The sequence below is a fragment of the Galendromus occidentalis genome, unplaced genomic scaffold, assembly GCF_000255335.2.
Source record: "Galendromus occidentalis unplaced genomic scaffold, Mocc_1.1 scf7180000077441, whole genome shotgun sequence".
In the NCBI taxonomy this organism is placed as follows: Eukaryota; Metazoa; Arthropoda; class Arachnida; order Mesostigmata; family Phytoseiidae; genus Galendromus; species Galendromus occidentalis.
Genome location: NW_003805429.1, coordinates 76,435 through 143,668, shown reverse-complemented (window position 1 = coordinate 143,668; position 67,234 = coordinate 76,435). Strand labels below are relative to the sequence as shown.

At 51.8% G+C, this 67,234-nt stretch overlaps 10 protein-coding genes and 1 pseudogene across 10 annotated transcripts in view; 6 read left to right on the top strand and 5 right to left on the bottom strand.

Moving 5' to 3' along the window:
* LOC100907889 (regulator of G-protein signaling 7) overlaps positions 1-554 on the bottom strand; it is a 4,827-nt gene extending 4,273 nt beyond the window's left edge. The window contains exons 1-2 of the mRNA XM_029111456.1: positions 438-554; positions 1-167 (exon numbers count right to left, since the gene is read on the bottom strand). The exon at positions 1-167 is cut by the window's left edge and continues 102 nt beyond it. Coding sequence (XP_028967289.1) covers positions 1-167 — 167 coding nt within the window. The 5' untranslated portion in view covers positions 438-554. The remainder of the gene's footprint in view (positions 168-437) is intronic.
* Positions 555-7,867: 7,313 nt separating this feature from the next.
* On the top strand, positions 7,868-8,877 carry LOC100905579 (purine nucleoside phosphorylase pseudogene; annotated as a pseudogene).
* Positions 8,878-10,944: 2,067 nt separating this feature from the next.
* On the top strand, positions 10,945-13,566 carry LOC100907747 (mediator complex subunit 16). The gene has a single exon (XM_003743236.2). It carries the CDS (start codon positions 11,032-11,034, stop codon positions 13,414-13,416), a length of 2,385 nt encoding a protein of 794 aa, XP_003743284.1. The 5' UTR covers positions 10,945-11,031; the 3' UTR covers positions 13,417-13,566.
* Positions 13,567-13,710: 144 nt separating this feature from the next.
* On the bottom strand, positions 13,711-21,133 carry Nup98-96 (nuclear pore complex protein Nup98-96). Its single transcript, XM_029111454.1, has 8 exons — positions 21,058-21,133; positions 20,275-20,406; positions 19,873-20,058; positions 19,422-19,794; positions 19,082-19,278; positions 18,556-18,951; positions 17,172-18,460; positions 13,711-16,485 (listed from the first exon to the last, which is right to left on the bottom strand). Exons 1-8 carry the CDS (start codon positions 21,131-21,133, stop codon positions 14,200-14,202), a joined length of 4,935 nt encoding a protein of 1,644 aa, XP_028967287.1. The 3' UTR covers positions 13,711-14,199.
* Positions 21,134-22,356: 1,223 nt separating this feature from the next.
* Positions 22,357-23,364, bottom strand: LOC100905432 (uncharacterized). Its single transcript, XM_003743221.2, has 2 exons — positions 22,941-23,364; positions 22,357-22,767 (listed from the first exon to the last, which is right to left on the bottom strand). Exons 1-2 carry the CDS (start codon positions 23,307-23,309, stop codon positions 22,561-22,563), a joined length of 576 nt encoding a protein of 191 aa, XP_003743269.1. The 5' UTR covers positions 23,310-23,364; the 3' UTR covers positions 22,357-22,560.
* Positions 23,365-25,249: 1,885 nt separating this feature from the next.
* LOC100907460 (histone-lysine N-methyltransferase NSD3) lies at positions 25,250-26,760 on the bottom strand. The gene is made up of 3 exons (XM_018639510.1): positions 26,521-26,760; positions 26,265-26,433; positions 25,250-25,813 (listed from the first exon to the last, which is right to left on the bottom strand). The coding sequence occupies exons 1-3, from the start codon at positions 26,622-26,624 to the stop codon at positions 25,451-25,453; spliced, it is 636 nt and encodes a 211-aa protein (XP_018495026.1). The 5' UTR covers positions 26,625-26,760; the 3' UTR covers positions 25,250-25,450.
* Positions 26,761-30,265: 3,505 nt separating this feature from the next.
* Dis3 (exosome complex exonuclease RRP44-like protein Dis3) lies at positions 30,266-35,497 on the top strand. The gene is made up of 17 exons (XM_003743220.1): positions 30,266-30,517; positions 30,812-30,969; positions 31,086-31,350; positions 31,478-31,683; positions 31,917-32,019; positions 32,109-32,219; positions 32,328-32,441; positions 32,537-32,619; positions 32,709-32,865; positions 33,042-33,260; positions 33,433-33,652; positions 33,768-33,912; positions 34,003-34,174; positions 34,293-34,498; positions 34,605-34,917; positions 35,042-35,188; positions 35,292-35,497. Exons 1-17 carry the CDS (start codon positions 30,296-30,298, stop codon positions 35,385-35,387), a joined length of 2,937 nt encoding a protein of 978 aa, XP_003743268.1. The 5' UTR covers positions 30,266-30,295; the 3' UTR covers positions 35,388-35,497.
* Positions 35,498-35,855: 358 nt separating this feature from the next.
* LOC100906742 (UV-stimulated scaffold protein A) lies at positions 35,856-42,902 on the top strand. The gene is made up of 12 exons (XM_029111453.1): positions 35,856-35,986; positions 37,968-38,074; positions 38,345-38,498; positions 38,636-38,893; positions 38,990-39,140; positions 39,309-39,508; positions 40,838-41,063; positions 41,202-41,623; positions 41,737-41,934; positions 42,025-42,213; positions 42,329-42,405; positions 42,568-42,902. Exons 2-12 carry the CDS (start codon positions 37,968-37,970, stop codon positions 42,656-42,658), a joined length of 2,073 nt encoding a protein of 690 aa, XP_028967286.1. The 5' UTR covers positions 35,856-35,986; the 3' UTR covers positions 42,659-42,902.
* On the top strand, positions 36,145-37,579 carry LOC100907175 (protein RRNAD1-like). The gene has a single exon (XM_003743232.2). It carries the CDS (start codon positions 36,164-36,166, stop codon positions 37,577-37,579), a length of 1,416 nt encoding a protein of 471 aa, XP_003743280.1. The 5' UTR covers positions 36,145-36,163.
* On the bottom strand, positions 39,620-40,118 carry LOC100906884 (immunoglobulin domain-containing protein oig-4). The gene is made up of 2 exons (XM_018639508.1): positions 39,929-40,118; positions 39,620-39,856 (listed from the first exon to the last, which is right to left on the bottom strand). The coding sequence occupies exons 1-2, from the start codon at positions 40,103-40,105 to the stop codon at positions 39,698-39,700; spliced, it is 336 nt and encodes a 111-aa protein (XP_018495024.1). The 5' UTR covers positions 40,106-40,118; the 3' UTR covers positions 39,620-39,697.
* Positions 42,903-43,523: 621 nt separating the features above from the next.
* asf1 (histone chaperone asf1) lies at positions 43,524-45,804 on the top strand. The gene is made up of 5 exons (XM_003743219.2): positions 43,524-43,690; positions 43,959-44,124; positions 44,244-44,407; positions 44,658-44,796; positions 45,080-45,804. The coding sequence occupies exons 2-5, from the start codon at positions 43,960-43,962 to the stop codon at positions 45,212-45,214; spliced, it is 603 nt and encodes a 200-aa protein (XP_003743267.1). The 5' UTR covers positions 43,524-43,690; position 43,959; the 3' UTR covers positions 45,215-45,804.
* The last annotated feature ends 21,430 nt before the right edge of the window (positions 45,805-67,234 follow it).

Below are 67,234 nucleotides of genomic sequence, written 5' to 3'. Positions count from 1 at the left end.
TCTTGTGCCACGGGCCCCGACTGATCTTCGATGTCCAGGTTGTCCATGATCCACTCGACGACATCATACCCTACGAACGCGAAGGGGATGGACGTGAGGAAAAGTTTCTGGGAGCGTAAGGGGACGCCCAACTCCGGGTGTTGCATCTCCAGGATCAGCCGCTCCATCTGTAACAGCAGCGAGGATGAAAGGTTGGCTTACGATTACCGTCAGCGACAAAAACTGACCGGCGGTGTTTTTCCCTGCATTGCGCTCTGATACCTCACTGCCTACCAGCCGAGCCTCTCACTCCCCTTCCCCAATGTTGCTCTAATCCTACCATTCTCTTCCCGAAGTTCCAATCTCTTCCTTTTTTACATCAATCGTCCACATTGGTCCACGATCCCTCCATCCCTAATCCTTCGGATTTTTCTCTTCTTGGAAGAACGCTGGCTCACCTTGTAGAAGCATGGCTCAATGTAGAAATCCTCGAGGGTGTAGGTTGTGAAATTCGCGGGGAAATTCGGTGAGTTCGGCGGTCGCTGAGGAGGTGGCGCTAAAGTGGGCGATGGCGAACGTCGGGCGGCTGCACCCTATGAGAGAAAAAGTATTCATTAGACGCGCCGGAAACATCGAAACAGCTGTTGCTCTGCGGAAATGATGCGCTCAGGAACGAGCCCGCACTGATTCGAGCTTGCCCATCGGGAATCCAGCATATTTGAGCAGCGCCAGCGATTGTTCCAATATAATCGGCCGGAGCCGCGCTCGAATCGACGGTCAAATAAACATTGACCTTTAGTCGTCGCTGTCTCGGTTGAAGCCTATCGATTGATTGATTGATTCCCCCCCCTCCACCTCTTCTGCTCACCGCGTTCCCTGCATGTGGCAGTAATCGTTTCCCTCCTTCCACCTCTCCGCATGGTTGGAGCAATTCGGGAGATTCCGCCTGGGGCCACCTGCCCGACCCATCATCGAGCGCAAGCAAGCTCCTCGTCCGATGGGTTTTTTTTCGCATCGGACCTGCGCTCACGCTCGTTTGGCTAGCATCAATCGATCGAGACTTGGCCGAAATAAGCGAGAGATGCCGCGACGGAACCTCGGGCCGTTTTATCCGTGGACGCCCGACGCAAAATGTTCCCCACTCGATCGTTGAGCTGAGCGGACTAATTCGCTGACAATTGGATATGCTCTCGTAGCAGCACCGTCCTGCTCCCGGAGCACTCTACGGAGCAAAGGAACTTGAATTTGACAGAGCGCCCACTTGAAAGAGAATTCGATCGAATGAGTGAGTGTCCGCCCAAGTCTGGGCGGGGAACTCAGGTTCGCGAGCTGCTCCTCTCGACCGATATCTTCACATCGACGGGAACGTAGGACTGAAATCGTTGCACAAATGATTTTTCATGTCGAGATCCGCTCCTAAGTCGTCGCGAACGCCTATTCGAAATTTCTTCGGGAAAATTTTCGACGTGCTCTCGACACTTTCGGCCGGAGGCGATCCGACGAACCAGTGCGCCCCCGACGATGGAAAAATTGGATCTTCTCCTTCAGGGACGATCGCCCGAGCGCATGGTTTTCCCCGCGCCCCCCCCTTCCACCTGAATTTAGTTTCCTCTACGACAACTCTCGACAAGCCAGTCGCAATCGCTTCACGGATTACGATTTACGAAAAGACATTAATGAAATTTGAGCTTCCGAGACCGCAGAAAACTGAGAGCTCTTTCTTTTCGACCCAGCTCTCTCGACCGCAGCTTCTCCGCACGCCAATTCGCCTGAGACACCGATTCTCCTGAGCACTTTCCATATGAATGATACGACATGCCGTAGGGAACGGTGTCGGGCGGCAGGAGTGCGGTTCAGAATCCCTTTTCCGGGAACTCAAAATAGGTAAGAAAATTCCGCGAGTCTGAAGGCAGACTGATAACACCAACCTGGGAAGTGGGTTCGAACAGCAAAGCGACACCTTCGAAAATCGAGAATTCACCTTCACCGAAGGGATTCGCCAAGAACGGATCCATTCTCCTGCCCGAGTCCACAGAGGAGAACGGATTTCCTCGGAGAGCGAGCTCAACAGATGCACAGCAACGGATGACCTGAACCGGAGAGCGAAGGAACGCACTATGGAACGGCGGCACGACTGAGCGTGACCGAACGGCCCGACCACGTCCGATATAGCGAGACCCCCAGTAAGACCGCTGACGTAGGTACCCCTGCCCGTCCTACCGCTTCCTTCCTCGCTCACCAGGCCGCTTGCTGTCTTGTCTCGCCAAATCGCTAGTCAACCCCGTTTACGCTAATTTTGTAAGAACCTGACAGCGGCGTGACATGCGGTATGTGCGGATGATTCGCCCGCTGCAAGTGCTGTTGCAGGGCGGTCTCACAGGTAAACTGTCGGTCAATATATGCTAATTCGATAGCGGTGCGACCAAAAATACCCAGAGGCTTCTTGGAGGCCAGCTGCGCGACGTTCGATCGTCGGTCACTATGCACGCTCTCCGTGCCATGGGCAGCAGGCGACGGTGATGTGACCGTCGATTCTCATGTCGATTGATGTGACGTTTATACGTGTCACGTATCTCACTCACCTCAGGTCGAGATGTGTCCTTAGTGCTGTCTTCGAGGGCTAATTCAGAGCCCGACGACCGAGGCGACGATCGTCTCGCGTTTGCGTCGGACGTCGAGTCCATACTCAGTGATAGTCCTCTGCGCATGAAATCATCAGGCACAGGACCAGTTCTGAGCTTCCTCACTCCTTCACTCAGTCCACAGATTCCACTGTTGTCCGTCCATAGACATTGTTTACATTCTCATCCTTACTCCGCCATCGGGCCCTCGACCGTACTCGCGATTCCAGCGCCACTGTTGGGGGGCTTGCACACTAATGACCTCAGTGCGGTCTTTGGCAGCTTTTCCCGTAGGACGCCTCCACTTGCGTGAAGCAACGCCTACGCCTAGGCCGAACTCGACAGACTCGCTGCGGTTCCTCCTCTCAGCGCCCCGATTCGCTCCTCAATTAAGTAATTCTAACAATCAGAGCGTCAGAGTCCCGCAGACTTTTCAGTGATGCCGAGCCTCTTCGGGGGCAATGTCGCCCCTGGTTGGATCGAAGCTTCCTCCGAGGGTCCCCCTTAGAGGGCATTTCTAACCGTTGGGGACGGTACTCGGATGTTTGATTTCAGCCGAGGGAATTTATTTGAAAAGGGGGGAGCTCGACATCGTGGCTCAAAATTGAGAACTCTCGGCTCGAATGTTTAGAGGAGCAAACATCAAGAGGTCTAGCTTGTCCACTTTACTGAAAGGAAACTGCCGAGGCGCGTGTGAGCGCGACGAATGGGAGTGAGAGTGGAAGCTCCGAAGCCCGGAATCCTCTAGTCGGGCAACGACTCTGAGCTTCGCACTGGAGCATTCATCTTTGCTTCGCTCATCGAATGTCCACTTAGTAATCCATTCTCTGTATCGGACCGCGGCAAGAAACGAAGAATCGGCACCGAGTACCGAAGCGACGCGCACCTCTCCCTGCGGGTACTTCGTTCTCCCGAATCGCTCATGTGCCGCTTCTCCGATTCCCCGTCTGTTCCCGGGAGCTACGAACCTATGCACCCAGGCTGGCGACGAGACAGTGATGCTCCGGAATAACATTCGGAAATCGATGAGCTCCGATTTTTTGAGCGCGAGGGAATCGCGCTCCCGTGGAGACCGATCACCTCTGGGCAGCGCAGCCTAGACGAACCAGGAATACGTTAGAATCAGATCTGAACCTCTAGTCCGAGAACCGCAGAGACAGGGTACCGCGTTCGAGTTGCTCGCACCGGCTCAAGCTCCCGCAGCCTTTCGCACGGAGCCATTGGCGGCGGAATAACTCCCGAAGAAAACGGGTTTGAAGGCGGCGAAGGCTTCGGACGCGGAGCAGACTGAAGAGACGAGCTATGGTCGAAGCTTCGATCTTACAAGATGATTCAGCAACGCATCTTTCCAATACGCAAAACGTAATCTGCTCCTAACGTCGGGAGGAATCCAATCTATACGTGAGTGCTACGGCTCTCGCAAGGGCGATTCGGGCGGAAGAGACCTGTCGGCGATCACAAACGGTTTCATGAAGACGCGCACGCCGCCGGAGGTGGACCGTGAGACAAATCACCGCACCGTTCGTCGGCATCTTGATAATCGCCGTCGCTCTCAATGCCGTCAATGAAGGCAGAATCACGGAGTCTTGCAAGAGCTTCCGTTCCGAGATAAGCGACGCGGGAGCTGCACCCACCTTACCGCGGCGTCCTCACCGAGCAGGTGGAATGAAGTCACGACGGCGTCGAAGAAATCCCACGGCACTGAAGAAAGTCCGCAATCTGACCCGATTCTGCAGATTCGGAAGGTCACCATCTGCTTGAGGAGCTTGCATAAAGCAATCGGCGCGGCGGAAGCAGGAGATACTAGAGAAAGATCTCTTTGAAGATGCTCAGCGAGTCAGCACGAGCGAGCGTTGAACGACTTGTCGCGTAAGTCGGTAGGGCAACGAGATGAGATACCGGTCGAGGGATCATACGCACATCCAGCCCAGGAATGCTCGCTCCTCCCGGGAGCTTGTGTTCGGGTCTCTTTTCTCTCATGTGGTCCACACGGGCGGTTCGACTTTTCCGCTCAGATTTTCGAAACTCTCACTTTAGCTCGATATACCTAGCTCTCCAGTGAGTCTTCGCCGCGTTTAAGAATCGAGGCATGTATGTCACCCTCAGGTCTTCATCTGGCGCGGAATGGAGCCCACCGCCCCAAAATCTGAAGAGAGGCAACCTTAATCCACGACTTGGTGAGCTACCGGACTCCTGCAGAGATCTCATCTCGATCGAGGGCGGAAGGGAACGCAATCTACATCGAAGAGGAAGCAATCTGATATCTGACCCAATCATTCCTGGACAGCGAGAGATGTTATGAGATTTTTTGCTCGATTCCACACGCGTTTCTCTCGAATGTGTCAACTTGGTGCGAATGGACCATCCTGCTTCTCGGCGATCGGACGATGGACCACCCTGCTCTTTCCAATTCGGTTCTATGTGTGGCATGAAAGACGAAGTCGGATTTCACCCGAAGAACTTCCGATACGTGACAGGCAAATGGGGTGAGAATTCTATACTTTAAGTGTGCAGTTCTGAGTAGGCTGTCGGGTTGAGATTTTGGAGGGTTCGAAGCCCTCTCTCACCCGTCAGACGAGTTTACGGAGAAGATTCACGGAAAACTGGTCTATCCCTCATGGATTCCATCCGCAGCTGGTGCCCGACTATGATGTCGGACGGAATCTGGGGGCTCTGCAGCGCTCGGAATTCCGAGCGGCTTAAATGGAAGGTTCCCACCCGTTCATCGATGTTCTGGTATGGGCATGTATGAGCATGATACCGCTTGCAGCATAAAGGCGGGGAGGATAAACTCTCGTCTAAGACGAAACTCCGCATGAGGACATACTGACGGGCTCTGCATAACTGCCTCCCGAGAGGAATTTCCGCGGACAGGAAACCCGAACCGAGCTCGATAGAAGTTCTTTCAATGCGAAAGGCAGAATGAAATCTCCACTAGCACTTCCAGTAGGCGCGGAACTCCTCATGAAATCGGGAGTGGATCGTGCGAATCGTTCTCGGACTCACTACATCTGCCCGGAAAGCCACTAATCGCTCTGGCAGGTCAGCTTGACGCACAATCTTGTCCGACTGATCGACTGAAATAGTATTCGATTACAGAGGGGGAGGATCGCGGGCTCTTGCTCGCAACCCAAGGGTCTCGAGGAAGCCATTCGCACGTTCCTCTTCGATGCGCGTCGAGTCACTTCTCTCTGTACAAGTCTGCGAGATCCTGAAACGTATCAGAGCAGGAATTTCCGTAGGAGGTACATGCATCGGGAGTCTCGCAACCTGTTCCAGGCACATCCAAGCGGAGCTCCAAAATATTTGGACACCACAGTATTTCCAGCATCGGCAGTGTATAATTAATACCGAATAAGCATAGTGACGATCCGTCATCTGACACAAAGCTTCGAATGCGAAATGTACATGCCTACCAGAATCTGTTGGCACGGGTGCACCCATCTGATGATTGAGTCAGATCGAAATGTCACAACATCACATTTTGGAGCCTTAAATCGCGAAATATTGCGTCATAGACTAAAGACTATGATATTGCAGAGCGAAAGATAACGCCGATCGATAACTATGTTCTCAGGGGGAGAATCGTTAATTTCAGCCATGTCATGAGCTCTCGGCGACCGCCCACGAGGAGTCAGATCGACTTTTCAGGTTCAGTGTTGTCATTCGCACCAGATTCGAGGGCTCTTTCTCGGAAATAGGTACATCGGTTGCGGCGTTGCGGCTCGTCCCAATAATTATCCAGAACTTTACTCTCTTAGGCAACATTACTTTACTCTCTTAGGCAATATTACTACTATTATTACCCTGATAGCATCAAGAACTTTATCACTCAATGGCGCTCTGCATCTGGGATGAATTTAAATTCTTCGAGTGGAGCGGTTCATGGCCCACGGCCGCTATCGAAATCGGAGCATCGCGATCCAGGACCCGGCAGCCCGGATCGAAAATCCGCCAATCTCTCCGCGAGGTTTTCGTGATGCCGCATGTTGGCTTCCTGATTGAGCGAACTGGGAAGGACGCGGAATTCTACGGATAGTTTCTATTCGTCCGTCTCGGAGGAGGAGGGGTAAATGACGAGCGGCGCGAGCCCCATGCCGCCGCTCACAGTGACTTCCGCAGACGCAGATCGAGTTGTGACTTTTCTGTTCCACTCGTGATCGAATCAATTGTAGGGAGCGAGCGCCCGAGGGCGCATGCGAAATCTTCGGAACCGCCTGACAGAATTCTGGAGGCTCTTCGTAATAATCGATGCTTGATGGGACACAGGGTTCAGGTTTTGATGGAAGTACCACAAAGCCGTGTTAGACTGACTGAGTTCGCCTTGTACAGAGTGCGACTGGCTCGAAGGACGGCTCTCATGAGAATTGTGTGTTTCACAGGACTTACTGAGAATCCCGAAGAGAATTAGAAGGAGAATGCAGAGGTGACACTCATTTACTCTCCCAACGCTTTTCTCATACGAAGTTTTCCTCTCCGTGGCTGAGCGACCCTCGCTGCGATTCGAAACAGCCCCGGTATTATACGAATCTCAATTCGGCTCTCCTCGAACTCTCTCAAAGCAGTCATAAGCTCACTCATGAAGTCACGATCTCTTCGAAGCTATTTCGTCGTCAAGCGACTCAATATCTTACGGAAAGCAACTCCTGATTAGCGATGGTTTGTAAGCTGTCGGTCCGTGAGGCCTGGATGAATGAATGTTTGGAGACTAAAATGAGCGCACTGTCCGGCATCCCAATATCTTTACCGCCGCAGTCGACAGAATGAAGCTGTGGTCACTGTAGCACCTCGACGTGTGAGTAGGGAAGACATACCGTTGAGTGTGTGACCACAAAACTGAATGATTTTATTCGCTTCGTCGTCTCAAGCATATGAGGGATCCGGAGGCCTGTCGCAAGCCGCCACAGTCACTCTGTCATTCGGAATGAACTTCAAAGGGAGGTCGAACCAGCCAGGGCAATGCATAGCAATTCTTTGAGGTCAAAGTACCTCGCATCCGGCTGAAAAACAGCGCTCGAGACAATGCCGAGTCATCTCTGACAGCTGTCTTCTATTTTATCTAGAGGCTGGCAATCGCTTATCGCTATCATTTGCTGCTGTCGCTCCTGGTCGGGCCAACGGTGGCCGCTTTACAGCGTCATTCCCTGCTGACGGAGATAATTCTTAGCGAGGGCCGCGTCTCGTTCTACAGTTATTATATTCCGTGGTGAGGAGTTTCCCCAGAGAGAGGGGATCTCGAAATTCCGATTTCGCGTCCGAACGACATTCGAGAGCGAGCCAGCCAAGCAGTCTCTCACTGAACGACGACCGTGGGAATTGGCTCGTGCCTCAGCGTAACTTTCGAGTGGGCAGCAATTAGCGAAAATGGCCGAAGAGAAGTGCTACAGCTATGAGCACATGAAGAAAATTTCTGAAGTGATCGCCAGTCGCACGAAGCACAAGCCCACGGTGCTCGTCATCTGCGGCTCCGGTCTGAGCACTCTGGCGGACATCATCCAAGATCGTGAAGTAGTCGATTACAAGGACATCCCCGACTTCCCTCAGAGCACAGTTCAAGGCCACCAAGGAAGATTCGTGTTCGGTAAACTGAGCGGGAAAACCGTCGTGTGCATGCAAGGACGATTCCACCCGTACGAAGGATATCCGCTATGGAAATGTGCTATGCCTGTGCGCTTGATGAAACTGATTGGAATAAAGTATCTCGTGGTAACAAATGCCGCCGGAGGAGTCAATGCGCAATACAAAACCGGGGACATCATGATCATCAAGGACTTCATTAATTTCCCGGGCATGGCGGGAAACAATCCTTTGAACGGAGCCAACGACGAACGATGGGGACCCCGTTTCCCGGCCATGAACAATGCTCTCTGTCCCGAGCTGCGCAAACACGCCCGAGACATCGCTCTAGAGATCGGCGCCAAGAAGTTCATTCGGGAAGGCGTTTACTGCATGCTCGGGGGTCCGAACTTCGAAACCGTTGCCGAAATCCGGATGCTCAGGATTATCGGTGCTGATGCTTGCGGAATGAGTACATGCCATGAGGTCATCACGGCAGCGCATTGCGGTCTCAAAACCGTAGGCCTCTCCTTGATCAGCAACGAGTGCGTCGCCGACTACGAAACAACTCAGTTCGCGAACCACGAAGAAGTTCTCGAAACCGGGAATCAAAGGCGAAAGGTTTTGCAGGATCTCGTCACGAAACTCATCTCGCGAATGGATTAGACACGACCCCGGTCTGACGCGCGGTTGATCGTTCGAATAAACGACACAAAAAAAATCACTCCGGAATAAATCATTGTGGAAACCTCTGGTATGCGTCATCCTCGTGAAGTTATGTCACGGGGTGCCACACTTCAGAGGCCGATGGAGGCTCACGCACTCCGAAGTTTGGTATTGCGTCATCATTCTCCTTATGCTTGCAAGACTAACTGTGGTCCGCGATCGATTGCATCGAGGCAAAGGATGAAAGCAGGTACTAAAGAACCGTATACGGCTGAGAGTGGGGGCACCCTTGATGTCTCCACTCATGCCGCTCGCTCAGGTGCGTAGTCGAAAACGACCATAATTTAGATAGAGCATGATACGGGTCAGGGAAGGCTCTCTGCCGGGAGTCACTGATTTGATAAGGAACCCGATCTTAGCCACTCCTGCGAGAAGGGATTCCCCTCACAGGTGAGCTACCGGAGGAAATTTTTGGGACGGTCTCTAAAGAACACCGAATACGCGCCCACTCCCGATCGGGATTCCCGTCTATTGGGAGCTCAGACCCCCCGCTGATGTCGTGGGACACCTCTAGGAGGAAAGCAGTCGTCCCATGCAGAGCCACGGCCACGGTCGTATCGTAGAGTCGGAGCATTTGAGAGAATACCGTCGAGGAATAGCCAGATTCAGATCGTCAGGCATCGCGTCCACGCCTGGGATTCTATCTGATTGAGCTTAGGACCTGAAAGTTCTTCTCGACCCTCTCTTAACTCTACACCTGCATGTTCGCGCCGTGGAGCCTCGCATGCTGTCTGCGGGTCCATCTCCAGCGAATAAGCGCTTCTCCCGATGCTTGGCCAAGCTCAGCCGCCGCACTCGCCATGAAAGTTTCAATCATTCTAGAAAAACAGAGTCACAGTTCCCGGGAAACCCTCACAAAGGGGCAGCAGGAAGAATTTCGCGATCTTTGATTCTTCTCTCCCAGGATCTCGAATCGGATTGATAAATTCTACGTAGACCTCGATCCTACATCTTCTGGAAGGCTTGTGATTCTGAACGCAGAGAAGTGACCGCGGGGTCAACATCTCGCGGATTTTGGATCGCGAGGGTCTGGCGATCCGTGATCGTGATTCGTACTCCTCCGAAATCGCCTGTCCTTTGCGCGCCGATGGCGCTGCGAGCGCTGCTGATCCAGGTGGACGATCCGCCATTTTGCTTCGCGATCGAATGGCGCCGCAGACAATCCGCAGAGTACGTGACAGGCGGAGACCCTTCCACAGATGATAACACGGGCAGGAGGAGGTCTATCGACAGCAGGCCTTCGAAATCTATTCTGCACTATCCGGGTGAAACTCGCGTGCGATGACATGAATTATACGCCGGAGGATCGAAGATGAAACAACTGCAAAACGGAAGAACCCCCCCCCCAAAGTAGTATATAGACCAATGATGCTTATGATCTTTGTTGGGAGACCGAGCAGGACCGGGCCGTTGTCCTGGAGCTTCGTTCTGGCCTCCATGCTTCGCTTGGGAATCCTTGATCGCGCCGCCCGACGATAGGAGGTTTTTTTTTCTGGAAATCTCCACTCCGAGCGTTACGTCCCTTCGGAGAACTCGCCCACGTCTGAGAGCTCGGCTCAAAGCAGACCGAGATGGCACAAGCTGTATCACGGCATCAGATGGCTCATCTGAGGGAATCCGTCCGCACTTATTCGCGCAGCTCTGGATTGAGTCAAGCTCTTCCTGGCTCCATGCGATGAGCCGCTATAAAGACCAATAATTAATCGGAGCGGGCATCGGGGAGAGAGGGCAAGGCGATCCCGCCCTCGGAGTTCCAATAAAGATCATCGTCATCATTGTTTTCAGTCTCCCCTCCCCTGCCGTCACCAAATGGAGTTCTCGCATAGTTTTACCCCGCGATCTCTCCGTATGAGTTCCTCGTCAACGTAAAATACGTACTCTTGTGCGCCGCATCGAGCTTGAGCAGACAAAGAGTCGGGCTCAGAGGCGCACGCGCCTCCGCGTGCCCCGCCGGCCTAGTGACGGCTGCCGCAGAGCTGAAAGCAACGATTTCGAAATCAAGCAGAAACCAAGCATATAAAAGTGGATGTACCTCCGGACCGGGCTCTCTCGGACGATAGGAAGGATCTGTGGTGGTGAACGGACATTCTCTCGTTCATAAATCTTCAGCGGAAGACGATCTACAGGTGCAGCGCCCAATCAGACGGCCATGGAGCAAGTTTACTCCGTCTTCCGGAAAGCCTCCGTTTTCCCGAACGCCGAATGGAGGGAGCGAGTTCTCAAGTGTTCGGTTTCATCTCGCAATACATTGGCTTTCACAGCCGACTCGCTCGACGGTCCGGGAAGGCTTTCGTCGTTCAGAGTCTATGTCGTCGATCTCAACACACCGTGGCAGCCGAGTTTCGTGGTCAGCCATACCGAGGAGATCACCTGTATCGAGTGGGATCCGAGTGGAACTCGGTTGATGATTGCCGATGCGACGGGAACGATCCTCATGTTCCAGATGCGGAATTTCCTCCTCAACGATTGGACTCTGATTTCCCGGACCGAGTTTCCGGGCGAGCACATCATCGCCGGTGCCTGGTTCCATAGCGGGAAGAAAGTTGCAGTTCATCCGGATAAGAAGGAGAGTCCTTTGTACCTCGAGAAGTACGCTCATCTAAAGTTCGGTCCCTCGATGCGACGCATGGGTGGCAAACCCTGCGAGGGATGTTTGACGGTCAGTGCTTCGGGGCTGGTCTGTGTTGTCGTCATCTGCGGAGAGGAATCCGTGGTTTCAGCATCGCAACCCTTGACGAAGTTCCGACATCGCCTCCAACTTGTCGATCTCTGTTATGGGAAAAATGGAGACTTCCTCGTGGTGACGAGCGATGGGCTCGTCCAGTCCGCCGTACACTTCTTCCGCATAAATTTAAAGATGAACCAGGACAAATGCGAAGTCAGCTGTCAACCCTTCTCTAGTTTGTACCTGGATTCGCAAAAAGAAGAAGCTTACCAACGCGTGACCCACCTACGCTTCATATTGAAGGAAGCTGCCGATGGAGTTGTCGTGTCCGTGACCAACGGGCAACAGGGTATCGTTGAGCTGTGGGAACTCCGCGAGAAGACCGTCAGCGTCCACCCCAAACTCGGCGAAGCCGACAACAAACTCACTGTCGGATGGCAATTGCACGCGATCTCCACCCACAGTTCCGCCGTGACCGCCATGGCGACCCCCCGGCTTTGTCTGTTCGAGCTGAGTCCTCCCCCGTCGTACATCCTGATCGCCTTCAAGGATCACACAGTCAAATGCTTCGCCCGAGATAAGCTGGCCTGCATCCAAAGTATTCCGACGCTGTCGAGCCCACACGCGGTCAAGAATCAGCAGCACGCTCAGATGGGCGATATGTGCTTGAGCCACACGGGATGCGTGCTGATAACGGTGGATAGTCTCTCGCAGATCTCCCTCTACAGACTTTCGCCTATCACGGAACCAGGGGCTCCGATGAGCGCGGCCTACGCGGCCACTGTTCTCGAATATTGTCTGATCACCGGCGTGGATTGGTGGGACGTTCTGATCAGCCTGAGACCGGGTCTGATAGAGAAGGTTTCTGAGAAACTCTGCGAAGTATTCGAGAAACAGCCCGAAGGCGTTCAACAATTCTTTCACAGTCGTTTCCTAGCGTTGAAGGGTAGCCTCTACAGACTACTCATCACGGGTTTCGTAAAAGCTGGTGACTGCCATGCGCAGATGATGCTGGCGGCCGTCAGCTGTGTTATCAAGGGTCTTCTGCGACCTCGAGAAACGAAACCCGAAGGAGCGCCGACCGACACGCTCTCGAGCCTGATCAACGATAGAGCGCAGGTCACCAATACCATCGAAAGAGCTCTGACGACTCTCGACACGAAGGAGTTCTTCGTGGAGCCCGCTATTCTCCCGTCGGTTCAACACCACGTTCAATGGGTCACGGACCTCGCTCTCCACCTGATGGCGTCGTTCCCTCTGCAAGTTTACCAGCACCAACGATTTCCCGGAGGGGGACTGATCTCGGACGCCAAGAGCATCAATGCCATTCGAGAGCTCCTAGTGATTTTCCGTATTTGGGGTTTGATTAGCGAAAGTTGTCTGCCGGTCTATACGAAAATGGCGGAAAATTGTGATGTCCTCGGTACTCTTTTCCGGCTCCTGACGAAGACGCTCATGAATCACGGCTCGGAGCCCGACTCGTCGCTGCTCGAGGACTGTAGTGTGCTGCCGTCGCAAATTCTCATCCCCTCGCTGGACCTCGGCAGCACTTCGCCCGAGGGAATATGTGGTCCGGCGTTGTTCGTTCAACCTCTCCCACTCGCACTGGAATTCCACGCTTTCCCAGATTATGTACGGAGCCATAACCATAAATCTGCAGACACCGTAGAGGGCTGCGTACGGACATCGTCGCACACGGATATTGTGCGGCATATTTCTCTCGGCAAACATGTTGAGAAAGTGCGTAAATGCACACGATGCTTCAGCTTGTCGATGCTCCGATCAAGCGTCAAACTGAGCGCCATGAGGGCGTGGGAACAGCGTTGGCTCCGGAGTTGCCCCTGCGGAGGTCAGTGGGTGCTTTGCTAACACGATCTTTATTCGAGGATGACCTAGTTCTATTTTCTTGTAAATACAACAACACGGTGGGGTGCTCCTGTGTAGCGAGGTCGATTTAGACTTGCATCATTTGACGATAACGACGAGTGACTCGGAGTTGTGATTGAATAAAGGAAGCGTTTCTTGCCAGATTTTCTTCTCTATCGTGGTAATAATATGAACAATAAAGAAAGTTAATATGATCGATATTTTCCCGCGCTCTGCAACGACCTAGGTGGTGGATTAAAGAAAAGCGCTCTACACGAAAGGAGAGATCGATTTGTCTCAGCCGAACTCGCATCCATTTATTTCCAGATTTCGATTTCGATCAGCATCTCGCTTCCCGAGAATCGAATGGATTGTGAAATGAGGAACAATATACTCCATTAGTTCTTGCTAGCACAGGTGTTGTTGTCGAAGAAGTTCTCCTCTTCCGAAGCTTCTCGTACTCGCATGCGGAAGGAATCGGAGACTGTGTTGTTCATCCATTAAAATGAGAGCCTCCGAAAAGGTTTTATTAGTGAAAACAGCCCGTCGAGCTCCAGGATTGATGATTTGTAAGGGGTAAAAATACACTACGTTGATCATCGGTAGTCTTCTGAGCCTCGGAGCACTCTCTACAACTCTCAACAGCCGTCTCCCTCTCTCTGAGTTTTCCGAACTACCTTCTCAGATGACCCGATCCTGAACGGATTCGTGTTGTGAACTAGATCTCGGTTCTCATACACGCCTCAGATATTATTACTCTCTCTCACCGACGCATTGGACTGGCACTCAATCTCTCGGCAAGTACTCAGGATACTCTTCGGACAGTCTCCTGAACTCCTGAGCGACAGTATCTTCGGGTAACGGCAACGTACGCAAAAGCTGGAATACGGCCCGTACGGCGCTGTTCTTCAAATGTGGATCGGACGCGCTCTTGGAAGTCAGAACGTTCTTGTAGGCCGCGAAAGTGGTTTTTGCCATTTCGATTTGACAGAGTCTCTGCTCGACCGTGTCCCTCGGCAGCCGGGCTAATTTCGAAGACAACGAAGCCAACACTCCTTCGAGATACTTTCCTTCTAAAATTCGTTCAATAGCCTCTTCGTCCTCTTTGGTGTCAAGGATGTCTTTCAAAATGCTCCTCAGTTGGATGTAGTTGTAGTAGACACGGCCCTTCTGGTTCCAGGACTGAATTTTCGTGAAGTTCTGACTCATTTTGTGGAGGAGATCCCGCAACAGATCAAACTGTTCGTTAATGATGGCTTTCACTGCGATATGGTTGACGAGGATTTCATGGGCCTCGTTCAACTCGTCGGCGAGGATCAGAAGCTTCGTCTGGTTGACTCGTCGCTGCTCGAAACTCGCTCGGAGGGCTTTCGCTTTGTAGAGGATTTCTTTCGGGACCTTCAACCGATTCTGCACAAAAGTCTCATTCTCTGTAAGCTCGACCGAAGCCGATGCGTGTCGACACACCAGGTCGTAGACGTATTTCTGTCGTTGGTGAACATCTTCGATGTGCAATAGAGCGAAAACGGCCCATTGCCACAAACCCTGCGACTCCAGTTGTGATGCCATCCGTACGTGGAGCTCTTTCATACACGGCACGTTATACTGTAGACTCTGGAGAACCTGTCCCAACAGCCAGCAATGCCGATACTCCAGTTGGGAGCGAACGCCCAGGACAGTGTCTGGACAGAGCATTTTATCGATGCTTCTCGTCCGGTCCGTGTAGAGACTCATGAGCTGGAAACAAACGTGCAGTGGGGACATCTCACGCTCGCCGTGCTTGACCTCGGGAGGTGTAGCGTACGTTTCGGTGGCTTTGAGATAATCGGCCAGAACCTCGGCGATGCTCAAGTTCGACGGACATATGTACCACAAATGCAGAGCGAAACACCGGAGCCAGTCGAGGCCTTCGCACACATTCACTTGTTTCCCATCGCTCAATGTCCACTCCGGGAGTCCGGCCATGACGGCATAGAGTCGGAGACGCTCGGGGTTTATGTGGAGGTCTTTCTTGGATTGGGTCCATTCGACGTGCATTTCTCTCACAATCATCTTCGTAGTCTGATCGTGCGCGGCCTGAGCCAAAATAGTGGCCAGGTTGTAATCACTTTTGGACACCGCTTCTTCACAAGCTGCTGAAATTTGGTGTCCGCTGAGGTAGCTGAATATACGCTCCAACGAGTTCTCGGACGACGAGACCTCCTGACGCACAACGTCTTCGGTGACCCTGGTGATCCACATCGAAAGCGCGCGTTTCCGAGCGGCTTCGGTTTCGATTCGATCGAGAACGTCTGAAACCCCGTTCCCCCAGAGAGCGTCGCACAATTGCAACGTGTTCGACAACTCGACTTCGAGAATGGTTTCGTGCCGCTCGAGTCGTTTGATGTGGTTCTGCATGAGTTCGACTCCTTTGATCGGTGAATAGAGGGGCATTCCATTGAGGTCGGCAGTCATCTCGGAGTTGGCGAATTGAACGCTCATCATCTCCATGAGAGTTTCCTCGGCCGGCAGCATATCGATCCTCTCGAAGCAAACCGATGAGGCGTTTTTAGAGAAGCCCGGTATGGTGATGTTCAACGAACGGGTCTCGACTTTTTCCGACGGTCTCACCAAAGTCCAGTGATGGAGACTGGGGCGCAGTCTCGTGCGATTGCAGGTGGCGAGCTCGTTCAGGAACGACTTCGGGTATCTGGAGAACACGGACAGTTCCTCCGGAACGCTGATTCGTTGAAAGCCGGCGGCTGCGTTCACCACCCGATTTTGTTCGAGATTGTCGATTTCTGGACGAATCATGGGAATTTTATCGAACTTCTTCAGGAATTCATCCGTTGTCTGAAGAGATACCCGCAACGGTTTCTTCGGTCTCAGGGCAATCTGAGTTTGAACTCGGTCGTGCGGGGGACTCATGCGGAGCTTCTTCTCCTCAATCTCGTTCTGTTTGAAAGCTCCGAATGACGGAACCTTCGGTTGATACTGGGCCCACGAGTATTCGTTCTCGTCACACTCGTCCACAAAAAACGACGCTTTCATCCCCTGGAGCATGTTGTTGTCCAACTGCATCGCCTGGCATACCTGAAACGGTATATATGGACCGTGATTGCCTGCTTTATATGGGTTGAGGCTAACACTATATCCAACCGACGTCGTATACTCAGGCATATCGGACATCGCAATCCGAAGATCATTATTGAGGGTCATTGTTGGGGCGAATCGGGTTCAAGCTGAGGCGATTGGGTTTATGGCCGATTCTCGACATTGTTCTCAAAGCTGTCCGCGGGAGTGAGAACCTTTCAAGGAATAAAATTGACTCCTAATGGGGAGTCTCGAGAGACAGAGTTTCGGTAGAGATTTATTACGCTTAAAATTGTTCAATCTTAAATCAAACTCCTTGCGTCCCTCCGAACTGTGTAAATTAAAAGGAATTCTGATAGAGCATCCACTTTGACCGTAGTCTTCACAAGTTTCTCCTAGATTATTACGCTCTACGCTTAAGTCAACAACGAGTTCGTCCTCGTCGAACGTGAATTGTCCTGAGAATGATTCGTCCCGGCAGAAACAGCTCACAAAATAGCTTCGCCTTCAGTCATCGAGTTCAGACGAGAAAGAGCGGCATGAGAGCAACGACGCCGTTGACTACAGAAACCGAACGATCCCGACCCACAATCTCCGGAACCGATCACGAACGTCTCGTGTTGAGAGTCGCCTCGGCTGAAACCTCTCTCGGTAGACTAAACTACTGAGTGAGCGTCATTACGCACCTGGATCGAAGCAGGCGAGAAAATGTAGTTCGACGGCATCTCGACCTGAGTGATGTCCATCGATTGACGCGGCTGTTTCTCCTTGGGGTTCGGGACCACCGCCGGAGTCAACAGTGTCTGGAGGGGTCTTGTTTCGGTCATCGCAACATCCCTGCCGCCGTCCACGTCATCGTCGTCATCGTCGAGGAGTCCGTACCGACTGAAATGATCTACTCGGAACACCCAGACACCTGTGTACTCGTCGTAGTCGAGGAAAATCGCCCCCATCTTGAGGGTATAGCTCTCCAATTTATCTCGGAATTTCGAGTCGATGAGCTGCTGGGGATTCCTCATGACGTCACGAGTGCCCCTGTTGAGAGGGTAAACGGACTCCAGGGTGATTTCGGCTTTTCGGTTCAGACCTTGACCGACCGGGGGCTTATTGGATTCGTCCGGATACACGGTGATTTCCTTCCGACGGAAAAGAACGGTCTCATCGATGTTCAGGTTCGCGATATTCATCTTGCCCAGAACAACCATGTGGCCGAAGTCTTTCCGGCCAATGATGAAGTTTTCAACAAAGCAGTCGCCGTTCCTGTCGAGTTTGAGCGTGTTCAACGCCGGCTTCGTATAATAATCGTGTCTGGTGCATTTCACCCCGATCGAGTTCTCATTCTCCGGGCTCGGCTCCTCAGTGCCATGGAGAATCGATTTCTCCGGAGCCAATTGCAACGAGGATTCTTCCTCGGGAATGGGGTTCATGTCTTGCCGAACGGGAGACTGGAGGCGAGTCTTCGGATTGTACGGCGTGCTGTGGATCGGTGGGCTGCTCGTGCAGGGCTCCTCGACAACTTGGGTCTGGGCAAGCGCGGCGGGTTCGGGTGGTTTTTCCACTTCGAGCGAGGTATTCCTCGAAGTCGACGGCTGGAAGATCGACGGCGAGCTGAAGCATTCGGGCATCTTCGGTCGGATGGTCAGCATTTTCGGGCTGGGGCCGAGCGCGCTATTGTCTCCGTCTTCCAAGCCCGCGAAGAGCGAGGCATGCGAGACACTTCGATTGACGGGAATGACTTTCGCTTTCGGCGCCGGTGGAGTGTTAGGCTTCACGGTGCGTTCGAGAATGGACTTCTGAGCCGCTAGGGAAGTTGGCCGGATCGGGTCCTTCTTCACCTCGCATTTGAAGAACGGATCGCCTCCCAACGGCAACGAGATCATCATTATGTGTTGACGATTACGCGCGATCTCGTCCGAGAGATTCGACGACTGGTTCTGACCCCCGAGGTTCGTGGCCGAGGAATTGAAGAAACCTGCTGAAATGAAGGATTCTCGTCTTGTCAGCGATCCCTGGCGATTGGTACGGGAATGGAGATGCTCCCCCTGAATGATTTGGAATTCAGACACTTACTGCCAGGAGTTGCGCCGAAAGTCGATCCGAGAGCCGGAGTTCCGAACGAACCGAAGGGTTGAGAGGTCGCTGGTGGGGCTGAGTTGAACATGCTCCCGGTCGTGGGCGTGGTGAAGGAGAAAGGCGCACTCGTCGTTGTAGGTTTCGCCCCGAATATGTTATTCGACTGGGTGGTGGTAGTCGGTCCGAAAGTGAAAGTCGAGCTCGTCGGCGCTGGAGCTCCGAACGTTGAGCCGGTAGTTCCGAAACCTCGGTTCCCGAAATTGCTGGTGTTGAAGGTGGGAGTTCCGAAACTGACCGCCGGCTTAGCTTGACTAGTGGTCGCACCGAAAGGTGACGCCGTTGACGTGCCGAAAGCAGGGGTGGTCGCTCCGAATGGCTTCGGAGCTCCGAAAGCTACGGGGAGAAAAGCGTCCATGAATCGGGCCCGAATCGTGCCCTGCTACACGATCCTCCGGTCTCCAGAAGCCCCGGGTCTAGAATACGATTCGATCCGGGGGGAGGGGGAAAATGTTTCGGGACTTACGAGTTGCTGCCTGCGTGGTGGCGGTGGGTGTCGCGGTGTTGTTGAAGCCGAACGCCGGCTTTGGAGCCGTGGTGTTTCCGAAACCTCCGAATGAGGGAGTAGCATTACTCTGGCCAAAGACCGAGGTATTGGCGGTCGAGGTCGTCGAACCGAACGGACCAGGAGCCGCCGGGGTTCCGAATGTACTGGTCGCTGTGGGAAATAATTCGGAAATGAAAATTTTGCCGCCTCTACAGCTGGGAAAAATCTTGCCTCGTTCCCAGGCGAAATACGAAAAAAGAGCGGAAGTTTCCCGTAAGGGGGCTCACGTTGTGTGGTCGGCGCTCCGAAAGCGGTCCCGCCTCCAAACAGCTTAGGTTGATTGTTGTTCGTAAATGAAAATCCAGTATTGGTATTCGTGTTCGTCTGACCGAATAGACTGCTAGTGTTCGAAGTGGTCGGAGCTCCGAAGGAGCTCGCTTGGTTTTGGTTTCCGAACTTGCGATTCGCGAGGTAATCATCGACGCGAAGCTCTTCGATCGACTTGTTCTCGAATTCTTTCATACAGGTGATGCACTGATGCTTAGTCTGAATATTTATAGTGGTGCCACTCTTGATCATCGTATCGTTTCCGATCGTTGGCTTGAACTGAGGGGTGGGGATTCCACTCGAACCCGCACCGAAGCCCGACTGCGCGAACACACTGGTGTTCGCAGGGGCCTGACCGAAAAGACCTGGAAGACGTCCCTGTTAGCAACAATACTCCGATCCTGGAGTCGACAGATCTTTGTGGTTTCCTCGATGGAACTCACTTCCAGTCGTAGTCGTATTCTGTTGGCCGAAAAGGCTCGTGCCCGCTGTCGATGTTGTCGTGCTACCGAAGCCCCCAAAGGTCGGCCGGTTCTGACTGCCGAAGGCGGATGTTCCAAAGGCATTGGCTTGCGTTTGCGTCTGCTGAGGTTGACCGAAGAGAGACGACTGGGTGCTCGGCTGAGTACCTATAAATTAATTATATTGAGCCCCGTAAATCATCAATCAAGTCGCTGAATCGGCGGAGATACACAACGCAGAGATCGCGCTCGGCTGCACGAAGTCGACAACCCATGGCGAGTCCTCGGTTCGCCACGACCACGCATCCCGAATGAAAAAAGACGATGATGATGCAGGTGAGTGAGTTCTCTCGGAGCAGCATCCGCCCCAAGACTAAAACTTACTTCCAAAAAATGATGTGTTCTGTTGGGGCTGTTGCGGAGCTCCGAACGTACTTGTACTCTGACCGAACAATCCTCCACTTTGTGTGGCTGGCGTACCGAATGTCGAAGTTTGTCCAAAAACTGACGTTTGAGCTAAAATCGAAACATCGAGTTGGGATTTAGATCGTTCATGATAATTCAAATTTTCTGATACAGCATTCACGAATTTATTTTCGTTTCGAGTGAATGGAGTGCCCAGATATCGGGGCCATCCGATTCCCTGAGTTCGCAAGATCGTCCGCGTTATTTTTCTCCGTTTCGTACGAGGGAATCGAAAACGCATTAGAAAACTCTGGGGGCTGGTTCCGACGTGCTGCCCGCATCGTTTCACCAGATTCGACCAGATATCCCGCAAATTGTGGAGAACGGACTCGCGTCATGGTCTTTATTGCCCCCTGGTTCTCTCGGGAATGCTCCCGACAGCCCCAAGCGCTCTCCACGCAGCAGCAGCAGCAGACTTCATGTGTGAAAATAGCCCGATCCCTATCGCTTAGCGTCACTCTTTTCCTGTGATCGGGGAGAGAGCATTTGATGGAAACTCGGGGGCTGAAGCGCGGGAGCGTGAGAGCCTTTCTCGAGCCACAATCCAAAATAGCCATCGGAATGATGGGAACGAGCCTCGAGAGGCTTTGGAGCGACATATCTCACGGGAGCACTGAGACCACGAAGCATCGAATGTCCGATGAGCGAAATCGGCGATCGGATCTTGTAACAGATAGAGTCGAAAATGTGCATGTTACTCACGTTGTCCGAAGCCTGTGCTCTGTCCGAATGAGCTGGTGCCGAATCCAAACGGCTTGTTCTGCTGTTGACCGAACATCTTAAATCGTTTTGGAGCGCACTTCAATCCTCTGTCCCTTTGCCTCGCCGGCTGCCAATCGACCAGAGACTCGGTACGAAACCCGAGAAGAGCCTCTCGCTAAAATTGTGCCGTCACCGTACAGTTCTTTCGCGGCGGAGAACAGGGGCAGAAAGAAACTGTTCTCGGTGAGCAAGCGCAATAGCAACAACGGCGGTAGCAGCAGCACCTTCACTATATAAATATGCAGACAGATCGCAGAAAAAAAACCCTCGCCTGCCTCCGCCCCGCCGCCGCCCGCCTTTCTGTGTTGTTGTTTCGGCAGTGTGTCCTCTGCTGCCGCTGCTCGTCTCGTCAGCCGTCCGTCCATCGAGCCCGCCAAATTCGAGTGAGGATCTCGGAATTAAATTCGAGTACGGTCCCTGCGGCCACCCTTTGGCTTCCTACCGATAAACGGTTGGGCTCACGGTTACGGCTAGAGTAATTTTGAATCACCTCAAATATGATTGGATCAAGCTCGACCGTATGAGCAGCATGTATATGCGATTCCATAGACTCGCCATGACTCCCTATCAAACGTTCATCGTGTCGGATCGAATGATTTCATTCGAGATATGTACCTGTACGAATTCGTGGAAGGATGGACCTGAGAGAGAGCTGAAATTGTGGATGAAATTGTGAACCCTCTAAGCTGTCCTACCGACTCGTCCGCCCTGGGAATCCGGGCCCTGGGAAGGAGTCGCGACGAACGCCTGCCGGATTTTTGGGAGCGCGAGTCGTCCCACAGAGTCCCCCGTACCTGATTCCCGACCGAAAAAACATCACATTGGGAGCTGATTGTCGATAGGATGAACTCCGCGATGCCACGCTCGTGAATCTCTCAGGGGTTCCGAGGAGTCTCCCGACCGCCCGTGACGAGTAATCATGGAACTCGTTCTGCTAGAATGACCATTCAGAAAATCTTCTCTCCACGAGCCGCTCGAGCCGCATTCTCTCCATATCGAGCCTCGGAGTGCGATTCTAGAGCATTCCCATCGACTGTTTTCTTCGCGGAATATTTAGGCCGACTTGGAAATCTTCAGCGATCCTAGCAGGGCTCGACACGGCGCTCAGCGACAGCTCTCGCCTCCTGCTAATGAGAGGAGGGCCAGGGTTCGAAAGGTGATACGAGTTCCGCTTAAGAGCCCGAGTCTCAGACCTCGCACAGCGTTGCGAGCGTTGTTAGGAAATTCTCTTTGGTTTCCTAAAAATGTTTTATAGCCTCGAGTGATCTCCAGTAGTCGTACAATTTCTCGATGAGCAGAACAGAGTGAAACATGTTACAGTATGAACAAGGATCCTTCTGGGAAATTCGCAACAAACATGCTGACATGGCAGGAGTAAAAGATCAGCGATGTCGACGCATGATGAATCAAACAAAATGAACAAGTTTCCCCGGGATCGACCATCTACCCGAGATTCCGGACACTCATCGCGAATGCTCTCTCACGGAATTCGCTAATTATCTGACACCATCTTCTATACAAGGCCTCGCTAAGATCTTGGTTATGAGGGAGTATTATCCGGAGATCGTGACCCTTCTCAATGTAAAGGAAGTCGTGAACGAATACTTTCTCGCCGAATTTCCGGTAGGCGTCACGAGCCAAGTCGAAGACCTGTATGAGAGAAGCAAGCATTTAATCAAGTGTCCTCGATTTCTCGTCGGGCTCGAGCACGTTCGGATGAATTCGAATCTGAAGCGATCCTCTCGCGGCCCTCGCGAAGTCAGTACTCAGGTTCTTGAGATCATTCCGCGCGGAACAGCGCTCGATATATTGGGAACGTCTACCTGTTTCCGAAGCTCGTCGAGGAGGAAGTAGAATTTATCGTCCGGTACTGAGAGGCCCTCCGACTTCATTTTTGTCAGGATTCGGAAGCGCGCGATGCTCATGTGGAGTTCGATGCTGTACAGAATATCACTGAACGTGGTCCCTCTCGTCGGTGTATCCGGGGACCGAACCGCTAGATTCACCTGCTTCGAGTACTGCGGCGTTTTCAACGATGGCACGCGTCTGACCGGGTTCCTTTTGGGGCTGTTCTTCACCTCGAAACTTTCACTTAACAGCGAAAAACTTCTCCGAAGAAAGCTCTTGAAACGGCTAATCTTAGAGCTGCTTGTAGTGCTCGTGTCCATATCGATTAGAGAACAACTATTCATCTTGCTCTCTGGGCGCACCAATAATGGTGGGAGAAACTGAAAACCAAAATAAACTAGCGACGGCTCCACATGCGCGTTTCGTAGGGAAGTCCCACCAGCAGCGTTCCACGATGCGATCGGACACGTTCGGTCGAGTGTCAAGTTTCCGGCTTGAGCGACTCTCGCGATCAGTTGCTGGAACGGGTTCATCCCCTGATCCTGACCTCTGGATCGGTCTATGAATCCGAGGTCTTCTGCGGATCCTCGTCCCTCCGACCGCACCTCTCGGAGAGTCCTCGGATGCAGAGAAAAAAAATTCTTCGATTTTAGCAAAAAGCGTTATTCGCTTCAAACTTTCGAATTAGGAGCGTGAACTTGACGGCGAGCTTAGTTAGGCCGATAAATCCGGGAAGAACCTCCTGGATCTGGATCAAATCGCAGTTGAGTGGACGCAGTCGGACCAAACGGCTACGCGGCGGATAGAACAAGTTCCCTCCCGCAACCATGAACCACGCTCGATGGACCGCATTGATCCCTTGGACGCCATAGCTTCTTGATCCCCCCATGTCGAGTGCAAGCTCGGCTCCTGTATCATCGAGCCATCAGATTGGCCATTGAATTCAGGCGTCATGGATATTACGATTCGGAATTATGAACTTATATAGGCGCCTACGGTTACGATAGATCCAGCTTCGGTGGAATCGATCGGATCCACGTGGAGCTCACCCTTCCAATAAAGTCTATCCTGAGACGTAAGCTGTGGGGAGGGAGGCGGACGCCAAAAGCTGAGAGAAACAGTTCATGCGCTGAGTGTTCAATCATTTACCCTTGCGGACCTTTGACGTGGGGATCCGAGCCTCCAATACCGGCTGGATCTGGATCGGATCGCTCCCGACTGGCGGCAGCTCTGCGGCGGCGGCTGGAACGAGTTCCTTCCGGAAATGATGAGTCACGCCCCAACTCGAGCAAATCCCATAATCGCCGTAACGAGTTGATCCGTCCAGCGTCCTGACAGTTCAAGTTTGAGCAGCATATTCATCAGGATCGTATCATTTAGATAGATCGGATCTGCGTGGAGCCCGCCGCTCCGATCAACTCCGTTCCTGGTCGGATGAGAGGAGATGCGGTGGAAGAGATGGCGAGGACAAATTGCCTATCGAGCGATGGTCAATGATCAAGTCATGGACTCTCGTGCTGCTCGAGCGTGCGAACTCGACCTTGACTCTGAGATGTCCATGAATCCCTTTGGCACCTTCTGTCTGAAGATTTCGGCAGGCTATAAATGAAAAGTTACTGATAAGTCTAGAGCCCTAAAATTTTTAGATCAGTCCTTCACTCCGAAACCTTCCCGCGATCGAGTCGGAGAGGCTGTAACCAGCAGGTGAGCTATATTCCCAGTTTCGCTTGATTAGGTCCTGACCTTAGAGGACGCGGGAAAATTAAATTCCTCGCTCGCAGCTCGCAGTACGTAGCGGTCTTCCGTGCAAGCCCTCTATCGGCATCGTGAGCATGGTTGTGAGCTCAGCTGAGCGGATCGAACCGGAAAATGCCAGCTTCATCTGCAATGGATCGCAACTGACTTGGAGCAGTCGGAGCCAGCAGCTTCGCAGCGGCTAGAACGAGTTCCTACCGGAAATGATGAGTCACGCCCTAACGATGGTCGTACAAATCCCAAAAGCTCCACAGCGAGATTATCCCCGTGGTTGACCACAATTTCATATCGGAGCGCTTCTGTATCTCTTGGCGTCTACGAAATTCAAGCTCGAGGACAATATCCATCGGGATCATTTCGAACAAATCGGTTGGAGCTCGCCATGCCGATGGACTCCTCCCCGAGACAGACACCATGGAGCGAGCGGGTTGGAATAGCAAGGGGGTTCAGTCTATCCGCTGAAGTGACATAAAGAAGTCATCGAACTCTTTCCCATTCAGATAAGTCAAGCTTAGGGTAAGTGTTGCACTCGAGATGTTCCCGATATTCGGGGAAGCACCCACCGGCAGTATTTATTAGAAGTCGTGCTTATTCGCTCCGTCGGGGCCCTCCAGAGAAAATCATACACAATAATTGAGTCCTTGATCCGAGCCTCATACGACTATCTCTTCCGGTTCTTGTTGAATAGATTTGTGTGAAGCTCTGTATAAAATCATTCAACTCACAAGGGTCAGGGAAGCCCTCCAGTGTTATTGTTATTATTAAAATCGATTTTCCTCATGGCCGCTCCCGCTTTCTTGCGGGCTGGACAAGGTGCTGCTCCTGTGTCCTTCTGAGGGTTATTGACAGGAACGAGACGAGGCTTGGACCCAGAGCTGGATCTGGAGGTTGACGCGCCTCCGGCCGAAGAACTTCTGACGCTTTTCTTCTTGCTCGGTGGTGAATAGAAGTCGAACCTCAGCGCCTGGTACCGTACCGAGTTCGGTACAATCTTCTCGGCCTCGTCGACCTCTTTCAAGGCTTGGATCCAATTCAGCTCCATGTCTTTTAATCGCTTCATGTCCACGTTGTAGAACTTCCGCAAGCTCTTGTTCTGCAAAGAGGGTCAACAATCAGCTCCGGAAGCATTGAGCCCTCAATCATTATTCGAGCTCGAATAAAAAACGCGAACTTCGACTTAAAATCGTTCATGGGACGGAAACTTCCAAAGTCGAAACACGATCATAAGCAGGAGCATGGATATCACCCTCCTCGAGCGGAAGGGTCTCGGACAACACGCCAAGACCTGGTAAGACAGAGATAAGAAGACGATAGGGGCTTCCCATGCAGGGCTGATGGGGACAAAGCCGTTCTCTGGGAATCGTTCTCCCGAGCTGAACTCGACAGTGTCCGCAACATGAGTCAATGTGCTCGTTCGGCGCAGACCCTCCGTAGATCGAATCAAGAGCAGCGTTGAAATCATACTCCGCGTCGGATCGGTGTCCGCAGCGGTATTCGACAGCGAGAATCGAGAGTTCGCTGCGTACCGGTGGTATGGTACATACCGCACCGGCTTTTTCTTCGGCGAAATGTCTGAAGGCGTCCAGACCATAGTGAGGAACTACTCGATGCGGACTCCCGGTCCAACCATGTTTGACTTCGATTCCGAAGTACTGGACGTAGTACACGATATGGTTCCGCGACACTTCGAAGTATTGGTTCTTTATTGGGTCTCTGGAAAGGAGCAAGATACGAATCATTGAGCTGGGAGGGTCTCGCAGAAATGGGGATTCGGTCGCGAAAACGCAGCGGAATCCTCACCCGATGACCATGCAGGGCCAGAACGAAAAGCTACCAACTTTCGACCACAATAAATCTCCGGGATGGGAATAAGGCAACGGAGTCGCCGGAGCGGGCTCCGGCATTATCGGCGGCAGCAAATCGACGACTTCGATTTCTTCGTCCTCTTCATCATCTGGAGCAGGTTGAAGTTGAATCTCTGGAATCGCAGGGCAGGGAGGAAGAAATGGGAACGCTGCGGCCGGTTGATGAGCCTCAGATGCGACTGTGTCTTGCGGTTTAAACGGTGGCGTGACATTCTGCGGAGGACTCGCCACTCCTGACGATGTGCTACCGCTTGGGCTCATCCATCCCTGACTTTGAAATGTCGGGAGCTGCATAGCTGCATTGAGAAGAAGGTTCTGGTTCGGGAACGCCATCGCTGGGTTTAGAGCATGCGGTCCCTGCGGAACGCCGAAGAACAACCGTTTGAGGTAATTTTCGTGTAGCTCCTCCGTTTCGAATGCTCTCCAGAGGCTGCCCGGTTTCCTAGCCAAAGGCTTCGGGCTCGTTTCTATTGTGGTCACGGGTTCCACACTCGGACCCGCTTGAATATCGGTCACCGTCTGCGGAGCTTCGATGGGACGATTCCCTGAGAGGGAAGGAGATCAGAAAGGCCAGCAATCGGGGTAGAAATCTCCTCCGGAAGGGAAGCCCAGCAGCCTCGGGTCATGAGTTCAAGGACCCACAAAACCCACCGCGTAAGGTCACCAAAGCTCAGAATCTGAATACAGATCGGGGATTGCTTCTCCGCTCGGAGTTTTGAACTCACTCTCAGTGATCGTGGTGAAGGGCTGGATAAGTTCGTTCGTGCTCCTGTTTCTCTCCTGTTCTGGCGGATTATTCCCTGTTCTGGCGAGCGGGTTGAGGATGGGGTAGTTGAGTACATGCCAATACTCAGAGCCTGGCGGGGTGTTGTACTTCGTTCGTGCCGCTGTATGGAGGGGGATAGGGTGAGGCGATCGCTTCGTCTGACGCAGACGCATATGAGTTCGAAAGCATGCCTGTAGTTCTGCGCAGCCCACTCGAGTAAGGTCTTCGTTCCTCAGTTTGTTGACTGGACCCGGGAGCGTTTCCGAATACTGCACTGGGCGGCCACGGGGGCCCAAGAGGGGTTGTGAAGCGTTTCTTCATTCTTCGAGGATTCACAAAGCTCAGGGAACACAAAAGTTTGGGCGAGCACACGCTTCGTATGAAACAGAGAGGGGGAGACCAGCACGGAGGAATGCCGTTTCTCAAATCGTCGGCCGTGCTCTCGATTCCAAATATCGTCCTGTGCACGTGCGCCAGAGGCAACGCACGATGTACCTTGATTGGAAACCTCGCCGCCCTCACGGAATCGATCGATCACGATGAAGAGGTGGACCATTTTTCTGAAGAATAAATCGCAGCAGATCCTCATGGGAAAAACCACGGATCGTGCATGACAGTTCTCCTCCAGTACTATCCATCATCATTAGAGTTCGTTTTCGGACATTTTAATTCTCCGACTTTGGAATAAAGATAGTTCTGATTGCGGTATCCGGTCGTCAATACAGGAGAAAATCAATCCAGCGGGAGGCCGAAGTAACAGAAGCTCGCGTGTCGACGTCGCGAACTCTTAAGTCTACATAAATCGCACACGATCTTATTTGCGCAGTTCTTTCAACACTCGATAAAAGTCGGCTGAGATTCTTCCGACAGCACGCGTTCCAAGATGTCGGCTTGGGGAGCTCTCTTTTGTTTCCTGGTGCTAAACCTCATTCGTGTGGAATCTGTTCGTTTCCGAAGGAGACATCCCAATCATCGAGCCGCAGCCCCTGAACTCGAGTTGATCTTCCCGCTTCCCGGTGAGCTCGAGAGCGGAGGATGATCGTTTCCCGCTCCAGTCCGGTGATCGAGCCCAACGCCCGACATCGCGTGAGGACTCGAGATCCTGCGGTGCCGCTTCGATAAGCGGGTTTCGGTTGGGAACTGTGCTCCAGCAGTTATCTCGGAGGGTCGGAACTTCTTCCGGTTTCCACAGTTTGCTCGTTGGGAGCGAGCTTCCAGAGCCTCTCTAACTTTGCGTTGCTTCGACTTAATTGGCTCAGTTCATTCGAGGAGAAGGCGGGGGCAGAAACCTTCCTGCGACGAACGAGAAATGCCATAATTTCGTGAGGCAGAATATTCTTTGTTCGGAGCAGGGACGGGTATTTCGGTAGAGAACATAGTACGAGGGCTGGGACGAAGAAACGTCTCTATTGCCATTTTCAGAAAATCGCGATCCACACAAATGTGAGCCCTTCGAAGAGATAGGAGTTCCTGAGGAAGGCGGTTGCCAACAAGTTTGCAAGCTCAGCGGGCGACTCGGGAACCTTCGGATTGCGGATTCGACCTCAAGAAGACCTACTGGATATTGCAGACCTCCCGGTGAGACAAAGGTGGGCGGCTACGGTTGTGTTGTCTCAGCGCTCCGAACTTCGCTCGATCATTGTCTCTGTCTCCCTCCAAGGATATCTCTGCAAGGTGCGATTCGAAGACCGCGAGCGCCTGAACGCCACCACCGAATATGGTCAATGCTCCGAGAACTGTGAATGCTTACCTCTGAGCTTCCAAGAGATGAGGGACCGTCGTCGTGATCTCTTGTTCAACGAATACATGACTTTCGGTAGCACCGTCGTCAACGTCGAGAGCTCAGAAGATTTGAAAAAGCTCCCTTTCGCGGTGAAACTTTCCCCTGCGGAATCGAGGAACCAAGAACGATGCGAGCGCTTCGAAACGCCCGTTATGCATGGAGGCCATCACCCGGGGAGTTATGTCCATCAATGCAGAGCGTCTTGCCGAGTTCATGGCTCCATAGGTGAGAAGTTTTTCGCTTTGTCGATTCACGTCGATTCCGATCATGTCTGCTCGGCTCTCATCGAACCACTCTCGATGAATAAACCCCTCGACGTGCACAGGTTCGGTTAATTTCCACCTTCCGAGTCGTGTTCTGAACAGGAACAAACCAGACGGGAGCCGATGTCATCTGAGCGTACAGCGATCGAGCGATGTATTCGTGTTCGGGGCGGAGCAGAGCGTGGATGGTACTGGTTCCAAATCATTATAATTATCAAATGTGCTGATCCGGGAGTCGGCAATGATTCCTCCGGAGAAATATCCCTCCAATCGGCTCCTCTCTCACAGGACGATGCAGGGCAGGATTCTGTGTCACCGAAGACGCTCAAGTCATCCAGGATCGGATTCTCTCGGCCTTGAAGCGTCAACAGGCTATCGCCGGGGCCAGCTCGGTGTCAACCAACGCCCCCAATTTCGCGCCTACCGCGGCGCCGATTACCTCACCACAGGCTTCGCCGACTTACGAATACGTGACGCTCTCAGATGGATAAGATAATATACATTTCCCGACGGAAGACTGGGAATTTCATGCTCTGGAATAAATTCACTCATTCGCCGTTGAATCGGCACACTTTCATTCATGATACACCGCCCCCGGATCAGACACATCTATATATCGAAGAATATTCGCGCGCGTTCGCGCTCGGAGCAGACGATGATTCTCTCAGCGACGGCCACGAGAGAGAGTTGAGCGAGCACGCGATGACGTTCTCCTCTCTCACCCGGGTTTCGATTCTTTCAAAACACGATCCACATGTGGCCACCGAAGGCTAGGCAGGAAAACGCGGAACTCCATAAGTGGTCTCCCAAAAAACCCTCGGGGGGAGAAATTCCTCTGAGAAATTCTTGAAAGACTTCTTCCGTGTAGCCGGTGTACGAGTAAGATTACCGCATCGAGATGTTGACGCAAAAAGTGTTTCTACGCAAGACGAAACGAGGGAATATCCTCAAGATAGTCCGAGAACACTATCTGCGCGAAGACATCGGCTGCGGATCGGTTGCTTGTGGTCGCTGTGACAGTGAGAGCACGAGACCTCTTCAGAAAGACTTCGAGAGTGCGAGTAAAGTCGTCGAGCATGCTCATTACATTGTTCCAGACACAAATATCGTACTGCATCAGGTATCGTCAGATTCTTTATTCATGTCGGTAGAGATGCCTTCAACTCAAAGTTCTTTTACTTGCATTGCCTTCGCGGCCGTACAGAGGATTGCGAAGAATGAAGTCGAGTGAATTCTGACTTGGAGCAATCCAAGTCCGATGGAAACATGACATTCAGTGAGATCGAGTCCCCTGTCGTTAGAAAGAACGAGATGCCTCATCGCGCCTTAGACGGTTGAGCGTAGACAGACAGAGTGCCCGAAAAGGTTTTCTGCCGAACACCTGCCTTAAGGTGGAGTGTTCCCTCTTCGACAGATTGACGTGCTTAAGGATGAGGCTTTCCGGAACGTCATTGTCCCTCAAACAGTGATCCAAGAACTCCGGCATAGACATGCGCCGGCCTACAACTCGATTCGAGAGATGCTCGCAATTGAGGAAAGACACTTCTACTGCTTCGTCAATGAGCACCACAAGTAAGTTCTATCCTATCTTGTGCTCCATAAAGCACCTCCGGTGCACCTGGACTGTCCCATGCGAAGATCGGGGGTATATCGCCATGGTTTCACCAATCAATTACTTCCCCCTCCAGAGACACATATGTGGAGCGACTTCCGGGCGAGTCCGCCAACGATCGCAATGATCGAGCGATCCGTCGGGTGGTCGGCTATCTACAGTCACATCTCGCTGAGCAAGGGCTATCAATTGAAGTAGTTCTGTTGACAAACGACAGAGAGTGTCTGAATTCAGCGAAGAAAGAAGGCTTGACCGCCTTCTCGTTGAAGGAGTACGTCGGAGGGATGGGCAAACCGGAATTGCTCGATAAAATTTCAATCGATGCTGATGGCTCATCCGAGGTGAATATCCGGCATAATTTCATCCGTCGATCTTCTCGGCCTCGTCAACTCGACTCGTCGGTCTGTGACGGGTCGCCTTGAACTCATCCCGGGGAGGCTCGATTGAAAAAATGTTTCCGACCGACAGGGAGACCCCGTCACGAACAAGAAGAAGTTCATGTACCCTGAGCACTTGACGCCGATCGCTCTCCAAGCTGGGATCAAGAGCGGACGGTTGCGGTCAGGGAAATTCATGGCCTCCAGGGACAACTACCTCGAAGGTTTCGTTTGCTTAGGCGACAATGAGGACGAATCCGATAGGGTTCTCATCCAGGGATTGATGAATCTCAACAGGTGAGATTTTTTTATCGACCCGTCTCGGTATCCTCGATCAAACCCCACCCTCTTCGCACACGCAGTCGATGAGCTCTACTCGAAAATATTTTCCTCTGACTGACAATGAGACAATACCATTTTCCTGATGACTGATGAAGAATATGGAATTGTGAAGACATGACAGGGGCCAATGTTTCTTAGAACGAAAACCCATAATGTTGTGGTTAGTAATCAACTAATATTCCTCCCAGGGCCGTACAAGATGACACTGTTGTCGTTGAGATACTTCCAGAGAGCGAATGGGTCTGTCCTTCGTCTGTCGTCCTCGAAGACGAGCCGGAAGAGGACGACAAGGTGAGGCGTCAGCTCCCTACTTCGATGCGGGCCATCAATCGACCCTGAGGGAATCTGACCCTCCGGATGACTGGATTTCTGGATTGCAGGTCGACGAAGAGGACGATGATGGAGACGAAGTTGAAAGGGAGAAAAAAGTGGAGAAGGCGCTCAAGGAAAGCAAAACCGAAAAGGGCGTGGAGAAGATGCCGACGGGGAAGGTGAACATACACAAATATTGAACGTAATAGATCAAATCGGCGACCCGGATGATGGACTTCTCTACGCGATTAGGGCCGACAACCCTCATCTCGTATATTGTTCTCCAGATTGTTGGGATCCTGAAACGCAAATGGAGACCGTATTGCGGCATCCTAGCCCCGAGCGCTATCAAAGAAGCCACCAAACACCTATTTGTAGCAGCCGAGAGGAAAATCCCCAAGGTACAGCACGGAATTTCATTGCGTGGCCTTCCACGTTTCTCATCGACGCAGCTACCGTTGTCCTCGAGAGTTCTGAATCTGAGTCGTTGTTCCAGATCCGCATTGAGACTCGTCAAGCTGCTGCTCTCACCGGAAAACGGATCGTGGTTGCCATCGATAGTTGGCCCCGACACTCGCGGTAAGCCTTCCCTTTACCTATTCTTCTTCTGTGAGCACACATTTGATGCTCCGCGGAAGGTGACGTCAAATTCCCGCTGCATCTTCCAGATACCCACTGGGACATTATGTTCGTACGTTGGGTGATATCGGAGATCGTAAGGTCGAGAATCAAGTTCTACTTCTCGAGCACGACATACCTCATCAGCCCTTCTCCCAGGCAGTTCTGAACTGCCTGCCGAAGATGCCCTGGCTGATAACTCCCCTGGTAAGTCGAGATCTCTTCAAAGCGTGGCGATCTTGACCTCATAATGAGCTCGGGTACTAGCGAAGCGAAATAAGATCCAACGCTCGGGGCCCTCTTATCTCGATATTCCCGTGCGTGGCTCGATTTCGAAACTTAGAGTGCTCTTCTACATATATTGAGAAATATTTCTCTTCTAGGATGAATCGAAACGTCAGGACTTCCGATCTGTTCCAACATGCTCAGTCGATCCTCCAGGCTGCACAGATATCGATGACGCTCTCCATGCACGCTCGTTACCGAACGGGAACTTCGAGATTGGGGTCCACATCGCCGATGTTTCCCATTTCATCAGACCACATACCGCTCTGGATCGAGAGGCTGCAACTCGAGGAACAACTGTTTATCTCGTCGATCAGGTCTCTGATCATTTTTTCCTTCTGGGATATTTCCCCGGTGTAGTCCTTCTATCTCGAATCTAAATATGTATACGGGGAAGCCCCGCGAAACTTGGAATCCCATTGAATGGATCCCGAGCTCTGACGCCCTTCAACGAACTCATGCCCATGTTCCTCTCCTTGAATCCTTCAGCGTATCGATATGATCCCCGACCTGCTGAGCTCCAACTTGTGCTCTCTGATTTCGGACGTCGATAGATTCGCCTTCTCTGCCGTCTTCGAGATGACCGAAGACGCCAAGGTTGTCGGGGCTAAATACTGTAAGAGTATAATACGCAGCAAGAACTCTTTCACGTACGCCGAAGCCCAGGCTCGAATCGACGATAAGGCAAGAAAAGACGAAGTTACAGAAGGTAGGCGAGGAACGTGGCATACTCCAATCTCAGTCAGTGATGCTTGAAGCGTCATTCCCATCCCGAAATCGGAGCTCAGCCCGGAGGCGGATTCTGCATTGTCTCATTTTCGCAGGGCTTCGTGTGTTGAATTCATTGGCCAAGAAAATGAAACTCAAGAGAATGGAGAACGGAGCTCTCAACCTTGCATCGTCCGAGGTCCGCTTCCAAGTGGATTCGGAGACTCACGACCCAATCGATGTCAAGACGAAAGAACTCTTGTGAGTAAGACTTTCATAAGAGAGGTAATGTAGCGCTTCTCCACTTCGCGATTTCCTGACCAACCTTGACCGAGTCGAATTCTTCCGCAGAGAAGTAAATTCGATGGTGGAGGAGTTCATGTTGCTCGCGAACAAATCGGTGGCTGAATTCATTTATAACGAGTTGTCGCATTGCGCACTGCTGCGTCGGCATCCCGTGCCGCCCGTTGGTAATTTCGACCCTCTGGTGAGAGCGGCTGCGACCCGAGGTTTCGACATCCAGGTAAGAGCTTCTACCTTGCTCGGTGGATTGGCAACAAAGAACGCTCGGGGTCCGAGGCGAAAGGCGTCATTATTTTACCTACGTATGTTCGTATTTACGGAATCGATCTTTCGACCAGGTCGACTGCGGGAAGCATCTCGCGGACTCGCTCGATCGTGCTTCGATCGACACAGATCCGTTCTTCAACACAATGCTTCGGATGGTGGCGACGCGGTGCATGTCGCAAGCGATCTACTTCTGCTCAGGGACGATTGCGAAAGAAGATTTCTTGCATTATGGACTCGCCCTGCCGTTCTACACACATTTCACATCCCCCATCCGGAGGTAGGGCCTGACATCATTCGCACAAGCGTGGTATCCGGCCAAGGGGGATATCGATGCATACCTCGGAGCTTCTGTATCTTCTGTTCAAAAAATCGCTCGTCCTCAGGTACTCGGATCTCATCGTGCATCGGTTGCTGGCGGTCGCCATCGGGGCCGACGCGACGTATCCTGAATTGTTGGATAAAGTCCGCGTCCAGAATCTCTGTAATAATTTGAACTACAGACACAAGATGGCTCAGTATGCCGGCCGAGCATCTGTCACACTCTACACGCAAATCTATTTCCGGGACAAAAATGTCTTGGAGGACGGCTATATCTTGTTTGTGCGTGAGAACGCTCTGCAGGTACTGCTGCCCAAATACGGTATGGAGTGTACGCTTTACGTTAAGGATAAGCCCGGGGGCCAGCAGAGGATCAAGGTGAGAGGCTCTTCCGCGAATTAAGATGATCATCACGTCGATTTCCTCGGCTTGATGCATGAGCGCACCAAAAGACTCGAGATTTGGGAAATTGCCGTGATAAGGTGAGCTTTCCGTCCTCCAGGTGCCGTTCACTTACGACGCAGAGAAATGCACGCAAACCGCGGGGGATGTAACGTTGCGGCAGTTTGAACGCATAACAGTCCGGGTGTCGCTGGATCGAACGAACATTCAACATCAGAAGCTCGTCGTTGAGCTGGTCAGACCTCACGTAAGTTCGGCTTCAAATACCCTCCTTGACGAGGGGGCGTATGCCGCGGGCGATGTGGAATCGACGACCAGCTGGAAAAAATACGAACGATGTCCCTCCACAGATTCCGGGCTTCAGTGTCGATATCGAGAAACCGATGGAAGTGGACGAACCGCGGAACGACGGAGAACCGGAGAAGAAGAAAACTCGAGCCGTGTAGAAGAAATAATTCATTTCGCTCAATGACTGTTAATGATTTCCGTGATGCGCGGAAGATTCGCACCGGTCATCTTTATCCAACGAACGATGAGAGTTGATAAAGAACAGCAATTCCTCAATTTGAGGATGCATTCCCTAGTTTTTCCACATATCCCATGAAACGAGTGCGTTTTTACGCTCCAGGCTCGATCCCATGCCCAGACGGGAGAGATTTCGGGAAAGACTCATCATTTCATTATGATCGTGGCGCGGGCCAAGCTGCTAGTCCGATTGATTGCTTCAGGAGCTGGCCATTCCCGAGAGCCGAATTTTGAGGAGAAGTATGTATCATATCTCAAACAGCGAGCTCTCTGGCGTCGTAGGAAGCAGAAGCTGCGGTGCGCCCGACTTCGGACAACTCTGCCGAGGAGCAGAGATCATTCGCATCATCACCGCCTGTGCTGTTTGCTGGCCAAACCTCCTCGCCGATGAAGACCCGAGGATGATGATGACAACACTGAAGTTCTATCGCGTTCGAGTTCACTGTGAGATGTGAGACCCCTCGCGTTCGTCCGGTCGAGATTTCGTTTCGAAAACTAGGAGCGGAATGAGCTAGCCAAGGTAACTTTCTGCGGAATTTCTCCGGAAGCTGCTTGCTTCCGCCAGAGATGAAATGCTCCCGACTTGTTCGGGCAAATGCACAGCTGATCCGAATGGGGGCCGTGCGAGGCCCACAGCCGGTTTAGGCGAAGAAGAACACCGCTGAGAGTGCCGGTCCCGTGATTGCGAAAATCTGCAATGCCGCACAGCTTCAAGAGACCTCCAGGAGGTCCGATGCCGGTCGGCAGGAAACTACATTTTACCGTGGACGACCTGCCGATGCTCCGACGGTATTCGAAAATGCTCTGTGATTTCCTCGGAGAGTTCCAGTGGCTCATCGACGCCTTCGTTTTGGATTTCTTCCTCAAGAATCACTGGGAACTGGTCCCGGAAACGTGGACGACTGTCCTCGAACATATCTCGATCCCTCAGATCGCCGATTTCCTCAACGGGAGACCTCGTTTCCGGAAAGTCTCGCCCTTGTCATTCCTCTGCTTCCTGAAGCTATGCAAAACTCTTCCTCTCAGTCGACAGTCTATATTCGTTGCGGAACCTGTAGAAATGGACAACTACGCCTTCGAAGACACGAAATACCCCCTGACCAGCGCCTTCAAGCGTCACATGAAGGGCAAGAAACGTCACGAAATCGGTCGTCTAGCGAAAATGGCCACCGGTTTGTTCGAGAACGCCCGGGTCCGGCACGTACTCGACGTCGGCGGCGGTCAGGGCCATCTCTCCCGCCTGCTCTGTTTCGGTTACGGGATGCAGGTGGCCACCCTGGATGCGGAAGGGATATTGGTCGAGAAGGCGCAGGTGTTCGACAACAAAGTCACTCGAGATTTCGGCAGGCTCAAGTATCGCGAGAAAGTTGTGAAAGACGTTTTCCGACCGCCGGTGCATCTCGAAAGACTTATCGGAGTGTCGACGGCGGCCGAGGACGTCGAATACGTGACCAAACACGCTTGGGAAGACACCGACATCAATTTTGGTTTGATAGGATTGCACACCTGCGGAGATCTGGGTCCGACGATGTTCCGCCTCTTCGCCGAAAGCTCACAAGTCAAAGCCTTGGTGTCTGTCGGTTGCTGTTATCACAAAATGCATCATCTGTATCCGTTGAGCGCTGCTTTGTCCTCGCAGACACTCAGCTACGAGGCCAAAGAGGTAGCTTGTCACTCCATTGAAATCTACGTTACGAAACTTCTCGAGGAGAGTTTGTTCAAAGGCCAGATCCACTCCTTCAGAGCCGCACTCGAAGTTCTAATTGATAGACACCATCCCGAACTGAAGCACACCTCATTGTCGACGGTGAAGTTCGTCGAAGGGATGACTTTCGAAGACTACGCACCCAGAGCCTTGAAGAGAGTTCAGCACAATATCCCGGTGGAATTATTTTCGTCTCAGGAAATCAGGGACTATCTCAGTCAATGGATGCGAGTGGCGACGTTTTTCGCTCTGCGGCTCTGCATAGCCCCAACCATAGAGAGCATTCTGCACATGGATCGGGTTATGTATTTGCTCGAAGCCGGACATGAAGTGGATTACATTCCGCTATTCGAACCCACCGTATCACCTCGATGTCACGTCATCGCTGCGACCAAGAGGAAGATCTGAGCAGATGGCTAGTCTCATTCTGTCAAAGATACGCCATACGATGGATGTAAACAAGCTTTCACGAGCATGTGATCAACTCGATTCGTAGAGCTGTCGATACGCTAGTCGTAGCGGACAGATCTCACGGGGAGGACAAATTTTTCAGGAAGAGACTATCTTCGGTCTTTGTACAATAAGTATGTAGGAACAGCTCATCGATCGCGGCCGTGCGGGCTGTCCGACGAATTGGAAGGAGCTTGTTCGACGCTCGGTCGATTCACATGAGGATCTCTTCTTTCTGTATAGTACGCTTGTGTTCCATGGCAGAGCGAAGGGAAATCACGATCCAATAAATCATCGCCCATAATATATTGCAAAAGATCCTGAGTGTCTTCTTTCCGGGTTACAGATGGCTGAAGAACGAGCTGGGCTCGGCTCTCTGATCGAGGAGCTGACGACCACGGGGCGGAAGGAACTCGATAAGAACAAAATGAAGGAGCTCAAAACCCTTGTGAAGTGAGTCGACGCCTAAGCATCCGAGGTCTCGTAGACGGAATGCTCTTGGGCTCGTGGACGAGAATGCGGAGCGGAATGCCGTCGATGACTTTTTGCGTTGGACACCGGGCGAAGGAAAAAAAATCATTCTGGGGAATAGTCGGATGATGATGCGAGCGCACGAGTACTTGACCCTCGCATCTCGAGGGGAGAGTTCTGATCTTTCGAGAGGAGGATGTTAGACCCAAACACCGGTTCAAACCATTCCCTTTTCCATTTGTGATCCAATAGATCCTCCGATGATTCCCTGCAACAGGCGTGTTACCTGCTGATGACCCAATTGGAAAAAGACCACGCCGAAATACGAAGAAGTGCGGTATCGATCATCAATGAGCTCTTCAATCGATCTCACGTATTCCGAACCCTGCTCCTCGACCAATTCCAGGTCAGCTTTCTTTGACGTCGACACGTAGTGAAACGATGAAAACCTCTTTTTGAAGCGTGCGGGCTCGATCCTGCGCCGGTCGATTGATCATTGCCAGCTTCAATTTATTGTATTTGCGCTCAATACATTTGATACAGATCTTCCTCGAGCACACCGTGGAAACGAATCCGGACAATCCCCTTCCGAAACCTGTTCCGGTCGCCAGAGAGCTCAAAGCCCTGACTCTTCGTTTCGTCAAGGAATGGCACGCGAAATTCCATAGAGGCTATAAGTCGCTCTCTATCGCGGTGAACTATTTGAAGAACTTGAAGAGACTCGATTGGAATCAAAGCAACGAGACCGTGGGGAATCCGGCACCGGCTGTACATTCGAATGAATACATGCAGAGAATGCAGGTGAGGCTCTTCCGGAAACAACGTCCCGAATGCACCTAGGATCATTCCTCAAGCGCGAGGAACAGGACTGTAACGCAGCGTAAATCTTCATCGCAGAAAGAACGAGCGCAGAATATTTGCGACCAATTCGACGAAAATCGGGACACCATGGAGGGAAGTCTGACCGAGCTTGAGAATTCTCTCCAACTTCTGCTATCGTCGGTGGCCGATCCATTGAACTTCCTGAATTCGACCGACCCGGACCAGCGTACGTATTCTGATGACAATCATCCTCAGTGGAGCGGACGGTGGAAGCGCACTGGAGATCGAGCTAGCATCACAGTATCAATGATTGCATCGCGTCTAACATCTACATCTACGTTGGCATCGAGAGCCTAATCGACGTCTGACCAAAATTATTTTGTTGAATCCCCAGCCGGACCCAGTCGGGTCCAGGACAGGGACGAGAGACTCCGCGCTCACGGGCTCGTCAAGAACTATTCACTCACTGTGGAAATACGACCGGAGATAAAGATCGTCGAAACATCCGACAATGCCGACTTGGTTTCCAATTTGAAGGAGTTACGGAAAGTCTTGAAAGACAACCACCTACCACAAGTGCAGAAATGGCTGAAGGTGAGTCTCCGGTTCCTAATCTGCAACAATCTGGACAGTCGCCGAGGAAACTATCATATTCACTATCATTCCATGGGTAGCATACATATGTTCAAAAACCGTCTGGGTTCGAATCAACTCTTTATTGAAAGTCGGTACTGAAGCTTGAAGAATGCTCCAGACGGGAGTATCACGGTCAGCGCTGCGATTTCAACTCGGTAGAGATGAGAAGTCCGCTCGGAATGATCTCTGATCAATGGCGTACTTGTTGTCTGCCTGACACTCGTAATTTCCCGAGTCCATTTGGCGGGCGGGATCGATCTCGAGTTTCGACTTTATGCGGTTCTCTTGTTGTTGCCATTCGGAAATCTGAAAATCAAGGATCGTCAAATTCCGCTGATCCGAGGAGTCTCCCGGAGGGAATCGACTGCTGTTACTGACCTGCGAATACGGATGTCCCAAGAGCTCGACGCCGTCTTTGAACCACGTGATTTTGGGTCGCGGTAGTCCCCGTGCGACACAAACGAATATGATCTTATGCCCGAGGAAGAATTCATAGTCGAAGTGGGAAGCTTTTTCGATCACTGCGCCCTGGAACGAGGCCGAGAGCTGACTCATTCTCACGCAAGGCAACGGGAGTCGATACCTCAGTCGTATAGTTTACATAGGACTAGAAGCCCAGACGTAGAATCTGTTCTACATTTGGATTGTCGTAGTAGTCCTTGCGCTTGGTGTTCTGGAAAAAGATGAAGCGCGAGCTCCCTGAGCCTTTGCGGGATCGACCACGGCCTCGTCCTTTTGCTGCATACGTGAAGTGCACAACGCCCGCGATCATCACTGCAAGTACTAGCCATCTGCAACCTTTCATTTCGAACTGAAATTCGAAATCTCTCTGAGCTCCTGAGTTCTCGATCTTATGACAGCCGGTTCGAGGCTCACTTGCGGTGCCATAATCGTCGAGAGGACATCGAAACGTACGCTGAACCGATGTGACCACTTATCTGAGACTGACAGCGCGATTAAACGCGTCCTTGAGTCGTCGGATGAGTTGACGTCGGAGAGGTCTGTGGTGGGCGAGAACAATTAGTGAGTATCGATCTAGATTGGCCCGAAAAAAACATGATTACGAGCGGGCAACGAAAACCCGTTTTCAGTTCGAGGGCTTTCGTGGGGAAAATAATGCTGAACATTTGGAAAGTCCTCCCGTCCGTATTCCGGACGAGAGAACAAATTACGTACGACTTCAGAAAGATGGAATAATCATCCGCGCGCGACTTCCGAGCAATCTATCCAACATTCACGGACTAGTTATGCCTGGGATAAAATCTTTTCCATGCTGCTTTTTCGCAGAGTTTGAGCAAACTTCACGGAGCTCCGCCCGAGCAAATTCGCCGACTGATAGATCTCAAGGAACGTATGGAGAGACTAGACACTAAGCTGGATGATTTGAAAATCGAGATTCCTATCAGAACCGAAGGTCAGGGCGGGGACTCTTCGGACGATGAAAGCGACTTCGAAGAAGTTGAAGAAAAACTGCTCGAGGACCATATACCGCCCGTTTTGAGAGCCGAATACGGTGAGTTGATTCCTTGCGAGTTTGTCCGAGCATATCGCTTCGAAATATACGAAGATTTACATCGCTCCTCCACTAATTAGGCAGAATTAGGCAGAATAACCAATCAGGCAGAATAATTATGATTCTGCTTCCATTCAGGCCTAGAGCCGCTACCCGAAAAGACCTCATCGAAACCCAAACGGAACGTAATGGAAGAAGAAATCGACCCAACGTCTCGAGCCGCTCAATACAAGCGACTCGTTGAGAGATTCTCTCGTCAGGCGAAGCGGAAAAAGGGAGAAGATACCAAAAATGCGATCTTCAAGAAAATTCGAAAGGAATCGACGCCGACGGAAGCCCCGCAGGCGAACATTGTGAAGAAGGAGCACGAGTTCAAGAAACCGGAGCCGAAAGTTCTGAAAGAGCCGAAACCAGTCGAGCCTGTCGCAGGAACCTCGAAAGGGAATCGAGACGCACACGTCTCCAGCCGAAAAGAGGAGCTCCTCAAGAAAGCTCCGAAAAGGAATTTCGATCTCGATCTATATCATTGGGAGGACGAAAAACTAGAAACTGCCGTTCAAGTAAGTGAAACGAGACACGGAGTTACATGAGGAATGACACACATCTGAAGAACTCCGTTTAGTGTACGGGGCGGAGCTTGAGCTCCCGGGAAATCTTGAAAATCGTTTTCCAGGTGATCCCGATCGAGTCTCCGAATGGCTATCTGAAACCACGAGACGATGACCAAGTGAACGAAATCCAAAAACGGATCGGAGAGGCGATGGTCAGAGAGAGGAAAATCGACTTTAGCGGCACTTTCGAAGCTGTTAAATGGAGCTGCAGAGCTCCTCTGCCATCAGGGAAACTGTGTCCACGAAAGGATCGGTTTAAGGTTCGCATCCAAGCGCAAGCAGTCCTACATCAAACATACTCAGATGTCTCCGCAGATCTTCGCGTTCGATCCCCGAGATCATTTTTTCAGTGTCCATTCCATGGCAAAATAATCGCTCGAGATGAGTCGGGAAGAGCGAGCAACCCCGATGAAGAACATTTGCAGCCGTCGACCTCTTCTCAGCTGGATTGGCAGGACCCCGGGCTGCTGCGGGATATAGAGGCCGAGATCGGCATAGATCTCACCATGCCCAAAAAAGGTCAAAGGAAGAAGAAGAAGGTGAGCTTGGTGTCGCAGGAGCAGCCGTAAGAGAATTCATGCATTCGACATTTCTTCATGTGCTCCTCCTGCAGAGCTTCTTCTAACCCGACGCCTCATTCATTTCATTTTTCAGGATAAGGAAGGGTTATCAGATATCAAAAAAGCTGAAAATACAACCCGGCGACGTTTGGAGAAGAGGGTTTTCGAAAAGTAAGTACCTGATTGAATTACCTGCTTCAATTTACTCCGACGGAGTCTCAAGAAAATCCGTCATCAAGCTCCCATCTAAGTCGACAGTGATTGTCGTGTCCTCCCGTCCACGAATCTTATATGGCCAATATCACGCGTCAATAACCAAATCATTCGATTCAGAGCTTCTGTCAGAAGAGTCGCATCCGCGCTGGACGCTCTGGATAGTCGGAAATACGATGATAAGTTCGGGGATCAGTGGAACTATTCCTGATCATCGACGACTTTCAATCGCCTTGATCTCGAGATCTCTGAGTTATGGAATATTCGCTCTATCCGGCAGCTGGAACGAACGTTTGAAGCTTTCGTTCGAGGACGTCAGATGGCGCCGTAGTATGAGCCTCCGTCGACGTGTGTACTAAAGGGCGGGTTCTCCAGACTTCCTCCGGCCGGAGCAGCTCACCGCGGTTGGACGATGCGTGATTTCAAGAATAAAGTGTGAATACTTCAGTTTTTAACCCTTTGACTATTTTATTCCGAGTCATCGCCTGACACTATGCTAAGAATCTATCCGTCCTGACGGGCCCTTGCATTTGGGCAGCTAAACTATCAAATTTCGACCCATATTGCCGGTCCTGGTGACCCTGCTCATGAAAGCGATTCTCTCATCACTAAGTGAGAGAATCCCACCGTATCGAATGGCGCCTCGTATCTCTGATAACTCGATTTCGGCCTCCCATGAATCGCCAAAGCGAAACTCATCGTTGAGCACTGGAGGACCAACCACTCCGCCAACCCTGTACCTCATCTTCACGAGAGAATAATCTCGTTCGTCGCCGCGAACTCAAATATACTCCCACGTTTATGGAGACGCCGGCGCCGCACCGCAGGCTCATATTCCGTGATGGGATCACGCGAAACTGCGTCCGAGTATGGAGATATACTTCTCTGCCAGCTCTTCATGTGATTCGATTTGTGTCAGCGTTCTGCTCTCTCTCAACATGCAGCTCTCACTCGAGCGTGATCATTCTTTCGTGGACTTGCTCCGGCGCCATAGAGAAGTGTCTGCCGATTCGGGCGCATTTTTCCCGCCCGACCGAAGCCTCAACGTTGTCATCTACCAGTTGCTGGTTTGTCACGCTCTTGTTACCGCATCGTTTCCCGCCGATTCTCGATCGGAGATTGACTTCGCATTCAGTGTTCGTTTGATACTCGTCTATCACCGCGTGAGGTCGAGTGATAAACTCCGTTTTCAAAGACCGATTTCCCGATTCAACTGAAGGAAGAACCACCCTCAGTATCGAAGGTAGAAAGCGTTTTTTTCGGTTTTCGCTTCTCCGGGACGTGCTCCGACCTGTTGGGTACTGTCGAACTGAATGGGCTATTGCGGTCATACGCATCTCCGCTTACAATTTCCTCTTACCTTGAAAGCCATTCGTTACCCCAAGGCTTGAGATACGAATTTCCGATGAGGGATTCATGCCGAGTTTCTAGACCACCAGCCGGAATCTTATTTTGTAAATACCGGCGATCGGAGAGTTTCCGATTCACACATACCGGCTCGTCTATTTCAGGATGGCCAAAGTTCATGTCTGCAACGTTCTCGTATACGACAACCCTTCGGCGTTCCTGAAGCCCTTCCAATTCGAAATTACCTTCGAATGCATAGAGGACCTCAAAGAAGATCTTGAATGGAAGATTATCTACGTTGGAAGTGCGGAAAGTGAACAATATGATCAGGTACGGCGAAGCAATCCATTACCGCTAGCCGGCTCACATTGATTGTCGGTCCTCGAGTGAACGTCTCATGAGTTTATGTCCCGAACGGCGTCGATGAAAATTACGGATTCCAAAATCAGGTGTTGGACACAATTCTGGTCGGACCGGTCCCAGAGGGTAGGCATATGTTCGTCTTCACCGCGGATCCACCAAACCCGTCGCGAATCCCGATGCAGGACCTCGTCGGCGTCACAGTTGTCCTCTTGACATGTTCGTACAAAGAAAAAGAGTTCATCAGAGTCGGGTGAGTCTTAGCCTCGATTCGATTAGCAGTTCTTCGGAAAATGTATCTCCAAAACTCATGAAGATATTTTCTCTTGATTCCATCGATCAAGACGAGGAGTTGATCGATGGAAGAATAGCGGAACAGCAAAGATCGCTCTCCGCCATCCTTTCTATTCCGCCGCTTACACGCTGTAGATGCCGGCGAATAGGATGCGGAAGTGTTCGCACGTGCTTAGGGATCGGAAATCAAGTGCTCCTCGATTTCTCAGGTACTATGTCAACGTTGATTACGCCGATGCTGAACTCAAGGAAAATCCACCGGCCACACCCGTGTACGAGAAACTCGTTCGCAACATTCTGGCAACGAATCCTCGGGTGACAAGATTCAAGATCGATTGGGACGACCAGGTAGGTGTTCTCTTCATTTAGAGGAAAAGGAGAAAAGGAATTCCTCCGTTCGACTCGACGTCTAGAGCTTTCCGGACATTTGTCATACAAATATTAAGGTTATCAGTTTCGAGGAGGGTCGTCTTCGTGACCGATTGTTCAATCAAGAGCTTCCCGACGCGAATGATTGACCGCAAAGTCTCGTGTTTGCGACCTCATCCCACCATGAGGTGTCCTCGGTCGACGGGCCCGCTGTCAGAAGCCTTCAATTATCCATGATAAGCGTGATTTCTGATTTTTCTAGGAGGCCGTCAATCAGGAGAATGTTCCGCCCACGACCAGCGCAGCTTCCCTGAACGCTCACGAGGACCCCTTCGGCCCCCTGAAAAATCCTGTCGCGACTTCGAAGAGCGAGGAAAGCTCAATGGAAGTTATCTAGCCCAATTGAATCCGCGCCCTGTGAGCTACCGACGACTTCGAAACTCTCGGAGGACACAGCGAGGATAACTATATGCAGAATTCGGAAGTTTGGGTTTCGCCACTTTTTGTACTACGATTCGCTACATATCGTCCGCAACGACTAGAAACTCGTCGAACGAATCCCGGGGACGTCGGTGTGCATCGCATGAATCGATGGTGTCACATGTAGATGTTGACGAAAAGGTGTCGAAAGCTGCGAATTTGATTAGCTTGTGAATATACTGTATATAAAGAGCGACAAAGGGCGGTAGAGCAAACTCATCATAATAGAAAAGAGATAATTGTGAGCGTTGAACTCACTTCCGGATAATTGAACCCACAAACACTCGGAGAAGAACCCGATGGCAGTGTCAGGAGAGGCGAGTTATTTTGTACGTCCAGTACTGCCCAATACAGAAGTAGTCATTTTTGTATTTATTACTGACATTTGGTCGACTAAGAATAATAATCGATCTCTCGAATTCGAACTTTGTCAGAACCGTGCAAGGATAGAGGCATGAGAACAAGCAAAAATAAAAGCGACGCTTCATCGCGCCAGGTCACCGTCATGAGAGAAGTGCTTCTTCCCTTCGAAGCGAAGCCATCTCCCGAGGTTTTAAGAAATCGCCTCTTTAATTCCCTATGTTCTGACTCTGAAAGCTCCCTGTGTCCTCGAGAAGTTCGGCCAACACGAGAGGAGAACCTTAAATTCGGAAGTTCAAGTAACTGTGTTCAAACCCTCGGCTGCGAATTTCTGCTGTGTCGAAGCCTAACGGGACTTCTGTATCCATTTCGGCAGCGGGATTCGCCGATGATCCCAGCGGTCCTTGATGTTCCGAAGTCATGGAAAATGAATGATCGATATTTGGCGCCTACCGATTATTCGCCCAGCCATGGGTCGAAGTCGGTCCCATGCCACAAGTGACGGGAGGACGAGCCCACACAACCTCGTGTCTCTAGGGGCGGAGAGGGAGGATTTGCTCGGGGAGGATTCCATCTTTCTCTATCGCCAGACATCGAGGAAGAGCTAGCGAGCTGCTTTGGTCCTCTGTGGTCTTGACATCCCTGAGAGACGCGGGTTGGCAAAACTAGGTTCGACGACTCTGACGTTGAGAACGAAATGAAATGACACTGGCTGCTGCATCTGATGTCGTCGTTGCGGAAGAGAATGAGACCCGATCACCGGGGGCTGTGTTCCACTCGCTCGATCTCGGAGCCAGGGATTTCGTTTCGAAAGACGATTGCTGTAGGAGCCGGAGAGATTCCGACTGTCAACGGTGCCGCGATCGCCGACCGAAGTCCGGACCGGATAGGAGCGTCGGAAAAAGGCGAGAAGACCTTGGAACGAACTGTGGTGACCGCGTCTGCCACCACGTTCCTGTCATTGCGGTATTGCTCGTCGCTTCGTCAGCCGTGGGTTTTGCGGAGCGAGCTCCGCCGACACTGTCAGGCCCGGTCTCCGAGAGTCACGGACTGCGGCGAAGTACCCAGTCGAAGATAAGCATCACAAGACCTATGAGATCGGAAGCCGTACACGACTTGAGACGGGAGTAACGTGGACGAGGAGCACCAGGACGGTCATTGATTCGGGTAGTTCGTCATTTATATTCCACTATTTATCTGGCGCGGTTGGAGCAGCCTGTGAACCGACGAAGGCCCAACTTCCTGGATCGTCAATATGCCCATGAGATCCTGCTCCCCGGAGGCGCGTCTCAGGGTCCCGAAATCATTATTACGGATCACGAGATCATTCCCGATCGTACAAGTGAGACTTATCAGCTCCATAACCATAAACCCAATTTCTCCACTCGGTCTCAGACTACGCCTCTGGATTCGAACCCGCGCGTCTCCCGAGTCGGGAAGAATCGAGCTTGGCCACGCTGTCCACCAAACTATCGTGTCGGTGCATCTGAAACATTATGACTCGAGGAGAATCAAAATCCAAAACGTGGGATGGATTTCCGACTCCAAGTCCGGATTAATCTCTCGTGCTGTGACTCTGTTCGTCCGATCTCGTATCTTAGAAGTGAATGTTTTAACACAAGGGCCGACACCCCTGAGGGAGATACTCCGCACGCGTTTCATTGAATCACGCATCTGAAAGCGACAGTCGATAGAGGGGGTTGATGAAAGGAAGCGCAGGAAGAGCCGAGTCCGGTCGTGATTGCACCCTAGGGCTTCCTCTTATCAATCTCTGCCTCGGACACGTCTAGCTCAAGCGTACTAACGCTGTTCAGGAATAATCTGATAGCAGAATGTTCCCGACCTATAGTTCCACGGAATCGAATGAGAACAATCAATGGTTCCCGATGCCGTGGAAATCCTTCTAGTCATGTCTTCGGATTTCTCTCGATCACGGGAGGGCCCGTAGAGCAATTTTCGGAGCAAGATACATGATCTCAACTCAGACTGAACCATCAGCAATCCGCGGACAGGGTGCTCAGGAGCGTCTTAAGAGATTGCGTGCGCTCCGCCCTCGGTTGAGCGGTCAGAAGTCAGACGCGTGTCTGCCGCATTTCTTAACAGGAGACGATTTCCGTCTGAAATGCCGCGGTTGAAGTCCGACTCGAATACAATGAGCTATAATGAGCTACAATAAGCTAAACTTCGTTAACCAAACTCCTGCGCAGCATACACTTGCTCGTAAGACGGAGACCCGATATTCCTCGAGAAGAACGGCGAATGGGAGAGAAACTCAGGGAAATGTAGAGGGGAGAGGTGAATACAGGAACAATGTATCGGCGCGCGACCCGGAATAGTCAGAAATTCCGGTTTAGCGTGGGGCTCATGTAACTGATGCCCACGGACAGATCGGACGCAGCTGCACTTGAAGGGTTTCGGATCATACGGTGACGGGGAGGCATGAGAGGAACGGGCATTCCATAGACAGGAGACGCGAGGGAGGAAGATAGACATGAGATGGAAGCGACAACGATGGAGGACGCATGCAGCTGCGTTCGAGTCTACTGCAGAGGCGATCGAGATTCGGCAATCTGACTTTGACGCGTAAGTGAGGACTGCAATACCGTATTCCAGCGTTTCTCAAAGTCGCGTCCCCCCGAGAGACGCTGAGGATTCCTAAAATGCCCGCTTGAACTGATTCTATCTTTGAGAAAAGTTATTCAGCTCATTATAAAGGTGCAATGAAGGACGAAACTGTATTTCTCGAAAAGAACAACACGGTGTCATATTTCGGACAGAAAAACTCTGTATTTTGATATATTCGATGATCTTCCGAGGGGACCCGAACGCTCGCCATGGAAATGAGGGAAGACGTAGGAGAAAGGAAGTCGAGAACCGCTGCCGTAGTCCATACCCACGTGGGGAAGTGATCAGCGCCGTGCTTGGGGATTCATGATTCAATCAACGGGACTCAAAGTGCTCGTCGGCTGGCGATGTGGATGTCTGACGGGAAGGACTCACTTGCACTACCGAGGTTTCCGATTCCGCTGAACCTCCCGCGGGAATTGCAATACCCCAATAAGAATGATTCCGCGCCCGGATGGAAGGCGGGAGGCCCGGAATTCTTCTGTAAAGAACTTCCAGATCTCTACCTTTCCCTCACCCTTCCATGAACCTCCCGTGTCCCGTGGGCCTTCAGTCCGGGTTTCCTCCATGGATATGCAGACGAGCGAGAATACCACTAGGTGGTTTTACCCGTATCAGATCGCGGCCTGTATGGAAGATATCCCTTGCTCGTTGAGCGCAAACTTCGGTGTTGCGAGTGCTGAGACGGCGTCACTGATTCGATTGATTCGATATCTCCCTTATCTGCAATGATGAAACGGGGCTTCAATTCAACATGGAATTTAAACTGAATAGGGCTCGAAGGTCGGGGGCGTCGCGAACAGGTCTGGCGACGCGCCACGCGTGGTCCGATACAAAGCTTCTGGCAGGCTCATGGGGTCCGATTGAATGATGGGCAAGAGCAACCGGAGTTTGAATACGAGTTTCTGTCGAAGCGCTAGACTTGCGGGTCGATCGAGGAACCGGTCAGCTCCGTATGATTCCCACAGTTAGGCGGGAAATCAAGGTATTCCACCATTGATATTTCTTGGGCATTCCGCTTCGAGTGTGAATTCTTGAGTCCATCAGAATGTCCAAGCACTCCATGGTTGGAAATCATTCGGGGAGCGATGAGGGGCTGAGGTGAAGAAATGGGGAAGAGAGTAGAGACGCTTCGAAATTAATTTCGGACGGGGTTGACAGAGTCCATCTAGGTACAACCCTTTGCAGCGAGAGATCGCGATTGCGTATCAAGATACATCGATGCTCGGAATTGTCTTCGCACAGTCGGCAAAAACTCGGAGTCCAGACTCAATCACCAATAAGAATCACTATGGGTTCCTGGAAGCTCCCGGACTCTCGGGACAGAGCGGAAACCAAGAGATTGCGGGATCGACAATTGTAGGACTATCCTTGTGAAGTAGTTCTGTAGAATCTCTTCTTTGAGTGCAGAACGAAACTTCCGAAGATGCTCTAAGACTTCCTGAAGATACTGAGTGGGGTATGTGGGTCCTCAGCCCGTCAATTCACCCGACATCCCTCCCGAAGCTCCCCTGTAATCGAAATGCCGCATAAGGGGCTCTCATCGCTAATCAATATTCGTAGTACCACTGCCTCCAGCTGACGAGATCCAGACAAGACAGCGAGATGTCCTCCCTGAAATCTTCCGGAAAATTTTCGCTCTCTTCTACGATCCTACGACCGCGTCCCGGTAGCCGTCGCCAATACAATAGATGTATAAGCCCGTGGTCTTGAAGCGATGACACTGGGAAACAAAGTCAGGGCTACACGCTGGCTTACATCCGCGCACTACTCTCAGATGATCTAGATGGCAAGTCGAACTCAATATTCTTAATGGAGTTTTCCTAAGCTCTCAATTGCTCGGTTGGCTCCTTCCATGGGTGGATAAAACAGAAATCGGTTTCCTCTATTCCTCCCAATCGATTCCATCCGATTTTGAGACTCATCGGGCGCTTTCTCGCGGGTTTGATGTCTCCATTGGGGAAACATACGTGGGTCTTCGCAGCGAAAATACTTTTGAATGCTGGTCCCTTTCGATACGCGAGGCTCCTTATCATGAAGCCCGATCAATGCCTGATCCGGTTGTCGCGAGACGTTACGATGCTGATTTGTAGATTCAGATTGATTACCGCTCTGTTTCTCGGTAAGATTTCCCGCTGGTGATTTCCTCGCGGATCATCTAGCTCCTTCCTGATCTGTATACGAGGGGGCATCGAGGCTCCGACGGAAAGGGCAGAGATGGTTCTCATGGGGAAGTGCGCAAGATCGGGGCGCAAGTCCACTCGTGAGCAGCTGCGCGAGCTGTGCAGCTGCAGCTGCGCTGTATCTCTGTCGCGCTCGTCAGCGATAGTCTAACGTATGGTACTTCGATGACGCTCCACGTCGTTCTGCGATCACTTGCCCCGTCAGTGTTCGAGCTCCCCCGATTCGGGACGGGGCTCCGACTACACTTGACGGGCTGTTTCTGAAACTGTGGTGCGTCAACATAATATGTACATGTGTTTACACAGATTGATTCGTCGCCTGCAGCGGTCCCACGCGTTCATATCCGTGTGACAGAAAGTGTATCAGCGCCCGAATCGGAGCGGCGCGCAACATGCAAGTGCACGCGAACGCTGCGCCGCACTTGTGGCGAATTCAGGATCGATTCCGTCGATTGGCAACCGCATCCGATTCCCGGGAAACCGCTCCCCAGTGGAGAAAAACCTGGCACGTTGTCCGTCCCGGATGGAGATTCGTATGTATGAATGTTTTGCTGTGACATGAGCTAACATCGCTGATTCTGGGTCTAATCTCTAAGGCCGAGGCCTGTTCTGTCGATCAGTGACCTACCAGACGACTTAAAACGGTAATTTCGTCGTATGGACGAAGCATGAATCAGACGTTCGACCGATTACCTCTGCTGTCGTCGAGGCTAACATTCGCAGAGTAGCGGTACGGCCCACTTCCTGAGATCTCGCATCTGAGACTTGAGGGAGCCCTCAGGGAACACTGGGCTTTTCCGAGATCCTTGTCGAGCTTTCCAGGAGTTTCGCATCAGACGTTCTGTGCAGACTGAGGGAATCATGCCGAATCAGCATCGGGGATCGCTCTGGGACAATTTTCATAGCGGATAATCTTTTTCTGGGGTTTATTTGATTTGGAGAATAACATGGCTTTCGGCACGCGAGATCGATAAGAAGGCTTCTCTACGCTTGAGTGGCTGCCTCCCCCCGATCATATCAAGCTTTCATTATTGAGCTGAAGTTCATTCATTTATCTATGCTTTTATCTGTGCCCGAAGAGTTGCTAGGTACCGTTACCAGTTGACGAATCCGAAATCCATATCGCGTTCAGCCCCGGGCATCTCTCGACAAAAATCGAACCCTCAATAATTACAGACATCATGGTAATCTCTGTGCTTATTGGCATGTGGCATGCACCTGTTCAAGCATGACATCGCCCTCGACCGCTGCGACACTGACCGATCAAACACTCCTTGAAATTTTTGGTTGTACCTAATCTGCTCCGGTACTACTCCAGTCCCGGCGGTAAACCCGATAGTCATAGTGCTTTTCTATCAATTGACTCGCCGCCGCCGCCGCGCTTGTGAAGAACATCCATACGATCGGGATAAAGGTCACGTCAATGTATTTTTAGGCGTATGAATTGTTTTCAGTCGGGCTTTATCGCTCTCACGTAATGCTCGACAAAGACTCGAGAGGCAAGCGGCCTCGACCTACAGAAGCGAAAAAAGAAATTCTGCGCGATAGGCGACGATGTTCTATCTTCTGATCGCGGTGACAAGTGAATCGATGTAATTCGCGAACATAATCGACCCGAACCGTACGAACCCCGCACCCACATACCTACACCTGAGCGGGGATCGTGTGAAACAGAGGATCATTAGCTCGGGGTGGCGGAGGGGCTCAGACGCTATGGGTGACCGAGAAGGAATTGGGTAGATTGATAATAAAAAAAAAGAACGAGTACCACGGCTGCTAGCTTCCTCTGAGGCGATCATTGCTCGATTATGTCACCAGTTCTCAGGCCCACTAACCCAGTGTTCCCAGAGAGAAGGTCGGCGAACCTAAGGCAAATCTCAAGCGTACCGATACGATTCTGGTCTTGTGTAGTCGTTCTTCTGGTGCCTCAACCCCCGTGGTCGGCGACGACGACGATTTCAGCTCCTCCTGGCGGCAGCTCCGGCGCACTGTCAGAACCGGTGCTCATGGTGAGGATTCAGTTGCTTCAGCGCTTCGAAGCGAACGCGCGCATGTTGACTTCGGCTCCGGCCCACATGACTGGCTGCTTGAGCTGATGTTTAGAACCTGTCGCCGTTTCCCCATATCTGCATCGGACAGTTTGACAGAAACTCCACCGTGTGATCGAGGAACAATCTAGTGCTTAAGACTCTCGGAGGATTCCGTACAGTCAAGTTAGAGGACATCAGGTGCTCCGGGAGAGTCGGAGCGAGTCGCGCGACCTCAGTGAATCTCGCCGAACACACGGCATGGATCTCGAGGCTCTGGTCAGCGGAGGTAGTGGGGTGTCCTCCACGAGCTCACAGAGTCCGAGCCAGACACAGATTCTGTTTCCGGACGATGATACGTTCGGCTTCGCTTTCGATATAAAAAAAGAAGGCTACGAAAAACAGTTCTTCGATTTCGACAAGGACGACTCCTCGTACCACTCTCTGCCGGGGACGTACTCTACGCCTCCGGCGACCGCTGACATGTTCGACTACGATGTCAAGGAATCCACTGTGGACTCAACTAACTCGGAAACGTCTACGGTTCCTTCGAACGGCGTGGTGCTGCCGTCTGCCGTCAGTAAAGGTGAGTGACCGGACGGTCATCGACCCGAGCGAACATTTTGTCGGTTAGCGCATCGGCGCTGGCTAACCACCATGCTACGGCTTAGCGGTGATTCCAGTTGTGGTGAAGGTGGTGGGAGTCGGAGCCGTACAGACTCGGAGAAGAAAACAGCAATTTCCTAATTGCTTGGCAATAGTGGAAATTCTGTACGGATTGTTTTCCGATGGAGCCAAGCTAAGATTGTTCGGAGGCAGATCGTACGTACTGCGTACTTCGAGTTCTTGGTCAATGATGGAGAGTGTAGGAAGTATCGGGCGATTCTCCTTCTGCTCTGGCAAGCCCGCAGTTCGGCTCTCCAGAATGCAATTTCTGTTGCGGGTGTCATCCGCGGTCGATCCCTCGGGGACTTGGGAGGCTCGGCCGCGTGGCATCACGGAAATCAATCGCTTCTCTATTCCATGAAAAATTCCGACTAATCTACAACGGACCGAAAAATGTCGATCAATCTTCATTCCCCGGCGCCCTAGGAGACCTCTCTTATCCAATCAGGAGCGGGTCGCGGGTGGAGGTTGGGCTACTCCTTGAAGAATCTTAGCTCTCGCGCCCGGCTTCCTACAAGAAGGGCGATATGGGGTTCATTTTCTCGAAGCAGTCAAGTCGCCGCTGTCAGAAGAAACGAATGATTTGCGCTAGGTGAAATGATTTACGGTTGTTGAGCGGTGATCCGCGGTCGTGAGCTGAACTTGACACTGGGATGAAGTTTCGGGATTATAACATCCTTCTGACGACCCACAGACTGCTTCTTTCGCGCGGGGAGGTTTCTACGGACTTTGTCGATTTACCGCATCGGGACTACGCGAAAAATTGATTTGGAATACTGAATGGATAAAATCAAGAGAAAACTCAGTCTCGGAGACACCGACGTGGCAGAAGACACCCATGTCTCTGAAATCTCAAACGGGATTCTTCGGTTGGAGGAAGAATTGTTTAAAGAAGTCCAACCGGTCGACTTCCTAGTTGAGTTCAGGGTAGAACCACAAAACAAATGAGTGGGTTGAATTCGGGGAAATCAGAGAGCCACTGCCCGTGAAGAAATCATCTGCCGCTCGTGTTCTTCGGCGACAGAGAAGCACGAGGAGAAAGAGAAGAAAGAGAAGATTTCTACCTGTGTCTGTGGATTCCTCGAAAGCTCCACCTCCGAGCCGGCCCGCTCATATCGTCTTACATAACTGAGGCCCCTCTCGAATGAGAAGTCTGGTGATCACATGGCTCTTCCGGGTTAGAGCGCTTTTTCCTTCTGTCTACCTCATCAACAACAACGTCCGCCAGTCACTCTAAAAAACAGTGCACTCCACAATGTCCTAGTCACACAGTGCCGGTGCGGTCTGGGTCTGGAATCTTGAGTTCTTTCCTTTCATTATCCTTCCAGCAGAAGGAAAAAAATGCTCAAGCGTCGAGACGAAAACGATCATGGTCGAATAGGACTCCGTTTTCTTGATTGGGAGACAGTCTCTGATTGCCTTCCCGGTCCTTCGCCTTTTTTCCACCGTTTTCCTTTGACTGATGAGAGATTCGCCGAGAACTCAGTGCGTTGTTTTTTTTTTGCGGTGGGTAATAGATTATTGAGCTATGATCGCCGGGCGCCGAGTTTAGGGAGACGGATCACGATCGCCGGCGAGTTTATCGTTCCCTTCACTGAGGGCGAGCCGAAGACGTAGCAGTCTCCAAGATTCCGAATCGGCATCGTTCGCTCAGCTTTCCCGTTGTTCGATCTGGTGCAATCCCCGACTCGGTCGATTGCGGTCCACCTGTTCTGTCCCGAGACGGGATCGGATACAAGCGAATCACATCTCCATCGCGACTCAATTGAAGGGAACGAGAGTTCGCAGACGTTACGCCGAAACGAACGATCCAGCCACTTAATAAAATAACCGTTTAGAAACGCGAGAGATATGATGCCTGTCGTTGTTGGCGGTGGTGGTGTTGGTGGCAGCGACGGCGGCGCACCGTCGACGTCGTGATGATATCTCATGATGATAATTCGCCAGCAGAATTATTTAATTTCAGCGGCTGGGTGGAGAAGTGGTTCGTTGACCTCAGAAAGCAGCAAACTTTCTGCTGCGTTGCACGGGATCACTCACTCGTCCCCGCCGCCGCCGCCGCCGCCGCTATTCTAGTTTGACTATTGTGAAAAGTTTGCTGCTGCTTGCGCTACTCCTTGCAGTGGACGTATCGGATGATCATCAATTATGAATTCTTTGACATATGAAACCGGACAGGCGATCGTTGCTTGCGCGACAGCTCGCGCTCGCTGGCCTGCTCAGTATCCTTCTGCTTCGCCGGATCTCACGGGTCCAACACAATGCATGAACCCGTTGAGGGCGTCTTCGATGTCGCTGTGGATGTTCGGCCTGTTCAGAGCTCTCGGACCACGCACTCGCTCGGCCGAGCCTGCGACCAGATAGGGAACCCAAGACGCAGTGGTCGCCGGCTCCGAAAGGTGAATCATGGCGCTCGGTAGGGATTCGATTCCGACTATTTCTGATCGAGACTCCGAGTGGCGCTCCCGCGGAAGCGGTTCACTCTCGAGGCTCAGGCGTGGGGAATCGGCATCGAATGAGAGTCTCAAATCCACGCCAGGAGACGCAACGGCCCGAGGCTGGACCCGATTGTTGCGTCGGACTCCACCAGGCGCAGGATACTGGCGACTGCTTTCTCTCGATTGACTGGCTTGGTTCGCCCGTTTCGTTCCATGCCGAAAATTCGCTAATCGCGCCCTGGAGCGAACAAGAGATCGATTTCCGCGATATCGATTTAAACCACTGGTAGCCGGCTCGAGTGAGTGCTTGCGCCCTCTGGAATGCTGCCATTTATAATGGGGAAATAATTAAAATATGAAGCGTTAAAGAGTCACGGAACCGACGTCTTCCGGTCATTGAACTCTGCTGCTTCAGTCTTCACCCAGAGCGTTCAACGCGAACTCACACACACAGCCGCACACAGCGAAGACACACAACAAACACTCAAACAGTGTCTCATCATAAAAATGCCTCCCGCTGCAAGATTGAACACTTTCGGAATGAACAGCGAAACGGCGATAATATTTTCCTCTCATATTCGGATGACAATTTTCTGCCCCGATCTGTCGTCTCCGACTCAGCGGTTTTCCTCCGCCTTAAACTCGACTCCGCGGATGGCATCGACTTCGCGGCATTCTAGGGTGAAGTTTCTGACGTCGGCGGCAACGAGGACGATGATGAAGATCCGTCGACACGGGCACTCGGTGATATCTTCAAACAGACGAAAGGGCTGCTCTGGAGCGGGAAGTCGGTCTGTAGGAAATTTCAGAGATTTCGGGACCGAGCGAGGAATTTTCTCCTTTCCTCTCCCCGAGACATATGAACATGGAGTTGTAAAATTACTGTAGACAACTTCATGATCCCGGCGGCAATAATCATCGTCTCACTCATCAAACATCTGGTCCCATAGGAACTCACGAAAATGAACGTAATGGTTTCTCAAGACACGTGCATAATCACGTAATAACAATTACGACTCTGCAAGTCCTCGATAGGGATAGCTGACCCGTGAGTGTATGAGCTGGGCTCAGTTACAGAGAAACTAGAAATTATCCCGCTGCTAGAAATGTCGTTCCAGGTTCTGTTAATGATGCACGGCGATTATTTTAATCACCTTTACCTAGCTTGTACAAACGTAACGGCAACCGAATGGCTCAATAACGACAGGAGAAGCGTCGGCTGTTCCCTTCCTCTGGTGCTGCTGCTGCCGCTCTTCCATGAGAGTTTGTGGAATCGACTGATTCTATCTCACGTTTCATGCGGAAACGACGCGCTCACACAGCTCAACTATCGAGCGGCTGCACGGCAGCGGCTGGAAACGTAGCGCATTCCGGAAAGACGCACGAGAGGAGGCGAGACTGTTCCAGATTTTTTTTCTGCGAATATTCTGGGTGAAGCGATTCTTGAACGCGACTTCCTCCCTCCTGAACGCGGGCGCATTCATTTGCCTCTCGGTGGTCGGCGCCGTTCGCTTCATCAGGGATTGATGCAATTCAGTGACGCGGGTCGGATGACGCGCCCAGCGACATCGAACCAGGGCTTGGAGAGCCGCTGCGATTTCGGGTTCCCGAAACTCTCTTCGGTTCCTGACACGTTCGGGGAAAACTCTGAAAGCTTCGGCCCAACTCCCCTCAGAGTTCCTAGGTGGGGATTCCGAACACATCCGATCTCCCTTCTCTGTCTCGAAGAATCGTGTGACTCAAGCGCTTGCTTTGCCCGAACAGCCGTTGCATCCGTGCGTGGTGAGCGTACCGCCATCGCGGACCGACCATGATGATTTCATCGACTTCAGCGAAGAGAGCTCCGTGTCAATTGGATTGAGACGATCATGTTCGATTCCACACGAGTTCGTTCCCATCGAAGATGATTAGAATGATCAAACAATGAGGGAGGAGCCTTCCTGCGCTGCCTGGGAAGATGGGTTCGATGGAGGCATAGAGCAGCCCAACTCATGACAGGCTCAGACATTTAGCTTGAACATCGCAATCCCTCAACTCCTGGTCTGAGCTCCGGCTCCGGGAGAAAGCAGAAAAAGCTTCGAGGGAATTGGAAGTTTCGCGGTATCGAATCGAATACGAGTTCTTTCATCTGATCGATGATTACGGTGCGCGGTGGTTTGCTTTATTCTCGCTTGCGATGGGGAAAACGCCCGCGTCTAGAAACAGAACCGAAACCCGCCCAGAAAGCCTTTGCAAGCTGGCGGAATTCTAGTCGTAGCACGCTCACGAACTTCCGTCACTTCTGACTGACTAGCCGCATGGCTCGTTGGTGCGCCTGGCAGTCAGTCAGTCAGCCAGCAAGCCAGCCAGCCACGAAGCCAGCTAGCCAGCCAGCCCGTCGATTCTGAAGGACGTGAGGGCATTCACCCTGAAGACGGGGTTGTTGCCCTCTGGCGAAGACTGAAGTTTGAAGGCGCTTAGTCTGAACGTGCCCACAGAGGAAATAGATTAATTGCGAATGAAAATTGCCATGACAGAATGTGGGCCAGTAGAATTCCTCCGCGCTGCTCGGTCGTTTATCTCGTAGATCCGCTCCTGCCCGATCTCGAGCCCCTCAAACACTTCTGGCACACAGGGGCCGGCTACGAGCCATCGAACTGTCACCGACATCCTCACTCACAATACGAGTAAGCCACGTACTTATTACTTGAACAAGAAAACCTTTATTGCCCGAGACTTGAGGAATTAACCCGCTTATCAGCACACTTGCTCGCTATTGCATTCATTCCGAGTTATTGTTTGAGCTCTGCTGTGGTTGAAGATCGTAGTTAGGTGATTAAGCCGCGAACGACGGCCATAAAATGTGACGATATGAGGGTAAAAACGGAAACTGTTCCAAAATGCATCCGAACAGCTACGAGCAGGCTATCGGTGTCTTCTCCATCATTTTTTGCAAATCTTCCTCGGGTGCTCATCCGACTACGTCCGCGGAACTCGAGCGAGTTCCGGAAAAAATAGTTAAAGCCCGGACGGAGATTGCGAGAACTCGATTCTCCAGAAAACGAGCAACCGTAATGCCTTGAGACTTTTTTTTGTTCGAGAGTCGCGTCGAATGACCGTGCGCTACCACCTAAGGTCAGATTATTCTCTTCCCCGCTCCGGCTGTTTTTAATGATCGGTTCTCTGTACATAGTCCTCTCTCTTCTATCACGCTGTTTGGCTGGTTGCTCAGTGGCGCTCAGGTCCAAAAACTGGTTCCGAGCGCCGCTTGACAGATAGTCGTACGCCGATGGCTGATTCCTAACTAACGGGACGACGTAAGCGATAAAAAATCCCCGATCACTAGATCACTAGATTAGTGGTGATTCGTGCGATTAATTCGCCACTATCCAATCTCAGATCTCTGTGTACGGAACATGCACGCCTTACACATCGCGCTCAATTCCGATCGGAAGAATTATAGCAGAACACTCGGAACCGCCCGGATCGCCCATAAACGTCTACTTTACTGTAGCCGGAAGTCAGCCGGACGGAATTCCGTTATTCTGACCACACGTCTGGCGACGCTCCAAGACATAAAAGCCACTTCGGACTGCTGTTCCGTTCGCTCGAATGCTAGTGTTGCTGTGGACGACTTGGCCGTTTCTTCGGACGAGTGTGGGAATGCTTCTCGCCTGCACCGATCTCCAGATTGTCTACCGCCTACCGAAATGTTCGTGAAGCGAACTTCGGACGATGACCTGAACTGAGGCACCTGGGAGGTAGCAGGGGATGCCGACGGGGGTAGCGGGGGAAGGTGCCTAGCCTAAACCAACTCCTCAAAAGCCGAGCCAAAATCGTGCATTCCTCTTGAGACGTTACTGCTTCAGCTTACGTACAACGGAGGCGGCTTCACTGGCCTCGTGATGTTTTCACAGCGCTTTCAATGTCGACATTTCCTGTCAGCTCAGCAAAGAGTCTATTTTTCTTTATGCGGTCTGAAATTAACGATATATCTCTGGCATATATTCTTGGATGCACAAGAATGACTTTTGAAGAACCCGAAACGGTGCGGATGAATTGCTGTTCAACGAGGGAATTTGTTCATTGAAAATTCGTTCTCAGAGCTAGGAAGTTCAATGCGATTCTCCGCTATCCGAGTCGGCGGCCGGAGTCTGATTCGGATTCCGTTCGGTTGGGATATCCCCTGGATCTTTTTCAATCATCTTGGCATGATCACCCCGAACAGACAAAGTTCCGACTGAACAAGTTCATTCCACGACCTGTTGTTCTCAGGTAGTAACTAGGAAGCGTAGGCTGGAGTAGGCTAAAAACTCAACCGAGTGACCCGAAGCCGTTGTTTCCTGTATTTTTATGCGCGCCGTTCAACAACTACTCCATATGCCGCTACCATCAACTGAACCTGTACGACGAGCATCCATTGAAGATCCTCGAAGCCTATCGAAGCCGTGAGGGAATCGAGTCTGGTCCAGAGGTCATAGAACCGAGTGAGGCCCACGCGTGTGCATCTGCCGCTTGCATTGGCGACATTCGCGGCAGGACGGACCGAAGGTCTACTTCGCTCGCTGTAGATCTCGCTGCAGATCTCACATGAGGTCGGTGCGGAGCCCGCGCAGAGGTCGTGAACCCTGCCGATCAAGGGTTGGACCTCTAACAATACAAACAAAGGCTGGGGTTATGAGAGGCTTTTTAGAGCGTCGTCGTCGTAGCCGTCGTCGTCGTCTGGCTCAAGTCTGGGCTAGAGCTAACCGGAAAACAAACTTAGTGTGGGTCACTCGCGGAGATTCACCCTATCGTCTGCGAGGGACAGCTCATTGAAATGCGCGACTGAAAAGGAAATTACAGGACGAAGCCTCGATACACACACCGAGCGACGAGGGCGTCGAATCGCGTCTGGTGATCGCTGCAGAACTCTTCGTCTCGAGGAGAAAACTCGCTCTGAGATCTCCTTTATGCGGCTCTCCCCCTCGACCACAGCACAACCCCAAGGCTCGGGCGACCAAAATGATTTTAATTTACCTTATTCTCGGGACAGCAGCGGAACTCGGGTTGCGAGCTCCTTTGCTTAATGTGGGACGGGCCTTCATCGACGTTTGCCACTTAGAGTTGACCTCCAGCGATTGACCCACCGATCAATCGCGATTGAGAAACGGTAACAGAAATGCCGTCGCGCTCATTCGACCCGATACTTGAATCCGAAACCGTGAAATACTCAACGGTGGGGAAACGAAAAGGCCGTTTCTGAGCCTGATTCTATCGGTTGCATCGTTCGGAGGTGTTGCGGTCCGAACACCTTGCTGCCGATCGATCTCGTCCGACTCCCTCAATCTCATCTGTAGTCGTTGTTGTTGAGGCTGCTGCTTTTGAAAATATTCCTCCGGTCATTTTCTCGTTCGACTCCTATCTACGAACAGTAGGAAGAGCGGCTAGTCATCTGGCCCGCACTGTTCGATCGAAGCGTCGTGATAGCTAAACCCCTGATAATCATTACATTCATAGACCTTCCGTTTGTTGAACATTACCAGAGCAATCTGGGCCTCCGTGGCATATGTCTGCGCCACCGAACGGCTCGCACGGACCGCTAGTCAGTCGTTTTCTCGATTTTGAGCCAACAACAAACAGCATGAGCATTTTTCCGACAACACCAGATATCTGGATTGAACTTTCTACGCGGCGCTGATTCTGCACGCCAGTTATCGTCCGACGCAATCTAGCGGTCACCGGAGCCGAATCCGACAACGGCGCTCCTGTTTCTCTCACGATCGGAAGCGACGGGCATTGCGTTAAAGTCCATCCACTTTCCACGATGTTTTCGGCGGAAGTGCTCCTCGAGGCCAGAGCTTCGATGAATCTGCAGAGAGCAGGCAGGGATCCCACTCACTCAGAGCTTTTCGCTCGAGGCTTCTCGCGCGCTCTACAGACTTGGGAGCTCTCGTTACAGTGAAATGTCAGGATCAGTATTTTACGTGGTCGAAGAGGCTTCTGATAGACGACGCGGAAAGAGCGATTCCATAGAAGCCCGAGTTAGTTCTGACGCCTTGCACTCGGCCGGCTGCCTAGGCGAACGAACCGGCGAGCTGGCTAGCGAACCGAGCGACCGGTAAGAGCGAACGAGCGGACCGAGAATCGCGAAGACTCCGCGAGAACACTGGGAGAACGAAGGGTTCGTCGTGAAAAACGGCGCCAAATGGCTCCGAGGTGAACGACCTCGCGCGATGCCGGCGAACGTCAACAACACTTTACGCACATACGCACACACACACACACACGCATGAAACTCCACAACGTCTTGCCCACGACGACCGGAGTCGGAAAGCATCCGGAAAACGACGACGGATCGACTTTCACGCATCGGCGTCCGCTTAACCCGCTCGGCCAGATGACGACGACCATGGTGCTTTTCTTCAGACCTTTCTTGTCGACATTCGTCATGGAGGCGAGAATCTGGCGAAATATCGATATCGCGATTTTCACACATGTTCTGATCTGTATGCGGACGATACGATTACTGATCAATAGTCAAGAGAACTCGATACGAGTCGGAGGCTCAGGTCCGGATTCTGGCCATGTATCGAGGGGTCGATGTTTCCGATTGGCAGGCTGAATAAGCCACCAAAATGGATCATTTGTCGCCAGATTGGACAGCGCGATCTTCTCTCGAAGAGAACGATTGCTATCCTGTTGCAGACGGTCGAAAAGCCAGGTTCGCTGCCGCTCGCGAATTATAAGACACACATAACCGTTAGCGGTTTCCACCGTCCAGGTCTGGAGCCCGGCGAAAGGCTTAAGCTCCAGAACCTGCATCGTTCGATAACGATCTCGGCCCGACCGAAATTCGGCCGTCGCAGACAGTGTAGGTGAACACGCTGATGAAGCAGCGGCGGCGGCGGCGGCGGCAGCGGCGGCGCGGCGTCAAGTCTGGCAGTGATATAATTATTTTATTGTGTCTGGCGGACGCCTAAGCGGCTCTGAGATCATCTCTGATTGCGTAATGACATGCGGGTTGATCCGAGGGTCTCTAAGTCGTCAGTGGAGGCCATTTTGGCCACTCGGGTCATCGCGCAGTCGAGATCGGAGGGAAGCGTTGATCGGGTCCCTCGTTCGGAGCCGTCTATGGGCGAGTGAACGGAGAAAACGCCGAAAATAATCCGATGCGAGAAACGGAAACATCGACAGATAGGGATAAGGAATAATCACAGAAGTACTTTTGTCACGTGTCTGATCGTCTTGTCGATCGGTTTATCTTACAAAAACGCATACATGGGCCATTTCTCCGAAGGTTCGACTCTGGCTCCCATCGACGCCTACGTTCCCTCTGATGGCCGATAATGAAGACACTGTTAGGCGGCAGGGTTGGTAGCTTGTCGTCTAACGATGTACCAACTCGCTACCATGAGCGAATGGGGAAGTTGATGTCGAATCAAGGCGTGGCCCGCTCCCAGATTCCGGAGATCTAAGCGGGTTCCAACACGCTGGGGACCTGGATCTGTTCGTCGGAAACACTGAAGTTTCTGTCCGCTTCTTGTGTGGAACGATGAAGACGTCGATGACGAAGATGGAAGGCACGAAATGACTTCTTACGTCGTCGAGAGACACGTGACGGCCTCCCAGCTCGTTTCTGGCAAGCCCTGCCAGGCATCGTGTTCGGACGTCCGAAAACGAACGGACAGATGAACGGGTTGCGGGTCCGAGTGGACATCGATGCCGGGGTTCCTCCTGCTTGCCCGCCCGTCCACCCGCTTGCTCGCCTGTCTGCCAGCCTGCAGCGAGTTCGGCGAGCAGGCAAACAAGTAAGCAAGGCAAGCTGATGCTGATGCCAAAATCTCCGGGCGTTGAACCGGAGTCGTAGCGGTTCGGCAACGACCGCCGCCCCGCCAACGCCGCTGCAGCTACCTCGATGCAACGAGCCTTCGGTGGATGCTCATTGATGCTCATAATTCGCCGTATTACACCTTCGGTGGAGCCATAACGCGTCGGAAGGCACTTCGAATATTATTCCGTCGAAAGATTCGAAAAGACAAGGGAAGAGAGTAAGTGATGGGAAAAATTGCCACGAGCAATGTAGAGAAGGAGAAGATCGATCGGACAACTACGTGCATTTATCATGTGTGAGCATCGTGCTGTGATGACGATTCCCCCTTTTGGATGTCGCTCACGATCCCCGACCTAGAGAAATCGTTTCGGAAATCATCGCGTACGGCGGAGAAAAGAAATTGAACTGACAAACAGCAACGGGGCTTTGCAACCTCAGATGCGCTTTGTGTTGTAGTCTGCGTGCGTTCATTTGTGTGTGTCCATCGACATTGAGGAGGAAGGGATTCCTAATCCAGCAGGCCTTCGAAGGGCCAGGGTGAATCGAGGGTGAGAGCAGCGGCCGTGCTTCAAAATTCAACGAGAAAAAAATGAGAAGATGAGGTGCTCAAGATTGACCGCCACATCCAGCACCACCACGACCGCTCGTCGTAGTGGTCGTCATCATCATCATCATCGATGATGGGGTTGAAAAGGTGTGAAGGCTCAATGATGAATCGTCTTTTCTTCTTCGACATTGTCCGGACGACAGATTGGTACGCCTTCTGGACGCGTTGTCGCTATGGCTTTTGATGGTGTTTGCTCCGGGGAATCAGTGGATTTTCGATTCCCCCATCCCGGTCCTTGGGTCACTTCGGCGATTCTGCATCCCAACCACGAGCCACCTGGAAACAGAATCTTCGTATCAACTTTCGTCGGGGTTTTCAGTTTCTCTCCGCGGAAATTCGCTGAGGTTTCTGATGCAATAACCGTGATACTTTCATCTCGACCACAGACCACACTTCAGCATCCTTTCTTTCCCTGATGAATCCGTTTCGCGGGGGCAGGTTTATCCCCCCATGATTTTCGATGGATTGTTTCTGCCTGAGACAGTGTGAAAGATCTGATCGTAGATCGCCGGTATCATTCGTTTATTGTTGTCCAATAAGGAGAGCTCATTCGAGTCGTGCTCATAGCGGTGTTCGCCGCTGGCCGGTACCGGATGGTGAACGGGAACCATCGTGAGACGGGCGTGAAGTAGGCGAGAGCAGTGGCCAAGTTGAATGTCTTATCGTGCTGATGCTTATCGCGAACGAGATGCGCTTTGATTGGTCGTTTACTTCCATGCTTGACTGTAATCGGTTTGGCGTGGTTGTTCACGGCGAAGGCAACGATGACGACTAGGCTTCATGGCAGCACCATCGACAACGACATCGCCGGCCGGACGAGAGCTCTTCACGGAGCGAGGGTGTCGGATCTCCATGTGAAACTCCCGAAAGAACTGGAAACACGATCGTTCTCGAGTTAGCGAGCCGTCGAATTAACCCGACGGATGATTAGAAAGCATCGTTCCGAATTGAGACGGAGAGCTTAAGCAAATTATTCTCGATGATTATTCGTTTTTCGGGGCTGATAACGACTCGAGCCGCAGCTGTGCGGAGCGGTATCATTTTTCTATCGAGATCGAAGCGATCAGCTGGAAATGAATACGAACCACAAAAACGAGTCATGATTTTCGTGCGTCTACTCCTCTGAAAACCCTGCTCTCGGGTTCGGGGCCCGTTCGGGTTGACAGGGGGAATTTCGACTGCGGATAAAACTAACGGTTCTCCGTTCAGGAACAGCGCGTCGAACGACTCAACGAATTCACAGCAAGGATTTTCACGCGTGAACGTCCACACGCCGCACTCGAACGCTCGAGTGAAGCATAATCGATGCCGCCATATGATTCTTCTGTGTGGGGAAAAGCGATAAGAACAAAAAAAATTGACCCGGAGCCGATTAGCAGCAATGCTTCATACAATGCACAGAAGAAGATAACTCTGACAGCCAGCCAGTCAAGGATGTCCCTCAAGAGGTGATAATGCCGATAAACTTGCGGGAAGGGCACATGAAAGATAATGACAGCAGTGTCGGCGGCGGCCGCGGCTGTGTTCGACGTCGTGCATTTTTCTTCCTTCGCCGATGCTAGAATTGGCTGGATTGATCTCTTGATTTATTTTGGATATCGAAAGCTATCGTCGAATCGGGACGATACCCAAATCGATTCAGACGTCGTTCCGAATAACTGGAAGCACGTCCCGGAGCTCAGATTCTGGATGAATCCGACCGCGATCCGAACAAAAAATAGCCACAGAGAATCGTCTTCACATTTACGTGAGGAAGCGCCGCTTGAGCGGCAAGGTTTAAGAATAGACTTGAGGAAAGCATCGTGGTATTGAAACCTTACCGCGACGCCCAATGATCTAGACTGGTCGTCTTTCGGCAGAGAGACGAAAACCCGACGTAATTACGAACGAGTATCGCGCTTCTTCCTTCGTGGTGCCAAAACATCATATCGTGATGCCCACTCGCGTCTCTCGTCGAAAATCTCGCTTGTCCTAGATGCAACCGATTTGAAATTCAATGGGGTTATTTCGTACATCCGCACTCTCCTCTTACTCCTCTTCGAGTACGGCTGATGATTGTCTTCCGATTCATCTCCGTGCCCCTGTGATCGGCGAATCTCGAACGGCCGTAGCGGCTCGAGCGATTGTGCCCGGCGTACCGTTGTTCAGGATCGTTTTCGGCTGTTGATCCAACTTCCGTCGAAGTTTCATCGGCTATCATCATCTTTTATCGCCCCGGCCATTGGCGATTACTTATTGCAAGTGTCTCGTGAACGGTACAGCATTTTTTTTTCGCCGCTACGCCATGCCTCTTGACAGCTCACGGGACCAAACGACCGGCATCATCCGCCGACAGATCGAGGACCGGGTTTTTCGTTTTGGCGTTCGAACTTCTGTTTTTCCTCATTTTCCGTGGGGAAATTTCCAGATGAACGTAGCAACCTAACTGTTTAAACTGACTCGTTATTCTTCCCTATTCATTTCCCATGTGTTCTATTTCGAAAACCAAGTCACTTTCAGTATGATGATCGGTGAAACTGCCGTACGAAAGCGAGAATCGGATTGAGTCGGCTCCGTACGATACCGGTGTATAAATCCCGAATTTCGGATAGCTCCTTCGAGCCGCCTCGGTCATGCAACATCGGTCTCACCGCGACACGTTGGGCTCAGTCAGACACTGATGGTGGCGCGGCAGTGGTCGAATGGCGATGAGCGCAGACCCCAAAGGGTTTGAAATCTACATTGAGGTCTGCAGAAATGTGTGTGGGAAAAAGTTGGATGAAGAAGCAAGAAAAAATGTTAGAATTTGTACCGCACACGAGCTTCACCTTCAACAACAGCTCGCGGTTGGAGTGGCCGACCGCCCGCTCGACCACTACCGCGAGTGTCCGAATAGATGAATGACTATTGGAGAATTTTTTCATACCTGCGGAACGAAGAAAAGGTTGTTTGATGTCACCAATGAAGTCCTTCAATGCTATCGTCCGTAACTGCATGAGTGTGGAATGCGATTCTATATTTTTGCCTCTTCTCATTCTTCTCGTGCTTTTTTTTCTGTTGAGTTTCGAACACCGTCGCCGTCGATCGCTCCAAACTTCATTCAAATCGTGCGCATTGCGCAAAGCATGGCAAGGACGCACAATATACTGTTAGAAATTATGACCTCATATCAAATGTTGACAACTACTGTGTTGAATATCGCGAGGCGCGTCACTCAATTTTATTCTTGTTGTAATCGTCACCATGAGCTCCACGATGAC

Bases quoted from the DNA above. Each gene is read 5' to 3' on its own strand.
- LOC100907747 (XM_003743236.2), top strand. From the start codon at position 11,032: ATGGAGCAAGTTTACTCCGTCTTCCGGAAAGCCTCCGTTTTCCCGAAC.
- Nup98-96 (XM_029111454.1), bottom strand. From the start codon at position 21,133: ATGTTCGGTCAACAGCAGAACAAGCCGTTTGGATTCGGCACCAGCTCA. The intron at 18,952-19,081 runs GTAAGTCCCGAA...TTCTCCCCGTAG, and splicing joins CACCACGCAGGCAGCAACTC to CTTTCGGAGCTCCGAAGCCA. The intron at 16,486-17,171 runs GTGCGTAATGAC...ATACCGTTTCAG, and splicing joins TCTCGCCTGCTTCGATCCAG to GTATGCCAGGCGATGCAGTT.
- LOC100905432 (XM_003743221.2), bottom strand. From the start codon at position 23,309: ATGAATAGTTGTTCTCTAATCGATATGGACACGAGCACTACAAGCAGC. The intron at 22,768-22,940 runs GTAGACGTTCCC...TCTCTCATACAG, and splicing joins TCGACGAGCTTCGGAAACAG to GTCTTCGACTTGGCTCGTGA.
- LOC100907460 (XM_018639510.1), bottom strand. From the start codon at position 26,624: ATGCCGGAGCCCGCTCCGGCGACTCCGTTGCCTTATTCCCATCCCGGA. The intron at 26,434-26,520 runs GTGAGGATTCCG...GCTCCTTTCCAG, and splicing joins TGGCCCTGCATGGTCATCGG to AGACCCAATAAAGAACCAAT. The intron at 25,814-26,264 runs GTATGTACCATA...CCCTCTTTGCAG, and splicing joins CCGAAGAAAAAGCCGGTGCG to AACAAGAGCTTGCGGAAGTT.
- Dis3 (XM_003743220.1), top strand. From the start codon at position 30,296: ATGTTGACGCAAAAAGTGTTTCTACGCAAGACGAAACGAGGGAATATC. The intron at 32,020-32,108 runs GTGAGGCGTCAG...TCTGGATTGCAG, and splicing joins AGCCGGAAGAGGACGACAAG to GTCGACGAAGAGGACGATGA. The intron at 34,499-34,604 runs GTAGGGCCTGAC...GCTCGTCCTCAG, and splicing joins TTCACATCCCCCATCCGGAG to GTACTCGGATCTCATCGTGC.
- LOC100907175 (XM_003743232.2), top strand. From the start codon at position 36,164: ATGCCGCACAGCTTCAAGAGACCTCCAGGAGGTCCGATGCCGGTCGGC.
- LOC100906742 (XM_029111453.1), top strand. From the start codon at position 37,968: ATGGCTGAAGAACGAGCTGGGCTCGGCTCTCTGATCGAGGAGCTGACG. The intron at 38,499-38,635 runs GTCAGCTTTCTT...CATTTGATACAG, and splicing joins TGCTCCTCGACCAATTCCAG to ATCTTCCTCGAGCACACCGT. The intron at 42,214-42,328 runs GTGAGCTTGGTG...TTCATTTTTCAG, and splicing joins GTCAAAGGAAGAAGAAGAAG to GATAAGGAAGGGTTATCAGA.
- LOC100906884 (XM_018639508.1), bottom strand. From the start codon at position 40,105: ATGAGTCAGCTCTCGGCCTCGTTCCAGGGCGCAGTGATCGAAAAAGCT. The intron at 39,857-39,928 runs GTCAGTAACAGC...CTTGATTTTCAG, and splicing joins TGGGACATCCGTATTCGCAG to ATTTCCGAATGGCAACAACA.
- asf1 (XM_003743219.2), top strand. From the start codon at position 43,960: ATGGCCAAAGTTCATGTCTGCAACGTTCTCGTATACGACAACCCTTCG. The intron at 44,125-44,243 runs GTACGGCGAAGC...TTCCAAAATCAG, and splicing joins AAAGTGAACAATATGATCAG to GTGTTGGACACAATTCTGGT. The intron at 44,797-45,079 runs GTAGGTGTTCTC...TGATTTTTCTAG, and splicing joins AGATCGATTGGGACGACCAG to GAGGCCGTCAATCAGGAGAA.